The 72,089-nt window shown below is 37.2% G+C and overlaps 2 protein-coding genes across 6 annotated transcripts in view; one reads left to right on the forward strand and one right to left on the reverse strand.

Moving 5' to 3' along the window:
• Positions 1 to 9,824, forward strand: part of MMRN2 (multimerin 2) — a 21,950-nt gene extending 12,126 nt beyond the window's left edge. Inside the window, exons 2-7 of the mRNA XM_074154744.1 lie at positions 1 to 113; positions 1,351 to 1,457; positions 2,831 to 2,899; positions 4,177 to 4,350; positions 5,470 to 7,362; positions 8,347 to 9,824. The exon at positions 1 to 113 is cut by the window's left edge and continues 10 nt beyond it. Coding sequence (XP_074010845.1) covers positions 1 to 113; positions 1,351 to 1,457; positions 2,831 to 2,899; positions 4,177 to 4,350; positions 5,470 to 7,362; positions 8,347 to 8,735 — 2,745 coding nt within the window. The 3' untranslated portion in view covers positions 8,736 to 9,824. The remainder of the gene's footprint in view (positions 114 to 1,350; positions 1,458 to 2,830; positions 2,900 to 4,176; positions 4,351 to 5,469; positions 7,363 to 8,346) is intronic.
• A 3,691-nt stretch (positions 9,825 to 13,515) lies between these two features.
• On the reverse strand, positions 13,516 to 39,081 carry BMPR1A (bone morphogenetic protein receptor type 1A). 5 transcript variants are annotated; one of them, XM_074154289.1, is made up of 11 exons: positions 38,874 to 39,081; positions 28,599 to 28,761; positions 26,610 to 26,712; positions 25,019 to 25,118; positions 23,803 to 23,902; positions 22,782 to 22,926; positions 21,877 to 22,069; positions 21,193 to 21,490; positions 20,408 to 20,583; positions 19,520 to 19,650; positions 13,516 to 18,458 (listed from the first exon to the last, which is right to left on the reverse strand). In XM_074154289.1, the coding sequence occupies exons 1-11, from the start codon at positions 38,938 to 38,940 to the stop codon at positions 18,333 to 18,335; spliced, it is 1,602 nt and encodes a 533-aa protein (XP_074010390.1). In that variant the 5' UTR covers positions 38,941 to 39,081; the 3' UTR covers positions 13,516 to 18,332. The 5 variants fall into 5 exon arrangements, with proteins under 5 accessions (XP_074010390.1, XP_074010392.1, XP_074010393.1 ...); XM_074154291.1 differs by lacking the exon at positions 38,874 to 39,081 and adding an exon at positions 24,148 to 24,153 and having other exon boundaries at positions 18,333 to 18,458; positions 28,599 to 28,753; XM_074154292.1 differs by lacking the exon at positions 38,874 to 39,081 and having other exon boundaries at positions 18,333 to 18,458; positions 21,877 to 22,063; positions 25,025 to 25,118; positions 28,599 to 28,756.
• Positions 39,082 to 72,089: the final 33,008 nt, after the last annotated feature.

The following is a 72,089-nucleotide window of genomic DNA, read 5'->3' on the forward strand; positions in this document are numbered from 1 at the left end:
TCCTTCCTGCAGTCCCGACTGGTAACATACATAGAAGCGTGCATGAAGGAGAAGTACATTGTCAATTCCCAACAGCCCTGTCTAAATGGAGCACCAGACTGCCAGAAGATCATGTAAGTATCCTAAATAAAACCACTGAAGAAAACAGAATTTTCTCTTTAGTACCAAAATTATATTTTCAAAAGTATTTAATGATTTTAAAAAGAATTAAAGCATCTACTGAGTTTAATACCAATGTGAGGTACGTAAATCAAACCCTACTTAAGGTGATCAGGCATTTAAGTAACCCGAGAGAACAACTGCCTTTCCAAACCATCAAGTACAGGACTGCAAGGTGATTGTTTTTTCAAATTTTCCTATGTTTATTCAGAAAAAAAACCTCAGAGACCATACCTTTTCCATGATTTTCAGGTCATAATACACATGCATAACTTAGAAAAATCTCTGCCTGTGGCCATCAGCGAGACCATTTACATGGCAGGAGTCACAGATGTGCAATTACCCAAGTGCTTACTCTGCTTTCTGAAGGACTGGCTGCCCAAAGAGCACTGGTGAAATCCAATAGTGTGCCTTAAGGTATCAGGACTGATAGATTTTTAAAGTTGGGAGACACTGAATCACAGCACACCTTTGAAGTGAAATTAATATTTAATACTCACATGTTTTCACACGTATGTAGTTACTTGACTGCAAAAATGCTTTTATCTGTTAATACTATTAATTTCTCTTTCTCCGAACAACAGAAAGTTTCATGAGTATTTCTAGTGGAGTTTTTACCAAATTTGTATCTTCCTTGGTACCAGTGACATTTTGGAATATTTGTTTAAAAATAAAACTTTCTCTACAACTCATCAGAATATTACAGAAGTTCAAGCTCAGTCCAAACTTGATTGCAAAGGACTCTATTACAATAAATATTACAGTTGCGTTTCTGATAGTTACAGAAATTTCCCACCTGTGACATTTCTCAGACTTGTGTCAGATCAGTGCCAGCATGTTTGGAGAAAATCTCTCCCGAAGAACAATAAAGCATGAGGCAGACCACTGGAGCCCTGCTCACTGAATAGCAGCTACATTTTGTCTGCATGTAAGAATTTTCACACACCTCCTGTTGCAGACAATAGTCCTGAAAGACAATTTTACATAGGGGGAAAAAAAAATTGCTGTGGACTGCTTAATTGTTTTACTAAGCAGCAGCGATACAGTTTATGACAAATTTCTTAACTGTGTTCTGCATTAGTCATCTAGGACATGCTTGGCACCAGACTGCTGCTAGAGTCAGTGAACTCACCCCGAGTGACACCAGCTGATGATAATTTGCAATCTAACATCCAGACCATTACTCCCCAGGTACAGGACAGCTCTGAAGCCAGTCTATCAAGTGAAACAGAAGGTTTTGAAGTCTTTGCAGTGGAAATGCTGCCCTGGATTTCTTGGCAAGGACTGTGAACAGCATGGTAAGGAAAGCTAAGGAACAAGTGTGAGAATTAATGACTAAATGCCAGTCATGGCAGCAAGAAATAAGTTCACCTATTTATTTTTCCTTTTTTTTTGAGAATCAATGCCTTATTTTCTTTGGTCTGCTATGCCCCAAATCACTGGTACCTTGAAACAAGGAGTAGTTGTAATTAGCTGCAATTAGTAGCTAATAGCATTAGCTACTTATTCTTCTGTTAGTAGCATCTTTGTAATCTTTACACACGGAGAAAGGTATTCATTTGACGGTGTGTGTGTGTGTGACTGCCATCTGATGTACAAGTCCAACTAGGAATGACTAATTCCAGGTAGAAAGCAGTGACATCAGAAAGCAATGCCCCTACGATCGGTTTACAGGATGAAGCCATCTGGCCAAGTTCAAACACAGCAGGCAGCGTTCACTCTCCAGCCTGCATCGCTGCTGCCTCCCTGCTTACCCCAGCCACACAAATACTGGCTCCTGAGCGGGGAGCAGACCTACCACACAAGAACAGCCCAGGCTGATACTTCCATGGAAGCTCTAGCAATAGCCTTTAAATATAATAAAGTACTATAACTCTTTGCGCTGCTGAATAACGATGCATGCAGCTGGTAAGTAAAAGAGAAGGGAGACTGTGGTTTAAAAACTAGAGCGCTTCACAGCGTTGGCAGGATTTAGCAAATAATAGTCCAAAAGCAGAAAAAGAATTTATATGGATAAAAGGTAATTCCCTCTAGAAATTAAGGCAACCATTACAAAAAAGGCAAATATCTGTGTGAAAATTTTCACACAGTCTATGTCTAACTTGCCTACAGACTCCACAGATAAAATAGGAGTGCCTCTTTTTATCTCTGTAGGTTTAGCTTCACAGATAAGCTTTTATTCATAGACTTATCTCTAGGTCATGCTCCAGCCTGACCTTCATTTATAATATTGAAAAGATATTACCAAATACAGTGCTTCTAGTTTAGTCTCTCCTTCGTTACACTCATTGACCAAAACCAGCTGCTCCATCCTTATCTCCTCATTTGTACAGCATCACTCACTGTAGTTGGTGCCATCAGAAAGTTCAGGTAACTGTGGAACAAGGAAGAGGAATTTGCAACACACTCATTTCTTTGGAGCAATAACTCAGCACGAGTTAGAAAACCCACCCCTACTGCATACCATTTACGGAACGTTGTATGCTACCGCAGTACCATAAGCAAAGTAAATTCTCTGGACAAGAGGTTCTTTCCCTAAGAAACCTGCAATGCAGAAGCCTGTCTCCACATCAGTCACACTACATGTGAAACTGCCCTGTGGTGCCTCGCTAAACTGCAGTAGTTTCTGCATCTAAAACATTTTCACAGATGTATTGCATCTCAATTGCAGATCCCAGTTTTATTCTGGTGCCAGGAAATCAAACGGAAGAACGGGAAGAAGAGGAGTTCTCAAACCACAGTACGTGCTTTAAGTCATTTTATTTGCCATTCTTCTACCTCTGTTACAGATTAGAAAAAAAAAAGATGCATTTTTAGCTACAATTTCAACAAGATAAGCTACAGACAATACCTCTAGTGAAACCATTATTTGGGAAAGCTTTTATGCAACTACATTTATTGGCATAAATCAGGGCTTTTGGTGTAACACTACATGAAAGCTCTAGAAAAAAGCATCCAAAAAAGTTTCAAAAGTTGTAAGCTGGCTGGCCATCAGCAATACCTAGGGAGAATGCCAGCTGGTACAGAGCGCTAAACCTTTCAATGGCATGGAAGTTTAACCCCCTCCTCTAAGTGGATTCACAAGAAGGCACACCATGCTCAGAAGACTTACCAGAAAAACAATCTATTCAAAATGCTATTTTAGAGCAGATACCCTGTAGCTTTGAGATTATTATTGATATGAGGTACTGTAAATTCATATCTCAGGCACTCTATCCTACCAACCCAAGCATCCACGAAAGACCTTTCCTTATCCTCTGGAGAAATGGTGTGGCTTGTGGTGCTATTAAGTATCTTCTAGCAATTGGCTTTAAGGTAGTATCGCAGCCCTGAAAGAGAGTCTTCTTTACATCATGCTCTCAGCACTAAATGAACAAGTAGTTGCTTTACAGGACTTAAGTTTATAAAACATTAGATTGAAATGTCAAAGGTAACCCTGGAGGGTAAGAGACCCCCAGGATGGCAGAATTGGGATATATCAGTTTCTGCAACTCTCAGTGTACACTTTGAAATATATAGCTGAAATTAGCAGGTATTTATTTAGAATAACATCAACTAAAGGGCCGCTCAGCCAGAGTCAGCTATGACACTTATACGCTATGCTTCTGATTCTTTAGTGAAACATCTCAATTGCTCTTTCCTCCTCTCCTTTTATTCCGGGTTGTTAAACCTTGCTATCCTTTCAGTCAATTGGCTTGTAAGATATTATTCCAGAACATTTTTATGGCGTGGGAGATTTTAAATGAAAAGCATTTTACTTCCATCATGGTCCATGTGGAACGTGGCTGCAATTCTTCTGTTAATATTTAAATATAGTAGGTTTTCATCGCTGCTGAAAAATCATCTTTGCAAAGACACTGTGACTTTAGGTGCTATAAATCAATAAACCTCCTATATGTCAGTGCAAAAGTTTCAGAGCAAAAAGTACACGGGTGTTCTCAGAAGTCTTGTAGGAATACCTGTCACCTGGTAGCTGCCCTCCGTTGCATGACTTTGTTTTTTTAATCTTGTGATTAGTGTCAACATCTGTGGATTCAAGAGAAATGTTGGAAGTCATTCAAAATCATGAGGCTTTACTGGATGATCTTCAAAGTGATATTCATCAAGCAGTCAGCAACTTAGGTGACTTACAGAGAATATTTGAAAACAACGGTACAAGCATGGTGTTAGAAGTGAACCAGAGCAATTCAGGTGAGAGGTCTGACGCAGAATTATCAGCCTGCCAATAGGCCCTGTAAAACCAAGCAGATCAGAAAGAAAAACTGAAAACAACAATACCCTGATATTCCTTGGTCTGCTGGTTGTTTCTAAAGAGAGCAAAAATGGATGAAATTCCAATACAACTGAATGAACAAAAGTCAAGAGTAACTTGAAATGGGAAATGAGATGAAAGGTAGATTCCTGGACTTTTTGTCTGGTAGATTCCAGACTTTTCTGGAATTTCAGAATATGTCTTAGCAACAGAATAAAGAAGTTGCTTATACTTAGAATTTGTTAGCTTACTATTCTGCTTCTATGGCTTCTTCTTTTCTATGGTGATGCGGAGTTTAGGGTTGGTTTTTGTTCTTTTTTCATACTCATACTATACACTCTGATGTGTGGAATATCAGACCGGTATATGTAAGAAAAGTAACATTCAACCCTTCTCTGGAATGTTATTCCTGCCATATATAGGAGTGGGGAAAAAAAAGAGCTACTGAATTTGAACTACTAATGTGAGCCATTGGCTTGCAGAAACATTTTCTAATGATACAAACTATTGTCCTCAGTGAACTTCCAGGCACTCAAGTTTGAACATTAAAGTTCGAAATGACATATAATTCACAGCTGGTACAGATACTTCAAGTTATTTACTCCTAGCTTGGAATATTCAGCTGTTAAGATGCTGTACAACTTTGTGAAGTAGAAGGTGCATTGTAGAGAGCATCAGAAAAAGAACAACATTATGAGACAGCCAACTAAGTAAGAGCCCACCAGATAAGAACTGTCGTGAAAATGGGCCGTTACAGCCACTTATAAAACCACTCGTCCGGGCGTTTAAAAACGCAGTATTATTATGAATTAAATAGTGCAGTCAATACATGAGTTATTGTTTGCAGACTCAGAGACACAATGTGCTTCACAGTAACCTTGATTTAAAATTAGGCTACTTTTGCAATTGTCAAAATTCATCATGTGGTCAGATTTTGGGTAATAAGATGGCATTACTATAGAAAAATACACAGTTGAGTTACCCTGGCCAGATTAAGATGTGTTCCAAAAGCAGAATTAAAATTTAATTGAATTAATTTTTTAAAACTGTGTTAACAGATCTACAGGAAAGGCTTCTGCAGCAAGTTTTGTTTCCCCATGTGGAGAATTTTCTAAGGAAACATTTTAACCCAATGTGGGCAAGCTTCAACAGAAGCTTACAGAACCTCTCAAACGTGGTAAGAAATTTGTCCCATGACGTGGAAGCCAACAAGAAAAGCATAGAAAGATTCCAAGAGAGCACTGTGCCCAAGAAGGAATTCCAGGAACTGGGAACTAAGTTTGAATCAAAAGTCCAAGAAAACGTAGTGAAAGTTGATCAGGTGAAAAGAGATATAGAGAAACAATTGCAACTGCAGCAGGCTAATATTCATTATAATCTCACCACGATCAAGGCAGATACTGACACAAAGCTCAAGAAGTTTCATAAGATACAGCAGTCCCATTTCTTGGCTTTCAACAACAGCATAGCAAACATGAAACAAGAGCAAAACAATCTTGAAAATAAATTTGAGACTTTGAAAAAAAATTTAACAGAACTCTCCTCACATCATGGTCCTAAAGATGAAAATACCCAGTTAAACATCAGACAAATAAATGACATTCTAGCAGGACATGCAAAGCAGCTTAAAGAACTTTACATGGAGTCAGATGTGGCCTTCCAGAATATTGCAGTTTTAGAGAGGTGGTTTAAGGAGTTAAAAAAAAATATCTCAAAGAACAGGCCAGAAGATCTTACAATAACTTTAATGGAGAAATCACTTATTATGGAAGAAAACAAAGCAGCAATGGAAAGGCAGATATCAGAGCTCAACTATACTCTCTCAAATCTTCGTGAAAACTATTCAGATCTGTTGAGGTACATGGAGGAATGTAATTGCCAGAGAATATCTTCTGACACTGATGTAATGGAGGAAGATTTAAAGAATATCACTTATTCCCTTGAAGGCACCCAATCAAACTTAAAGGACACGAAGCACTTAGAGTCAGTTTTCAGAGATCTCTTGAAGAATGAAATTGAAGAGCTATCTTCAGCTTTTCCATCTATCTATCAGTCCCTTAATCTCCGTCAAGAAGAAAACAGACAGCTTCAGTCACAAGTCATGGCTTTTTCAGAAGACATAGACTTCTTGAAGAAGAAAGATGAAGAAATTCATCGACACATCAAGTATCTCAACAGTTCTTTTGGCTCTCTTTTGGAAGATGCCATGCGCCATGAAGGGGCACTTGAGGCTTTACTGGGAGAAGAACTTATGGAAATCTTGTTTGAAGAAGATCCTAGTATTCTAATATCATCAGTATTTCAGCTTCAAGAATCTCTCAGACATCTCTCGGATAAACTCCAAGAACAAAATGTGACTTTAGAATCTCTTATGAAGAGATTTCATCTCTTGGAGAGAGGTCAACTGAATAATCATGATGCTCGTACATCTCCTAAGCATCCCAAAGAAGAAACGCAGACATCCTCTACTCTAGATGAAGTTAGCAGTCAACGCAGCATCATAGAACATATGGAACCTAACTACGAGGCTGCCAAAGATGACTCCTTGGATAGCTCAGCTTATAGTGATATCATGACTCTGAAGAATGATATCAAGCACCTGAGCCTGGCAATCAAGAGACATGAATCCAGCTGCAATCATACAATAGCAAATGGAATTGAGCCACTCAACATTTCTGTGGGAATTCTCTCAGAAGATTTAGCAACCATCAAGCGGAAGCTGGAGGAACATCTGCTGATTTTTAAAAAGCTATTTGGAAGCAATGAAGAATTAGTTGCCTCAAATATAAGTCTGGATGTTACAAAGATTCAGTCAATGCTGACCAGAACAGGGAGAAGACAACAGAAAGGTCAAGATAAGCAAAGAGACAAGAAAAAGCCTGAGAAGCACAGAGAAAATATGCAAATGACAAGTGGAAGAAATACAGTGCAGACAGAACTTCTGGAAAAAGGTGAGTTCGTTCTTTCACTTGCTCATGTGCAGGTTTAGCTTCTTTCTGGGCCCTGCTGTAAGTTCCACACACAGACCATACTAGTTCTGAGACCTGTCAGTATCTCGTGGGAGAAATTCTGACATTATTTACATCCTCCCCTTCCACCAAAATAAGCAGTTTGAGTGAGAACCAAGTTAATACACTGCTGCGCTTTGCTTGAGGCCAATAAAATTACACTCGTTCTAGCTACTGGGAAATTTGCCTTGAATTAATTCAACTTTAGATATTTAGAACACAAATTTTGTTTGTAGATGCTCATGTTACTTTTGAAGCTAATAGGGAGTGCTAGGCTTCCTGGTCTTGCTTCTCTTTCCTCTGTTATTTGAGTCTGGAAGGAGTGTACTCAAAGCAGCAAATCCGTCCTAACGTGGACAGATACATTAAATGAACTGCTATAATTTGCACTAGTGGAACAGGGAGGACTGACCAGACATCACACTCCAACAGCCAAGCTTCAGAAATAAGTTTTCAGCTTATGCCTCACTGTGGCTGCCGGTTCCCTTTCCCCGTAAACACGTGGCCATAAGCACCTTGGAATTACAACCACCACAGCTTTAGCACTGGCTTTTATGATTGCAGCCCTTGTTATGGACATAGAACATAGAGCAAAATCAGCCCCTTTAGGCATCTGTGCTGCGAGGCTGTAGTTAAGACTGAATAAGCAGAGACTGTATTTTGAACTAACTTATTTTTAGGACAGAAAAAAAAAGCATTTTTTGGTTAGTTTTTTTTCCTGGGTGGCCTCTGCCTTGTACAGTAGTTCAGATATTTCCAGGGAACCACTTGATCTAATCCCAGGCACACACCCATTTCAAGCATTTAGCACTACAACAGAGCATGCAGAAATCAGACCTGATAGGACTTCACCCTATCTCCCACCCTGATGATCCTGGGGAGTGAAGAGTGCTCACTGCTAAAATCCTGTTCCTCTTTCTTTTTCAGACTCATTGGTGGCATTCCATGTAGGATTCTCAGAAAGAATGGATAAAGAAAAAACTCTGAGGTTTAACGAAACGTACCTCAATTATGGAAATGGCTATTTCCCTGAACACGGCTACTTTAAAGCACCGCATAAAGGTGTCTACCTGTTTGTCATTTCTGTGGAGTTTAGTTCAGGACCAGCACTAGGACAACTCTCCTTTAGCCGTGGGTACAAAAGAACTCTCTCAAGTAGTCAGAGGAAAACACCAAATGGAAACACCATGACTACTTTTGCTATGGCAGAAATGGAGAAGGGGGAGAAAGTATACTTTGAATTGCTGCAGGGCTCTGTAGTGAAACGGAGTCCACCTGGAACAACAATGGGTGGATTCCTAATATTTAAAACTTGAATAGTGACATTTTGTTTTATTGATATCTTTCCATAGATGCAATGGATCAATTCAGTATTGCTTCATCTGTGATGTATTCAATCCTACTGCATGTGTTTAAACATAGCACTACCCTAGATTTGTTTTCATGCTTCTTTTCTGGAAGTGTTTGGCTTTTGATTAGTTGCTTATGAGCAGCAATGGGATTTTCTTTCAAGTGATAAACTAATGGTTTGGAGTCCAAAGGTATCAGCACACGCATTCTCAAATCCTTCCACTGTGAGAATCATACCTCATTAGAAAAAATGTTTTGTGGGACTTTCTTTACTTACAGCACAAATAATTTCTCCTTTCCCCTGGCAAAAGAGTATTCTCCCATGGCAAAGACCCCACCACCAGCAAGGAAAAGATTTTAGGAAGTACTGTATATATCAACTCTTACTTTTTGTAAATAGTAGCTTAAAACCAAGAAACCAGGACAATTTTACCTTTTGTTTCTCTGTGGACGACAGGCAGTCACAGACTGTCTTGGAAACTTCTGCAACTCGCTCCAATTCAATGTTTTGGTCTGTGCACAACATGAACACTAGAAGAGATCGATCAAACCCAGCAAGATGCACCCTACCGTAGTATTTGTAAGCAGGGATCTTAGAAATGGCCTGCTCTTTTAGGTTCTGGACCTGTGTTGTATTTCAACTATACTGCAAAAATTTCATAATAATGTAACATTGTTAAGATGAATTACACCTATATTTAGACATTAGGAGAATGTCAACAATATTCAAAAATCATTGGTGAAAATCCAGTTTATTTCTAAAGATAATCCTGACGAATACTGTGAATTCAGCCCAGAGTTCAGCATTTAGTAAACAGTTTAGACCCAAGCAAGCCAGCAAATAAAACTAACAGCAAAAAGACAAGCTCATTGGTCTGTTGTCATTGTTGAATATATCATAAATTTATAATTAGAGTAAACCAAAGAGTAGAATTTCTGAACTGTAGACTTTTTTTTTTTTTAATTTCCAAAATCTCTGTATGACTGTGTCTGGTCACTTCCTAAACCTTTCTTCTGTCAAATAAAATATCCAAACGGCTTTTATTTTAAAGTTCAATTATTGTGGTATTTTTCCTTTTCTATCCTAATGCCTTACAAAACAACATTAAAACTATTAAATTTGCCAAAATGAAACGCATTTAGAAATTCCCAATATTTTTGATGAAAGAGGTAAATTCTTATTATGTATTTTATGCCCTTTTAAGATAGTGTTTTCTAACAGAAGTCTATTCTGTTAAGAGGTTTTCTCCCAACCTACTTGTATTCTAAGCAGCACTAAACTAGAAAATTATTAAAACATACATTGGTACCAATACACACTGCACTTCAGACAGCATTTTGACAAGCAGACATGTACCTTTTGAAAAAAAATACTACAAAGCAGTTTCAGCTGCTGACTTGCTGAGATTCTTATTCTCCAATGACTATAAATGACCTCCCATCTCCTCCTAGCCAATGCTGATTTTCACGTGAGATTAATGGACCAAGTCTTCCCATTTATCTAGCAGGGAGCCACATCTTGCACTGCTCTGCGGCAGGCAGTGCAAAGTGCCCACAAGCTCAGTGTCATCTTCTGTCCCACAGATTGCTCAAATATTTGAGGACGAGAAGAAAAATTTGAAGGGGTGAAATGTCAAAAAGGAAGAAAAGCAATAAATTGTAAGATTGGGTTCTTCAGTACAAAGCTACTATGCTGGGGTGACCCAGATGTTTTTACCAGTGGTCCTCCAGTTATGGGCTTTTGTGGTCGCAGTGTCCTGCAGGGCCAAGTCAAGCATGCTGCCCAGGTCAGGGTAGCTCTAGGAGCACTCCATCTTCAGCAGACACCAATTCTGCAGCTACCAGCTAAATACCACCATTAAATACAGACAGGGGAGATATATATATATGTTTAAAAACACTTTGCTTGTTTTTAAAAGTTTAACAAAAGGCTTCAACAGCTACTTGAAAAAGGACATGGTAGGTAGCATATAGGATTAGCAGTTCATCCAGACAGGATTTTTAAAGGTTTGGCATCCTTGTTCTTACCAGAGTTTACTTTTGTTGAAGAATAAGCCAGGCAAGTTCAGAGATCATCCACTCCAGAGTGAACACACCATTAATACAAAGATGCTTTCATATTTGTATTCTTCAACTATGTGCTTAAGTTAGCCACCTGCATATACAAAGAAGACATACTTGACTGGAACACTTTCATTTTTAGACTATGAAGCAAAAAGTTAACAAAAGATAATAGGTTAAAATATTCTATTGGCTGCATAAGCCAGGAAGCCTGACTTGCTTTTCAAGCGACACGAGAAAAGATGATTAAGCTGCTTGGTTGTGGTGTGGTTTTTTCAGATGAATACATAAGCTTTTTAACAAACTTCCATCTAAACCACCTCTCAAATACAAGCAAACTATTTGACTACTGGTACAAATTTCTTTACCCACCCCCCCTCCAAACCTGTTTTGTAGTTTGTGGATTTCTGGGAGCTGCTGTTGTTTATTTTATAAAATTAACACAGCCACATCACCATGACCTGCATTTTTAGGCAACAAAGTAGAGGAAACCATTATAATGAAGAGACAGCAGACTTCAGATTAGGACCTAAAGGAAGGAAAAATTTGCCACAAAAATGGCAAAAGGACAAGGATGATTAATTGATAATTTAAAAAAATAGCTATTGGTTGGCTCAGTGGATTAAGAATAGGGGATTTTCAAACATGAAAAACAAACTGAAGCTGACCATAAGCATTAGGAAAAGAGAGTTGTCTGCTAGTAGACAAGTTGCTTCAGTTTATCTCATAGCAGACCAACGTGACTAGAATGCCTGGTGGCAGCTTCAGCGAAGCACCAACAGAAACATGTATGATCACTCCAAGATATAGAAATACATATCATCAACCTGAGCTTCACATTTAAAAAAAAGCTTCCAACTTCTCTTCGTACTTCCCCAAAATCCTGCTACTGCCAGAAAACATTACCAATAGCTCACGTCTCTGGACTTCCAGATCAAACCACTAAGCTTTATAAAAGTTAAACAAAGCTGGCTGTACATCTTAATGGCTTTGCCTATCTGTTACTGAAACTTTTACTGCTTTATGAATGTCAGTATCTTATAGTGCTTTACCTTTTAATTAAAGTCTCCTAATGTTTTTTTTCTTTTCCGTTACTACGATGATCTCCTTACTTTACTAAAAATGCAAGTACCCATCATATATCAACAATTTTACTCTCTATAGATCCATCAATGCCTGAATTCTGCAATCAGATTCTTCTGAACCCATTTCAGATAGCCACATCAAGCCAGTCTCTGAAGTCCATGGTGGTCACTCCTTATGAACCAGATTTGTGAGGCTGTCAACCCACAGTAGTGGTCCTCTCATGACTCAGAGTCACAGCTGGTATTGACTTACCACACTAACATCAGCGAGAAAGACCAAAGTGGTATTTTGGGGGGAGGTGAAGATAAAGCTGCATAAGGGATTAATGAAATTAATGGAATTAAATCTGATCCTTTATGAAATTACTGATGCTTCTTCAATTTATTTAAAAGCTTGTGATTCAATTCACCAACTACTCAGTATGCTTTTTGGCTTGCACACAAAATATACGAGGGCTTTTTAGACATGTCACTGGATATGTCTCTTTCAGTTCTTAAAGACTGATACACACTCATCAGTAACACATTTTTATATAGAGGTCAAAAATAATCATACACAAACATTTTGATATTTATCATTAGCAGGCAGTAGAATTTATTTTTGTTTATCAAACCCGCAAGTATTTTCAAAAGGATCTTCATGTCTTTAGGCTATAGCACCATCCTGTGGTCATTTCAAAAAGCAACATTGGGGTGGGCGAAATTAAGTGTTCGACAAAACAAAGACTGGTGCAGAAAGTTTCAGTTACCCACAGTAGTTTCATTACGTCCTCCTGTAATGCTAATATAAAAATCCCACTTTTAAATCTAACCATGATCAATGTAATGAGTAAAGATATTCCACAAACTACACAATAGCCACAACCATAAGAAAAAGCTTACTTAGCCAAGGTACTAATCATAAAGAGATCAAACCTTGTGCAGTATCACTGCCTGGTATTATCTATTGAGGGAAAAAGGGTTTACAACTACATACAGTCTAGTCGTCAACTGTACTTTCCAGAACTCTGATGCAAAATTTAACACTGGACTATACAGAAAAAAAAAGTGTTAAACTATCTTTAAAGCTAAGGTTATTCCTGAACAATGGCAAAAAGAGAGTAGAAATTATCTTACTTCTTCCTGCTTGTAAACTACAAGTGGACTCTAAGGAGAGTAGTAGCCGATACATTTCTGCAATGAGAAAATAACTGCTGAGTTTTTATATAACTGTGTAGTCACAGATGAGATATCCCCTTGATTGGTCTTCATTTGCTTGAATCATAAAAAACAAAGTGAATTTAGCAGGCTACACATAAGCACCTGTATAATTTTGTAACAAAGAGCACATAAGTATATTAGCACAAATCTCTTAATTTGGGTATCACTACACAGAAAGAATGTTGCATACAGAGGCAGCAAATACCAATTACAGAATCCCCCATCCCTTTATTTTTTATCTTTTTACTTTAAGAGCTTAAGGTAAATTTATATGGATAAAACCAACATGTTGCAAACTAGCACATGCTCAAATAAAAGAATTATTCAATTTTGACTTGCTTCTGGCTTTGCTATAAAACAGGGATAAAAATCAGGAGAAAGAAGCATTGGTTTTACTGTTGTGCCCAAATTTAGTCCAAGGAACACAGAGCACCAAATAATTCCGAACACCATTGAACAGTAAAAGCAACAACTTATTCAAAGACTGTGGGGAAAAAAACCCATAAACGAGGTATTAAAAAGTAGGGAATTGTTTAGTTACAGTATTATGATTTCCAAGTCATTACATTTTTAAGGCAAAATCTTATAGTAACAAAACACATAACTAATGTGTACTAAAATAAGGTTATTTACTTAAAAATGATACATTGGACATAATCTGTGTACAGAACAAGCAATTCATGGTAAACTCAATAAGGCACCTTCTAAAGCAGATGCTGTACAAAATACATTAGTGTGTTACATTTTTAAAGGAGTATTCTACACTTCTGGCATATAACACACACAAGAGTGTGACCATTTGTCTTGTTCCACTCTTCTCTCATATTTTATTTACATCTTCCCTAGGTTAACTACAACGTTATTTATTCTTCTTGTATACAATATAGTACATTTCATTTTGGGCACGGCATGTCAGAGCACAAACGTCACACTACATGAGGTGGGCTTCTATAATTGCATTCAAAGGCAAAATATTACAAAGCAACAAGTACATGAGATTTGTTCAAAAATTAGAAGTAATGTGCACTCCACTTCAGCAATACCAACCAAGGCTAATACACCATGGCTCCATAAAGCACTGTATTGTGCAACATTGCCAGCCATTTTTAGACATCACCCCTATTTGGAATAAAGATTGTGGGCACAGGATAAAGACTTTTGAGTTCAGAGGCACTGACAGAAGAATGAGGAAGCGCTAAATCATTCTAACAGCTGATGAGCGTGTAACTTCCCTTTAAAAATATCTGCAGTAGCCAAAGAATGCTTTTTAACTCAGTATCTTTGCTTTCCAAACATTTTAGACTGTTAAAATACAGTCTGTGAACATAGAGTAGATGAAATGTATCGAAACGATTTGTTTTATAAACACATTCAAATGGTCATTTAGATCAAGATCTAAAATTTGATTCTAGACTACTATGGAGGTAACTTAAAATATTGATTTTATATTTTATTCAATACATCAAAATAGACTAATTAAGAAAATAATTGGGAAAAAGTGATGGATATTGGGAAAAATGTCTGTTTCTTGAGTAAAACTCAGGAAAAATTACATATTGAGTAAAACTCTGCATAAACGCAAAATGTAAGCCTACATTTTTCTGTAGGACTATCACATTTCTTATGGAATTTACAAGTTAACCAGGAACACAGACACTTTCCTTTCAGTTGCTGTAACAGTAAGAATTATCTAAGTGACTTAAATTATTTTGCACCTAAAGGAAATCACATGGAACAGGTTAAATAAATTAAAAAAAAATTAAAATCCTCCGTATGTGAGTGTTTAAGAACTTCCAAAGCACAGTCTTGAGACATCCCAAGATATTTTCCATACTTCTGATTTTTACATTTAAAACAAAAAGAATGAAAAACGTGCCAGTTTTGGGCAATAATTTTTTTGGATGACAGGTGTTTAAAATTTTGATCAAAATGAGATCAATCACACTCCAACAGTTTAATACTATTACCCCTCCCTGACCTTAAAGGCTTTTGAACTCTACAGTTTTGCATAAAGCAACAACTTAGCTTTAGAATCTGCACTAAGTATGCTTAATTAAGTAAAAATTAATGGGCTAGCTTTAAGCAAAGATTTTTTTTCCAAATGATTGCTAAAATATCAGTATAGACATACTTAGGCTGCAAAGAGAATGACTTTGCATGGAGTGTAGATATAGGCTCAAGTGCTTTATGCAACCAGGTCCTTTAAGCGATAACATTTATAGAGTATTAGGGAATCAAGGAATGCTAAAGACCTAGCAGCTCCTGTTCAGGACCATGACAACTGCACATGCATGATATGTTTTGGGTATGAATCTAGTAACTGAAGTGCTGGAAAATTAAGGTTTTTTTCCTTTCAAAGATCATCTTAGCAGATGTGAGCCACTGCTGCGGTGTTAAAGTGAATGTGCAAATCAATTCAGGTCTTAAGATGTCTACCAAAGATCACCATCTTATTGTCTTGCAAATGTCTAAACAATGAAAGAGAAATTATGTGAATAATTAAAAACTATTGAAATTCACACTTCCAGCAATGGCTTCCTGAAGACTTGGGAAAAACGAATTTTAAAAAAAAAATAAAAAAAATAATCACAAAACAAGTTTACAGTTAATAATTTTGTGGCAAATTCTAAAAGAAATTGAAAAATATTCTAAATAGGAATGGGTTAATTTAAATAGACCTCCATGCTCTGAAAGTTGACATAAACATTTTTCCTTCTTATTGATAAAAATCCTACAGAAGGAAAAAAAAAAGCGCATAACCCTTACTTTTTTTGGCTCATACCAAATATTTTCCAACTACCTGTGCAAAAATTATGTGCGAGGAAATGAGTAACAATATCAAACATATATTTCTTGGCAATGGACGGAGAAATATTCTTTTAAAAAGCCCTTTTTCAGGAGGATTGTGGCACAAGATTATATCTTTTGCTGTTTTCAAATAAGTTAAAATCATAGCTGACACGCTTATGAAGTTTTCAGCAAGAATACATATTAATACTTAAAGGCATTACTGAACAAAAGTAATGACTTTATTTTTTTAAAAAAATGTCCCTCGAAATAGCTAGTTTTCTATAATACGTAGAACTGTTAAATAAAGTCTGTACATCACAATAGAAAATGAAAATACTGCAATCTTTTGCCTGACCATTTACATTATGTGAACTACAGAATTAGAACAAAAAAATAACATGTTAGAATGTTGTAATTGTTCACAAATCACATTAGTTCTGCATTACATTGTTTTCTATCAGTTGTATTTTCAAGGGAAATTTAAACACATATCAAAACGATCTCCATGTACATATTTTAAGACAACAAAAATCTGGCATAAATCAATCTGAAGTTTTAACATTTTTTCATCAATTTTAATATTATTCCTAACTTTTTTCTTCAAATCTCAACTATGGCATATGTATGTGTGTGTGCATGTATCTAATTGTACACATGTACCTAGGACTAGGTGGGTTTTTTTTTACCAAAGCACAAAACACACCATATAAATAGCTTCCCTTTTTAAAGTGATCTAGAACAAGATTTACAGTACAAAGTTATAGGCACTTAAATTATCAAATAAGTTCAATGGTTCCAATACTGTGTATTCATTCTTCTAATGATTCACGTGTTTGAAACTTCAACTTGAGTTATGATACTATTTTCTAACTTCAAAGCAGAAGTGCCAAAGGAGTTATAAATCAGTAATTCTGCCTTACAGTAACCTCATGGAGGGCTTCTGGTTTTTAACCAACTTGTCTGGATCAGTGAAGAAAAGGAGGGAACTACAGTTTCCTGTGCATGCCAAACAGTTGGCACAATAGGACCAAATTTTGCAATTATGTTGACTGACTCTATCTTCGTGAACGATCCTTTCAATGCCATTCCTCCCAAACTAGAACTTAAAACACCACTGATTTACCTTGTCTCAAATCTTGAATTTTGTAACTGTGCACTAAGCGGCCCACAGACATGGCCTTCTGTATTTACATTAGGGCAACCCAGCTCAAAGTCTTCTGCACATCGTGGATCTTATCTTCAACAGTTCACATATTCAGTTCCCCTGGCCTTGACCTTCACTGTATTCTCTAATCTTCCAAGTGCCTGGCCTGCATCTCCTGCCTTCCCTCTTTTGTGTCCGTAAACTAGACTTGTTCTCAAGCCTTTCAAAACTTATCTTCTGCCTAGTTTTGTCAAATGATGAAAATGCATGCTCCTACAGCTGATTCCCTCCTGTATGGAAAAAAGTTCAGAGCATGACAGACACCTACCAGTGAGTCCTAATAAAGTAGAAAAGCAAAACATATCACCAATGGTCTTTCTGTTGAGATGTTAAGTATTCTACAGCAAAAACAACGGTTGCATGTGGCATTGTGAAGAATACGCCAAATTCCATAATCATCCAATTACTGAGCCAACTAGACTGCAAGTAAGATAACCAAGGCAGTCTATACATCTAAAAAAGATTGTTTCAAGCGCTCTACAGACTCAGGTAGGCATCCCTTTAATATATTAATGGTTCACATTTTTGCAGTTCTCCTTGTGACTAAATCAAGAACAAAAACGAAATTAAAACTGACATTCCAGAAGATAACTTAATGGCAAGGAGTAAACTCTGTAGCAAATCTCTGATTGTGGAGCCACAAAATGCATGGAGCCCTGACCATAAAACTTTGTTCATTTAAATGGTTTCTTATCTATTCCAAATGACAGCAAAATAATCCTGGCACACACATAAAGGCATGAGGAACTGTTAAACTGAGTAGTATCACAGACAGATTCATAACGTACAGGCTGTTTCACAAAATCTTGCATGGATTGACTAGATTTTATCAGGTAGAAGGCAAAAAAAAGCTTATATTCTCCATCTCTGTTGAATCCATATAGCTTGTTAGGCTTTCACAGAAAGCACTGTAATCTGAACATTCAATTCAGTACCCAGAGTTTTACTGGAGACTCACTAAGTATGACTGAAGTCTCAATGCAGCTCAAACAAAACCAAAACGTGTATTTTATCAAGGCTGTCCATATACGTAGCATGTAGTGTACAGATGCTCTCAGTATCACAGTCTATGAAGTACTGAAAGATTTGATTAGCAGCCTGTAGAGGTGTGCTGAGAAAATATACTGAATCTCAGTTATTTCCTCTTTCCATATAGGTCTCACCCATTTTTGAGTGAAAACATCTAGGAGTCCACCTTTGCTCTCCCATGTCCATTTACTATGTCAAATCTTTACATCTTGTGATTCCACCATCTTGGCAAGTGTCTTCTTGATCCTCAAGGCGGTGAGCCGTGAGGCAGGATTATGAGCCCAGCATTCAGACATTAATTTCAATATTGCTCTTAAACACTGTAAAATATGAAACAAAGGAACAGTATTGTAACAATTAACAGACCTGAGAGGTGTATAATTTCGGTTCACTGTCAAGCCCAAGTTATAGAACTCTGAAGTCCAAATGTGCAACTTCTACATTTTCTGCAAAATTGCTAATAGAGAACTATTATAAATAGATCAACTAAACAAAAACCACCACAACAAAAACCCCATCAAAACTACCAAGAACCATGTCCCAAATCATCTTTTTCCTCCCCTTCACTGCCTGGTATTACAGTAGCTGGAACTAATTGAAGCGTTTCTTCAGTTTCACAAAGAAGCATTACCAGAACTTATTACAACTCAAGAACAGCAGTACAAAAACGGTAGCAATAAGCAGAAAAATGTCCACATATATAACAGAAAAACAGTAGAGAACAGAAAATGAAGATGTGACAGAAGTTCTTTCAGTAGTCAAAAATAACATGGAAAAAAATGGTAATTCCTAAAAGAAATCAAGAACTTGGGGAAGAAAGGATATGGCATATCTAGCTTGCTACATGAAATAGTTATGTCTTAGTTACCCTGTTCAAGCTGTGGCCCTTTAAAAACACAAATAATTTTAATATTTTAGTTACATCATAGCTTGCCCTGAAACGTACAGTAAAAAAAGAAAAGAGGAAATCTTTTTGATTTGAAGCAAAGAAATCGCTTCATATTCCACAGAATACCTTAAGCGAAAAACCAATATGCTATATACATTAAGACTAATAAAACCAATTAAGAACTCATTTAAGTTCTAGCTCAAATCAAAACTCTAAAAAAATATTCCACTATCTAAAAAGAAGATCTCAGAGCAGCATTCATACACTTTGATGCTGCTTAAGGGTATATTCCCCTTAGATCACTGAAAAGATAAATTAAAAATACAGTATTTTGAGTTGACTTCAAACATATATTTCTCCTGTTGTTGCTGTGAGGTTTTCAAAATGGCTGAATGTAGTCCCTATTTTACAATGTTTTAGTATTTATTAAATTAAAATACCCTTCCATGTTAATGAACAAACTGAACTAATTTTTCCTTTCAGTATACTCACTTCATCACTATTCCATCTATTCGATACTACTGGGCGTAGGCGTTTGACACACACCACTTCTCTCATGTCCTCATAGGATGGATCGTTTGGCACCATGTCGTAATATGGCAACTGATACTCTTCAACAATACCTGGAAATAATTGTGAAAGATAAGAACCATTAAAAAAAAAAAAAAAAATCTATACATCTCCTCTGAGATTTTCTTAGGCAGGAGCAAAAGTTAACTCAATTTTGTGCCAAGGCAAACCCACCACAGTGTTATACTATGATAAAAATCCAAAAATTTCACTATAACAATCAGGCATTTACCAGAAAAGATCCAATATTATGAATATTAAGTTTAATAGCTACAATAATTCCTTGCAGTCCCTTTGACTTTGGGGGACACTGTCCCAATGTAGAGTTTGACGACTTCTAATCTACCACATGCCACAAAGAAACAGAGGAAAAGCGTAACAAGGAAGAAGGGAACACAAGTAAATATCTATAAGGTCACAAAAGAAGAGTGAAAGAAAAGGAAGGATGAGTTACAAAAATGTGTAAGGAGAAAACTGAATGACACCAGAAAGGCAAGAAAGTATAACAAAAGAATAATATCTTATTGATTACATTTTAAAAGTTTTATTAGTAACAGAGGGTGAAATATAACCCCCTATTTCTCCCAGTCACTCTGCTTTTTGAGCAAGGAAAAAAAGCTCGAGATGCTTACTTGTAACAATCAAAAAGTTCAGTATTTTTCAAGCTGTACTCTTGACAGACTGTTACTACTGCTTTTAAAGAACACAATCCTGTTGATATAGAAGGCTTGTTATATTATTTCCTGGAGAAGTGTTGTTAAAGTGAGACAAGGGCCTAGTAGATTTTATACAGAATATTTAAAAGTTTACCTCCTGTGACGCAGCGCCGAGCCATTTCCCAAATGATCAGCCCAAAACTGTAGATATCAGCCATGATGTACGGTTGAAAATGGTTTTTATTCAGGCTTTCATCTAGGACCTCTGGAGCCATGTAACGTTTTGTTCCCACTCTAGTATTCAAGGGAACATCAACTTCGTTTGTGTCACTATATGAAAATATTAGGAAGTTAGTGAATTGTGGACTACTACAGGACACGGTATGAAATCCTGTATGATGCAACCATTACACTGCAAAGCTCCCCTTAACAAATTAAATTCTTTTCTTTCCCTCCCCATACTACACTTAGGCCTATGCTTTCTTTCAGGCTCTATTATAGCAAAAGACAATTCTCTGGCTCCATTGAACTTAAAAAAAAAGTATTCAATAATACTATTATAGTATTACTTTTTCAATTAAGATTCAACTCCTTTTACACTGTTCAAATTTCCTATGAGATAATTTATAATGAAGCTACATGATAGCAATTATTATGAAAGGCCAGTTTTGAGTAACAAATTAATTAGTCTCTTCTTCCTTTCCTCTACAAAGCTACTTTTATTTTCCACAAGAGTCTTTCATTGTTCTCTTAACAACCTATTTTCATCTTGATGCTTACCAGCATTCAAAGGAAGAACAGCATTTTACTCTCAAAACTGGAAAAAAACCTGAAAGCATGCAACCAAATGACTCTATCTTCCTTTTAAGTTTGACATCTGGCACATTAAAAAAAAAAATAAATAAAAGTTTTCCCATTACAGAGGATTTGTTCATCTACCTGTTAAACTTGACTGCAAGACCCAAGTCAGCAATGCAGCAGGTTCCATTTTTCTTTATCAAGATGTTTTTACTCTTCAGGTCCCTGTGTGCAATAGCAGGCTTGCCTTGTGTCCCATAGATTTCTGTGTGTAGATGGCACAGACCACATGCAGCAGAATACGCCAGTTTAAGGAGAGCCCTGTTGTCTAGCGTAGTGCATTTCAGGAAATCATACAATGATCCATTTTCATGATAATCTGTGATCAAGTAAAGCTGTGTCCAGGAGCCAGTACCTTTAATATCTGCAGCTATGAAACCTATGAGATATAAAAAGAAAGTTACCATTTATTTGTACATATTTTGTTTTATGCAACAGATTTAGTAAGAATTCCTAAAGCTACATTGTCTTGGACTGTATCAAAACATATCTGTTCCCCTTATGAAAACTAATAATGTAAAAGCTCAGATTTCAACTATACATGAGGCTACCATTCCCGTCTTCCAGCAAAAAGATTGCAGACACATTTCCATCCTGGAGCAGCAAGATTCTACCCTTTTAATAAAATTTTATTAGCACGCATTAAGGGATATCCATCTGATTATTCCATAGAAGCCACCACATACCCCTAAAGCCACTAAGAACTCCTCCTCCTTCACCCTCACTCAAGCCCTCCAGTAGCCAAACAATGTACTGCCTCCTTACCAAGGATGTTTTCATGACGCATTAAAACAGTTTGGTAAATCTCTGTTTCTCGGAACCAACTGGCTTCTTCTGTGGTGAAAAACACTTTCACTGCAACTTTTTCACCTCTCCATTTACCCATCCACACTTCACCATATCGCCCTTTTCCGACTTGCCTCACCATCTGAATTTGTTTGGCAATAGTGCGCTGAACCTGGGGAAGGGGGGGAAAAAAAAAAAAAAAAAAAAAAAAAAAGAGGAGAAGGTAGAGGAGGGAAACCCAGCAATTAACCAAAAGCACCTGGACAAGCTGTTTCTTGAACCTGGATTGCTTTGAATTTCGATCTCATTGTAAAATTTGTTCTATATTATTTTCCATTATTCCCATTTCAGACTCATTATTGCTACCTCCAAGGAAGAGCTGTACAACAAACCCCAAAAGATTACATCAGCTCAACTTCTTATTTAATTCAGATGCATTCTCTTGCATTCTATTTATTTCTATTTTATACAGAACTACATTCATCTGTCTCACTGGCTAATTTTAATGCAAGAATTATATAGGATGGTGAATCAAAAATTATGAATGAGCCAATAAAAAGCAAATCTATTTTATTGGACAGTGGACACTAAGAAAAAAATAATCTTTGAGTTTGCTCAATTTGACACCTGTATTATCCATTCATTGCATTTTTAATCTTAGGGTCCATAGGCTCTAATTTTTCTTTAAATTTTGCTGATGCCAACAGATTTCCTAATATATAATCTAATTTTGCACTTCATTTTAGTTATGTGTAAGATGGGCTTTTGTACATATATAGTAAAATAATGAACATATTGTCTGGATAAACTGCTTTGTTCTATGCAATAGGTACATTTGATGGAGAGAAGTTCAGTGAAAAAAAAAAAGTTAGTTTATGATTTACCAACAACGGTAGTCCTGATCCACTCCCAGAACTCTGTGACTGGTCAATAAGGTCTTTTAATGACTCCCCAGCTGGAATAAATGCTTCATCTTGTTCCAGGTCACGATTATAACAGTGCCTCTTTGCCATTGACTTACAGTAATGCCTGCAAAAATAACAGGAGAAGTTAAGATGAACTCCCAAACACTCTTCAAAATATGTCGTAAATTGAGCTAGGCAAAAAACTATTTAAATAAGTTTCTTACTGGACTATTTTTTTCAGAAATGTAACTTACGTGTTTTTTTTTTTAATATTAAGAAGTTGTAATGCATGTAGAGGCATGTCAGCTTATTATGAGTCAGAAGGAAACACAGCATTTTTATACACAGCTCACAGCCAGTGTTACTAGCATAACATCGTTGGGTTTGATTTAAACTAATAAACTGAACCTTGAACCATGGCAGACAAGGCTTGCACATGCACGTTTCTACTGAAACTCCTATAACAACAGATCATCTCTCCAGCATAGGACTGGAGCTGACAGAAGCCGGCATTGTCTCTTAAACTGCACTTGCATGAATTGTCATAGCTCAGCTGTTTTGAAACACAGCAGAAAAAGGAAAAGTTATAAAATGCATCCTTGTCTCTTTAGGTGTGCAAAAGCACTTCACAAAGGTGAATCTCGGAAGTAGACGGAATTTCACTATCAAAAGTGACTGAAGATCCAAAAACATAAAAAGCATTAAGATAATCCTGTTTACTGGATACTGTAGCACAAAGCTGTATGTAGCTTAGAAAACTGTAAACACTTTGTAGCCAGAGAAAAGGATCAAATTCACTTAAAGTCTATGCTGTGAAGATTTCATTTTACCTAGCAATGCAAACTGCTACCCACAGAAATGTGAAATTAAATTACAACAGTTTCAATTCCAATATATTGTCAGAAATACATGTGATTAACGAAGTACATTTACAAAGTAACTGTTCTGTTCACACTCATTTGGGAAATTAAAAACATTGCCAATAAAGTGCTTTCCTTACTTGTAACAAAAGCAGCTAAATAAGATGATCATGACAATTATGCAGACTGCCATAGAAATCAGCACTGCCATCCAACGAATGCTGCCATCAAAAAGCCCATCTATTTAAAAAAAAAAAAAGTTAATTTTCCAAAGTCTATTAATTAAGCATCTATTGAAAACAGTTTATTTAGGCATGACATTTTCATAAACTGTATATATGAATGTGCACAAACTGAAACACAGGAGATTTTGTCTGAACATCAGGAAATACTTCTTTACTGTGAGGGTGATCAAGAAGTCGTACAGGTTGCCCAAGGAGGTCATGGCATATCCCTCCTTGGAGATACTCAAAAGTCATCTGGACATTGTCCTGTGTAACTGACTCTAGGTGGCCCTGCCTGAGCAGGGGGGCTGCACCAGATGATCTCCAGAGGTCCTGTCCAACCCTCCACCAATCTGTGATTCCACAACAGTATGCCTCACAAAATGTCAGAAAGGACCAAGACAGCTGATACCCGTAACATATCAGTTCAAATGAAATCACACAAAATTTATAGTCTTTTAGTATAAAGGCGAGTATTTACATCAGAAAAGCAGGGATAATTTCATTTGGATGACAACCAAAAAGATTTAACTTGAGTTTGGAGTTGTTGGGTTTGGGTTGACTCGTTAGATTGTTCTTAGAAATAGAAATGAAGGATTTACAGCAGTAAGATTCTGAGAAGGTATTAAACCACACTTAATCCAGTTCAACTTGTCCAGCAATGAATGACTAAATGCATGAAAATATAAACTCTTTTCACTGGAAACAACAGAAAGAAGAGAATTAGAGTAGATAACAGCTAACAATGTCAGAAAACTAATATAGATTCATCATGGCAACAGCACTGCAGAGTTAAAGAAAATAAATTTAAAAACAAAAGAGAACAGGCTGTGGAAATAAAACAAAAACAGATCAAAAGTTCACAGATCAAGGCATGAGCAAACTGACTACGAGAATAAAAATACCATGAGTGACTGACGGAGGAAAAGATTAACTTAGAAGTGGCAGAAAAGGAAAACTGGAAATACAGTATGACATGTAGTAGAGAGCTCCATATCAAAATTACTTAGTAAGGAAAAAACAGATTTGTGCAATGCTGCAATTACATTTTCTCCTTATTTTTACCTGTTCATAAGAACAGAATCCACATAGCATTTATTAGTAGCAGCATGAACATCTAGGAGTTGTTTACCTGTACTATCAAGTGGTGGTAATGTTGGTTGTAAATCCTGATTGCAGAAATCAGTCCGACAGCACTCAATTGTTCGTCGCAATTGCGCTTTAGGTGAATCCTGTTGAAGGAGAATTGAATAAACATTCAGATTTCGAAGTGATTAGCTAGGATGGGGACAGGTACTGATACAAAACAGCACAAACAAAAGTTTAAGCTATTTTATTAAAAAAAACAAAACAAAAAACACCCAAAACCAAAGCCAATTCAACCTCACCATTTAACATATGAGACAACTTCACAGTGGCAGAAAAGCATCACCTAATCTCTTAGGTGCATAAATTCTATGTTCACGTTATTTTATTTTTCATGGAACTTTTTAACTTTTGCACAGAAAAAGATGGTTTCTAGTTAAACTGCTATTTCATACATTGCAACATTTTTAAGCTTGGTCAAAAGCGGACAATTTAAGACAAAAAACCCCAATCCCTTTAGAAGTTTTTCTCTTGCACTCATCATAACAGCACTGTTTGCTTCAAAAACATCTTAATTACAGCATATAAAAGATGGAAGGGTATGAAAATTAATCCTAAGGTAAGACACATATAAATACAAGAACAATTTCAGGAGGTCATCATTACACCACAGGTCTGATCTGCAGTAAACCCAAACATTCACAGCTATAACTGAAGTCACCAGTGCTTCCAAAAAGCAGTGCTACTGACAGCTACATTATAGAAAAAACTCAAGTCATAGAGATTTTAAAACTAATTATCCAAACAGTGACAGCATTTTGGAAAGGGGAAAAAAAAAAAGCAGCAACCAAACTGGTGATAACCTCTGAAAGATTTGTTTAATGTAAGCAATGTGACGAAAGAAAAAGCAAAATCCAGTCTCCAAGGCAATATTCATTTGCTCAGCTAGTGCTATATCCCTCTCTTCTAAACAAATCGCTGCTTTATTAACTGTTTTCAGTTCTAAAGTTCTAAAGGCAGCAGTCTACTTAATTATACCTCTATAAATCAAAAGCAAGTTATACTCATGCATTTAACAACACATAACTCTTCTAGAAAGGAAGAAAAGTTTTATGTTGGACAGGAAAACATACACATGGTAAACTGTGTGTACATGCCTATGAAACTTTAAGGAAGCTCTTGTGTAATCTGTGAAGACAACTCCATATGATTATGCTTATCTGCCAAATGAACTGAAGAAAACGGGAAATTCCAAATTAAGACAATGAAGAAATTCTACATTAAAACAAAAACTACGCAGGTCAATTAGACTGACTATAAAGTTGTCTCTTCAACTGAGGAACCAGCTGACAGAAGTAAAAGGTTGATGTCCTCTGCTTATTTTGTCAGTGGCTTTCAGATACTTACAAAGAATTCCAACAAGCTAAGATTCTGTACCAGTCTGCTCAAACACCATTTAGTCACTTTCTGTCACTACTTGCTCATGACTGTTCAGTCCCATTTACCTCAGTGGTAAGTGGCAACATGTAAAATTCTATGATTGCAGTTGTAAACTACAGAGATTTAAACTGCTTATGCAGTTTCCTTACATAATCTCCATGGAGATCTTAATTTGTAATGCTATCTCATGTTTTTACCTTGCACTGGAAGTCTGAACCTTCATACTTCATGCAGCCAGAAGCAAGCGTGGGTTCTCCATGTTCATCTTCCTCAATGATAGCAAAGCAATGCCCATTAGTTCTGGAATAAACATATCAGTTGTGCTTTACCAGCATGTTTGTTGTTTAATATGCAGCATTAGTTGACCACAAACCAACTGAGAATACTAGAACGGCAATATCTAGAGAAATTCTTCTTTAACACAGTATTTACCATACAGTTTGAGAACAAAAAACCCCCATGGTATTTTCAAGCAGAACACTGTAGGGATGTTTTCTCCCGAATAATCTGTCTTGTCCCTCCTTATCCCCCTTCAAGAAAGCTCGTATCCAACTACACACACAGTTGTTCAGAAACAATTGAGTGGGTGGAAGAACCAAGATCTGACTAAAAAAAAGACTACAAGATCTGACTGACTACCATTTTATAGGTTAAAAAAGAAAATTAAAATTCACTTGTGTCTGTTCTTGAAATTGCAATGATAAACTCTCGAAGTCCCAGTATGTGAAAGGTGGCTATTTCAAGGTCAAAAGCTCAGCTACACTTTTCCCACATAAGCTCTCTCAAATATTCAGCCTTTAGGATAAAACAATCAAACAAATCCCCAAAACCCCTTTCTGAAGTCGACAATAACAAATAGATTACATTATTTTTAAAAAATTGCGCTTCAGTTTCCCATTATCTCTTTATATAAATGCTTTGATTTCTGTACTACATAAAATTGCCAACAATATTTGTAAGGAATCCCAAACCAATTCACAATGGTAGGTCTATGTTTTCAATACCTGTAAAATTAAGATTTTATTAAGTAAATCAAAATTTATTCATTCCCTCAACACAGATATTAAGGAAAACAAATCCAGAATTATTTTTGCCAATTATTTTTTTTTAAATGAAGAAATGCATATTTGGAAATCATAATGCCAAAAAATACCCTGCACATGAACACTGCGTGTTATTGCCTCTCTAACACCTTTATTATCAGAATAATGTCTATCCAGCTGTTAGTTCAGAGGGGAAAAAAAATCAGTAAGGCCTATACTGACTGCATACAGTAGAGGGCGATAAAAAGCAAAAAATAAATACCAAAGGACTTGAAAGACAGAACACTGGATCCTAACTGAACATTTTTTAGGTGCAAAACTATGTTTGTAAAATACTACATGTGTTTAAATTTTAAAATATAGTAGTGTTTATTCCACCTCTTTGGGTTCCACAAAAACTTCATCTGCCAAGTGATAGCTTTAGAGAGGCTTAATATTATGTGTTAAAGGGAAGACTCAGTAGCAAATAATATGCTTTCTATTATGTACCTTTGTATTAATTCTTAAGGAAGAAAACAGAAAGGCCTTAAACATGGAACTAGAAATGAAGAGAAAAAAGGAAATCCAAGGATACTTCATCACCTTAAGCAAGCACATAATCAGTCCATGAGTCTGTTATGATTCTTATGCCTAACAAAGTTACAACCACCCTCCTGTCCCGTTATGTTCAGAGGCTTTTCTTTTTTCCCTCCTGCCTTTTCCTCATACTCTACAATTAATGAACATGTAACTAAGAATTCTCAGTGAATGGCTATGTTGGTAACATTACCTTTTGACTACCAGGTGAAGAAATATTAGACTAAGCAAGCAGGTAGTCATATCAGAATGTTTAGATTTAGGTAATTTAATACTCACCCTTTTATAAAATGCTACAGGTTACCTAAAAACTCAGTTCTTCAAAGCAGTTGCTGGGGGCAAAATGACTTGTTGCAAATGGTTCTAAGGAATGGTGAAAGCAGTATTGTTTACATGCAGATGACTGTGGGGTTTAGTGCTCAGCTCTCCACAGAACCAGTGAGTTTCTGATCAGTTATGGTCAAATCGCCTGACAATCTAAATCAGCACTCTAGAGAGACTTTGTTCTCTCACGAGCAAAAAGGAGCCTCTTCAGAGAGCCTCTTCTATCCTGCATGTAATACTTACATGCACGTGTTATTAATAGCATCATCTGGACAATGTCCTGAGCAGTAGCACTTAAGAAAAGGTAAGGTGTCCTCTGGAGCGAGTGTTACTCCATTTGCTTGTTTCTTTTGGTCAGGATTTGTCTTCATTCCTGTGCCATGAAGCATGCTGTCTAGATTTTGACCTGGACATTTAAAATAATAAAAAAAAAAAAGGCATCTCTGATAACTGTTCAAGAGCTTTACAGGCAAAACATTAAAAATAAAATAATTATATTAACAAATAATTGAATTATACAAGACATAAGAACCTCCTCTCCCAAGATTATGGCAGAAATTTGAGTTAATAATTTCATGCGAGAAATACTTAGCTCAAATATTTTCTATCTTAACAGCAGATCTTTCAACCATAAGCAATAAAACCAGAAAAAAGATATTTTCCCTTTCTGAGGCGGGGCAGAAAAGTAGTGATGTAACCAGTAAGAATTTTCTGAAGAAAGGCTTTCTTATTCATGTGTTCAAGAAAACCAAAATGCTGACCGCTTGATAACCACAATAGTATAATTTTATGCATGACTGAACATACTTAATATGCAATTTTCTAATTTTCTGAACTGAAGTAATTTTTTATGGATTCACGGTCTCATAGAAGAGCAGTAATAACTCCAAAATCTCTTGGGTTTTTTGATCTCTGTATGCATTAGTAGTTCAAAACAGAACTAAAGTAAATCTTGTTTGCAAATTAAATTTCAGTAAATGACATGAACATCCACACAAACGAGCTTTCAGAGAATAAAAATAGGGCTAAATTACATTCCAAGTAGCCCTCAATTTCTCAACAGGAGGAGTTGTTGAGCATCATTTGTTCTACTTCATAGTATTAAAGTGCTTTTGTGAATGTAAGCATTCAAGAAGAAAAATTCCATTTGTTTTCTTCTTAGCGAAGGGCATCCAGAAAAAAAATAATTTCGGAACATTATCTGCCTCATTTGGAATATGCTTTATGACCACTATATGAGGTGAGAAAATTTTCATCCATCTCCTCCAGCTTTATCATGTGTAATTTTACCAACAGAAAATATGTCTGTCCATCACCTAACAGTATTCTTGGCCTTAAGTCCTCAAAGTGTGAACCAAATAAAGCTAGAAGAGTTGTGAACAGAGTATCACCTGCACTGACCCAATTTGCAGCAAGTCTGTGGAAGGCTCAGCATGCAAGATAAGAGAGCAGCCAGTCAGAACTGATAGAAGCTTTTACAAATTCAGTTATAATTTAAGAATTGCAGGTACCTCAGTACCTCTCAAAAAGATTTTAGTCACAATAAAAATTTCGATTTCTCTAAGAATAAAAAAATAAATATTTTGACCAGAAAACTCACAGTCCTTCATGTGAAACCCACTGAACACAAGCTGTAATGAGAACATTACTCTCATGTTGTACCTTGCTTGAAAGATGCAAGGTACAAACTTAATTAAGACCCTGTGCAGATACCACCCTCTGTATCACTCCATTGTAACATCCACTGTATATCATTCAGCCACATGTGCAATTAAGTATTTGTGAAATTCGATCTTATCATTCTGAAGAAAAGCGGACTTGCAGATTTCCTTATCCAATTAATACAGCACACCCAGTGCATTGTTCTGAATCAGCCACTTCCCTGAAAGTAAGGACACTGTGCCTTTTTCAGACACAATTAAGAGTATATTCTAAGAAATAAAGCACCATTTACCTAAACCCTCAAATCTCTTAGCCACGCCTTATTTGAAATGTAGTTTTTAAACAGCAGTCCTTCAGTAACACCCGAGTTAAATATTCCCAGTACGTACGCTGTTAACAAGAAGGTCCAGTGCTAGTAACACAGAGTTCACCTGTGCAATAGGTAATTCCAATTTAACCAAAAGCAATTTTGCACAGATGAAATAGCAGCACCTCCCTCTGTCCCCTCTCCCTTTCTACCATTTGCTTCCCAGCAAAAACTGAAAGCTCATTTTAATACTGTGCTACAAATGTTAGACAACATTCTGTATTCACATATAAGAGATCCTTGCCTTCTCAGAGAACAGGTAATTCTACTTAATATTTAAAGGAAAAGCCACTGCATATGTACAAATACTGTCTTTCCTTCTAATATTCTTGAACTACTAAGGTATCTTTCCTAATTAACATTATGAGATACCCTTTATCTTCAGGGACATTCCACATGTTAAAAGTCTGAATACTTTATGATCTACGTCTCAGTCACTCATCCATCTTCCTCGCCTGAAAACTGAACATAGCAGTTTTTCAATTCCTTAGAAGAGAAATCAACGAACGCTTAAAGCATGGCTTCTCCTAGCTCAGAAGAGAAAGAACAAAATTTTTATGCAGGTGTGTGATATTTTAGGCAGTATTATTCTTTGTAAGCTAACAATGATGCATGACTACAGGTATACCAACCTATTATACTAAAACTGAGATGAAATACATTTTTCCTCCTAATTTATTATGATGGATTGTATAACAAGGTTAATGAAGAATACATACCAAATAAAATCCAAAATAGCTAACTGTATTTTCAAAGAACCAGCATCCTTGCCTTTTGTACAGTTTATACAGGCAAAGATTTTTATTCAAAGCAAAAACAGACTACCATTTCATTATCTTTGTCATGTGAAAAAGAACAATTCTCCACGGTCGCCTGTTTTCATCTTACAGGTAATACCTGAATTGCACAAAGAATGGGGAGTGGAAGAAAAAAAAAAAAAACACACTTCCCTCTTGCATTTTTTACTTTCTAAGACCATAAAGAGAACTCTTATTAAACACGAGTTTAATTAAGCATCCAGGGAGGGAAGGAAAAGGAAAATATGGAGACTGTCTGGGATCACTTCAGAAGAAAGTTTTTAATAGCCCCCTGTCTAGATACTATCCCTAAGCGTGTCCCTTGCTCCAATACTACAGTTCATCTTCAGTATTTCAAGAAAGATTAGTGTTTATCTTAAAGATGCTAGGCATGGGGAATGTGAAAATGACCTGGCTTCCATTCACCTGAGATATTAGGAAGGGAGATCAAGATCTGAATGGGGTCACAGGATGTTTCACTGTTGTTTTTCCCAGTTAATAGACACTGGGTAAACGAACAAGAGTGAAGGAAGGATATGCCTAAATGACATGTTACTTCAGGAACCACCTGACCTTCTTGCACCAGTGCTCTCATTATCCCCCAGCCTCAGAGCTCCACCTCTCAAACATTCACACTGTTTTATCTTCCTCCTGGGAGCAGGACAGAGAAAGGGAGGATCACATCCGAGGGATCTTGTGACACTACACGACTTGATGATGTAATTAACAGCTTCTTTTCCGTGACACATGCAGTTATCAGCTCTGCGGCATAGCCAGGAAACACACATCCACAAATCTTACATAACCTTCAAAGGTGTAAATGCTGTGCACTAATACACGCAGCTTCAAAAGAAAAACGTTTGCACCCCGGGATTTCAGGCACAGCAAAGCCCCTTTCGCCAATATTTCCTTCTTCTACCTGTAAACTGCACTGGGCTGGTGAGGCAAAATAATATCCATTAGCAGCAAATAAACTGTCACACACTTGAACAAGTGTTCAAGATCCTGGACCAGTTTCAGCCTGTTTGTCCAGCCTTGAGAAAGACAGTATCATACCTTTACGCATACAAACTGCTCTGTAATATATATTTTACAACATTCACTGAAATATCAAGAGTAATTGTGAGCTGGAATATTCTCCTCTTTCCACGTAACCAGAGAATAAGACGATAAGGAGAAATAAGCTGATGGGACTTCAAGTTCCCAGTTCGCCATTTACTCTGCCCTATCATATTGTCTCATGCATATTACATTAATTTTAAGTTTCTAGAAGTGTGAACAACTGCTACAGATAAGGCGGCATTAAAATGGCTTTCTGTTTAAAATTAAAACTTTTTAAAATAAGAATAACTCCTGCCAATGTATCATATCCAGCCCATGATTGAAAATGTAAATTATTCAAAGAACTACTTCTTCCAATCATAGAAAATAAGTCAGACTATAAAATGTATTTTAAAGAAGAACAGTACATGAAAAATCCCACTGTTACAAAAGTAAGTCTACTTAAAAGCATGGCTTCGAAAAACAGTATTAATATGGATAATCTTTAAAAGGTATTGTGCGTGACAGTGAAGTGCTATTAACCACTAAAAACTGAGCCAATTTGGTTGCAACTCAATGCCAGGATACATATGCAATTTCATTAAGCCTTCTGACCTAAGAAAAGATTTGTACAACCCATAAAAAACCAGCTCTATTAAGAAATGCAAAGACAGAGAGCAGTAAGTGAAAGAAGACAAATAAAAAAAGTCAAATTATGCCTATAGTTTCTTACTTGACTGTATCTCCTCTACCCCCACAAATAAAGTTGCAATGCTGGAACCAGTAGCCTATAGCATTCAAGTTGTTCAATAGCTTTTTGAATTCATGATGGTATAATTAATATAGATGTTCCACATAAAAACATTTTTATTCCTGAGTAAATTATCCTTATAAGGGATTTATCCTAGGAGAACTACAGTACCCTCAGCATTTCTTTGTAGCTATTCTGATCCAAGCCTGTAAAACCCAATAAATCCAATATTTTAATAAAAAGAATCTTTGTCAGAAGACCATCTTCATCTGCCTTCCTGCTGATGCTAAAGCTGTTTGCTGGGGCCAGCTGACACCCAGGGCTTGCCCACACTGGGCTCTTTTCATAAAAGATGAAAGCTGTACCAAAGATCTTTATGTTAGATAGGCCACCCTTATGAACAAGATATACCTTGAAATTTTTATGTCATAGTTTTAAAGTACTTTTTCTTGATTGAGGATGCAGATACTGCAAAATCATCCACTCCCAACGAGCACATTTCACCTTTCTGCCTATCACAAGCTTTCATAATGATTTAACATGTAACTCCTAAGTGAATTAAACAGCTTATACAGCTTGAGTAAAATATTGTTACTTTTTCTTAAAACACAAAACAAGTTTAAAGAAGTCAGAAAAAAACAGTTTTATGATTGCAAAGAAAACATCTTAAATCCTTCTATGAGCTCTGTGTCTGACATTTTAACCATAAACTCTCCCCATAGTGCATTTTTATATATCAAACCTGTGATCTCTGAAGACTGGGCATGTTAGAGGTAGCTCCATCTAGCAGAACTGGTTCCTAAAAATCACAGCCTGTTCCCAGACTACGTGTTTAAAATCTCTCTCTACCACCCTCCAGCTCTACCAGGAGCTATACCAGTGCTCAACACAGACAGTCAGTCCCTGCTCCCCTACCTTCCCAACCAGCCTCTGCTCCCGCTTCCCTTCCCCTAAAAAGTCACTTGTGCAGAAGACTGCTCTCTTCGTATGTATTCAATGCAAAAGTCAGAGACAAGAAAATCTGGAGTGTATTTTACTTTAAAAAGTACACTGCATTCTAATTTAAATTAAATGGACTTTTAAGGAATATAGTTACTTAAAACTAGATTTGAAATTATAATAAAGAAATACATATCCTTTTAATAATCCATTGAAATAATCAAACAAATATTTAACGATAAATGTTTGCTGCCAATGTTTTAAAGACATCTAAAGACAGATGCAGCCACTGGGGAAACCACTGGTAAACAGAATTACGCTGTCCTCAAAGCAATAGATCAGCTTCTTACAACTCTAGGTTCCTTCTGCAGATTTTATAATGTTTTCTTTATTTCAGATTCATTTATATGTTTAGATTCAGTAACTATTTCAACCTGAAATTCAGAAGCGCATAAATGTTAAAAAGAAGTAATATCAAATCTTTGAATAAAAGCAAGTATGAATGACAGTGAAATCAAATCTCAACAGATTTTCGTCAGTTCACTAACAGATAATGCCAACATTAATAAGTCTGTTTTAATATTGAATATTAACACTAATTATTTTAAAATTTAACTTTTAATAAACCTTTCTTCATACATATTGAATACTACTAATACATTTCTAGTCAACTAATTTACAAGGATTAAAATACTGGTCTTCTGCAGTGTCTCTGAAGAACACATAAAGGTGTGATGAACCACATATCTAACGCTGCATCACATGGTAAACTGACAGTAATGAAATGCAAAATTTAGGAGAACTTATTGAAGTATACATTAAGTTCTTTAACTATACCATTACATATATTGTTTAGTTATGCTCATCGATGCACTATAAGAACAAAGGAAAAACTCTGCTCAGAAGTATAACTGGTTATCTGAACTAAAAACCTGCACTAGTGGGAAGACAAAAGCATATTTAGCATAGTCCTCAGCTGCAACTGAAGCTGATAAACTCTTGCCTTAGAAGAGCAAAAGTAGGTGGATGAAGATGCAGAGGAAGTCACCAGTCTAAAGATATTGCAAAGACCTTCCATACCCAAAAAGGAAATACAAAAATGTTTTTCTTGAAAAGGTTACTATCAAATCTAGCCATCTGCTACCCAGGTTTATTTTCAGTCTTTCTCAACATAAGTGACAAAGTTCCACAAGCTACAAAGAAGATACAATCCAAAGGGTAACCACTGTGTCTCCCTGCTCTGTAGTAGCAACCTGAGAGAAAAAAGCTGTTCACCAATAATTTCATGGAATGACCTGTGTTTTCTGCTGTTCTTGTAAGAATATTTTCACATTAATCAACACATGCAGCCACTTGCTTGTTATAGTTATCTATTAAGGAATCTAGTGCGTATATATACATGCGCATATATAGACACACTTGCTATTATCATTCTCTCAGGTCTTGGTAAGCCCTGAGATTCCTACCCTTTTGAAGAAGCCTCCAAATCAAGTGAGGGAACAAACCATTAAGCTTGGTGCCAGTCACTGCAAGCACACATGCTGGGTGCTTCTACTTTCCCTGCTTTTCCATCCTTTTTCTGGAAATCACATAAACTCTCCTCCTCACATGTCTTCTCAACTTCTATTGGTTCCTTTATGATGCATTTTTGTAACATTCTACATGTATTTTCCTTGCTGAAACTATTCTTTTCACTTTCAATTTCTACTTTTTAGACTTTTCACTTTGGATTTCCTCTTTCCTATAAAAATTTCAAATAATTGACGGCTATCAGCTTCATTCTTTCCTCTTCCCCCCCAAACACAACTCCTCTGTAAATCTAGGGACAAGCAGAGAGACTTGACTGTTTTTCTACACACCATCTCTAAAAACAAAGCATATTTCATATGTCTGAAGACAAGCCCTTAGGCAACTTGCATCAAAGAACCAACAACATTTCAGAAAGCTCAACTTTCCCATGGCTTTCAGAACTCAGTATTGATTTGAAAGTCAGCAGCAGTCCTAAAACAAGGCAATTTCTTCTTTAGAAGCTGAAAAAAAATTTTACATGGTCTTTAAACCTTATTTAGCTATGTTATTTATTAGAAGGTATTTATTGAAGCATTACTAATAAATGTGATCACAGCAGAAGCTAATGTAATTTAAATTTTAGTCACTATGAAACCTGTATACTTGTATTATTATTTCTATCTGTATCTAGAGAAAAAAAAAAAAATTGTTCCTTCAGTTGCTATCACCTTTGAGTTAAAATGCTGAATATTGACTGATGCAAAGGGGTAACCATGATTGCAGTAAAAAGAACAAAGCATATAATTCACAACCTCTTCAAGGGAAGAACCTTATATGTTCTGCAAGAGGCAGCAAACTAGTAGAACAAGCTCCACTGCAAATTGCTGTGTCTGAAGTATTTTAGAGCATAAGAGACCTCTAGAAGTCACCTGATATGACCACCTGGTCAAAGCAGGACCAGCTTCTAAGTTAGACCAGGTTGCTCGAAGTCACTCTGGTCAAGTTTTGACTCTCTCTAATGGATATTGCACAACCAGCAGCCTGTTCTAATGCTGAACTACATTCACAGTGAAAATTTCTTTCCTAATTTCTCACCAGAATTTCCTTTATTGTGATATGTGCCTGTTACCAATGTAATCACCTTAGAGCTACTTGTAAATATTTGTAAATCTGTATATAAACTTCAATTATAGTCAAACTAGGCTATTTCTGTCTAAATAGATTGAGCTAGTTCTTGCCAGTTAAAAGTTTTATGTCCACAAGAGGGAGAGGGGCTGGTCTTGAGAATTTTCCTCTCCCAACTTAACTAACATAACAAAGATGGAAGAATCCTGGATTTAGGTTCATTTGTTGCTTTCAACCTTGAAATCTTTGCTGCAATGACATAGTTTCAAACCAAGACCTTTGCTCTCTCCCACTCCTGAAATACGTGTGTGAATACCTATACACATACATAAAGTGAAATCAGCCAAACATCAGCGCTTAAAGCACACACCTAGAAGTTAGGAGACACTATGCTGAGCCCCTGCAGGCTAAAAAGATGAAAGCGCTCAAGTAACTTGGCAATTATACAGGAACACTTGTCCAGTTTTGGAAGAAAAGTGTTTACAGTTCTGTAGGCTGTACTCAATGACACAGAAGCCACAGAAGCCACAGTTTGCTTGTGGTAGCCTTCTGGACTGAACCCCACAGGGAAGTTGAAAGGAAGAATGGCCGTTTTAAATATCTTTAACCAACTGCAATTCTGCAGAGATCCAGAGAGGGAACTTCTGTTCCATAAAAGCTTAGCTGTGAATGTGTGTGTGGAACGGTACTCGAAAGAGCTTAAGGATGATCCTCCTTGCACTAAGGCACTATTTATTTCATTCAGGTCTTAGTGTAGTTGACAGCTCACCCCTGGTCAATTCCAAATAAATATTTTCAGTGTCATTTACATCTACTGCTTAATCAAGGTCTGGATTATGTTTAAGAGTATAGTCTTGTGCTCTAAGTGCTTCACCCTTCCCAAGTTAGAAGCTGCAGCAATTTCCAAATACGTGTTGGCACTTGGTTACAAGAGGATAAATACAAGCACATGGGAAGAGGCAGAATCAAGCGGCTTAGAAGGGGCAGGTCATTACACATTTGATGCAAGTCTACTCTTAAAATCAGTGTCGAGCTATGTATCAATCATACTCCCAATAAGGGACAGCTCTGTAAAATCCTTTAATCTAGTATTGCAGATACGCACCAGAAACAGAACTGTAATTTGGATACTTACCAGGCTTCCTTCTCTCCCCATTTTAATGGCTTCCTTGAATTATTATTCTTGAAAGTAAATAGCTCAAAGAATATCTTAAAACAAAACCAACTCTAGCAGTACTTGATATAAATATTAAAAGAATAAAAAACCTTTTATATTCAAGTATTAAAATGACAGTACCAAATTAGTCTTGTCTATTTCCCTCAAAACAGATGGAAAGCTCTGGGTAGTCAAAAATGTGAGAGGTGCACAGATGGGAGAACAAGGAATCTCAGAGACCAACCACGGATGTACACCTTGATGGACATGCAGAGCGCTACTGTCCACATCCCAAACATGAGAATGCAATACCACTAACAGCTCAGATACCATTCTGCTGTGCTGACACTTCTCTGAACTACAAGCAATTGCAGAACCAGATCTCCCAGGGGGAGGTGCTAATAAGGAGTAGGGAAATAATAATAAAATGGATTTTCCCACAGAGTAGTTACAACCTTTACACTTAAGCTTCAATTTCTGATAGCGCTTGGATAGTCACATCAGTCAGCTCCCAATACTTTTCTTTTGAATTCAACCCAATTTGACAGATGAGTTAAAGTCCTAATGATAATTGGATTTCCAGAAGATTTTGGTAACTGGTGGCTGGAAAGACTATTAACAGAAGCATAAACAACTATCTTCACTAACTGGAAGCCAGGCTACTGTGAACATCACACAGCCTCATCTCGGCCCATTGAGTAGGCATAACAAGTTTATAGTTTATTTAGATCAGTTATGCCATATTATCTCTTGGCTGCTGGGAGCATCAGAAGGCATGGGGAACTGCATACTGCAATTTCTTCAGTGGGTCAAGTTTAAAGGGATCAAAGACACACACAGATAGGAAACTGAAATTCAGAAAGTCAAACCTTCAATTCCGCTGCTCGTAGAACTTGCTCGAGAAAACTATGCTTTTCTGGTATTATCTCTATTTAAGCATTTGATAAAATAGACCTAATCTATAATCTATACTACAACAACACACGACCCCTGTTAATATCCTTCTTTTTAGGGAAGTATCTATATGGCATGTCAGGCAGATAAGCTAGCTGCCTGTAAAAGAACAGAAAAAAAAAAAAAAAAAAAACCACAAAAACATACCCCAACCACTGGAATACACGTCTCTGTTACAGATAAAAATATAAACTTATTTCAACTAGCACATATTTACCTTGAACATGGAGAATGATAAGCAGGTAGGCTCCAAGGAATCGCTCATAAACTCTCAGTCGAGTCATTGTTCACTTTTAATCCTTCCTGTGCAAGGCAACTGGCCCTTCTGCTTGACAAATGTTAAACTTAGTCTGTGTGGTGAAGCCTAATACAAGATTTGGTGCTTGATTGCAAAGATGATTTTGCAACTTTTCCAACTTCCTTTCCTGAAAGATAGAGCAAAAAGTGTTAAGAAACTCATTGCATTTCTGAAGTAAGAAAAAAATCCCTCAAGATTTCTCATCACACTGATCACAAACATGCAGCTGCAAAAAATAATTAAAAATGCATATGTTTATAAAGATTAACAACAATGGAAATTAGTATCCATATTTACTATCCAACTGAATAACAGGGTTCTTCTGAAATATACATTTTTTGGTAACAACCCATGGGAATGTTTTTATATTCCTATCAAATATAGGATTCCTATCATATCAGATATGGTAATTCACTAGTCACAGCCATGTATTTTAGACTCACATACAGCTACCATAGGTAATAAACAACTTATCAACACATAAACATAAATCTGTTTGAAAACTATTTTCTTTACAGAACTTAAAATACTTTTTTCCTTAAAAATGAAACTCAGTGGTAACTTCCCATAATACTGCAGGGAAAAAAGCAACACCATGTTGAGCCACCAGTTGAAAAATGCTTGCAGAGAACCTTTACTGCAATAAAACTCCAGCCTCTCTGCTGGATGAAAGCTAAATTTGTATTGAAATAGTTAGTTTAGTTACCTAATTTACTTACAGTGCTACTTTTGTCTTACAGAATAGTACTACGTCTTTATATTAAAAAAAAAAAAAAAGCGCAATCTCATTTAAAATTTGAATGAAGAAATTAACCACTTAGCATCAACTATATTCCAGTCCTCCTTCCTGTAGACTACCGCATTATACAGTGTTTTCTGGAGAAAAGAAAGTTAGCTCAGTTCACAACACCAATGAACATTTATTATTAATCTCTGTTAACTCCAAAATCCCGATATCCTTCTGGATTTCCAATTTTTGTGCAAATTAGTCCCTCCTGAAAAATTATGCTACCATATGCACACGTCATTTGCTCCAAAAATAAAACATAATCCTACTCATCCAGTGGATGAACACGTAGCTAAGACAGCCAAACTGAATAAGAAGTTACTTTTCCAGACGGCAGTAGCTGTGGTCACGTTCTGCTTAACGAACTTTCTACAGCGATTCACAAGGGAAGCGTAATTGGGCCTCAAAGGACTAAAAAGCAGCTCGAACACCTAAATGGTTAATCGCAACAAAAGCGACGTTGCACAAAGAGGAACAGAGGAGTGATTTTGCCTTTCCTCGGCCTCTTGTTTCGGTGGGCTTGACCCCCCTGACCCCTGTCAGCCCGGCGCTGCTCATGAATGCCAAAACTGGCGTTCGCTCAGGGACGGGCTGCAATTACTGTTGGTGGCCGCTTCCACCATCAATAACTCAATCTGTCCGTCGGTGAGACCCAAGAACTTTTCATTTTAATTAGTGCTTCGGAGGCATTTAACATGGAGGCAAATTAGCGGCCGAGCCGGGAGGTGTCCGTCACTTCCAATTTCGGCGGGGCCGGGGCAGGCCGCCCCCGACCCCTGGCCTACTTTTCACACGTCTCTGACTTCTCCCTAATGAAGCCACAAAGCGGTTCCGCGCCAGGGGAGGCCGGGGGGCGAGCTGTCGGCCGGGCCGCGCTCCCCCAGCGCCGCAGCCGCCAGCGCTGCCAGCCTGTGGCGGCAGGGACAGGCAACCAGGCGCTTCCACCATGTCCTCACACTCCGGCCAGGCTGGGGTAACGGCAGTACCGCAACAAAAATACCCGCTCTCTTCGGGGCTTCCCAAGGCCCAATTCCAACAGCTGACAGGGAACCTCCTTCTGGCTATAAAAACAGCACAGGTCTGTAAGCAGTACTGCTTTATTCCCTGTTTCAACTGCAATTTGAACTTCAATCCTCAATAAAACACGTGGAAGACGAAAACTGCCAACAGCTTGCATGTAGTAAAACAATGAAGGCTTTATTTACAGTATTATTTTTGCAATCCATCAAGGAAAAAACCCCACTAGTAGTCTGTTTAAAGTATATTTTAAAATAATTTCTGTCTATCTTCTCCATGCAACTTTCAGTAAGGATTACATAGTCTTACTCTTCCACATTTCAAGAACAGGAGTGTTTTAAATGTTTTCAGGAAATAGGTGATCTCACTCCCCAGTTCAGTAAGGTGAAAGAATACACTGGCACAGGAACTTAACATGCAACACGTATTTACCACTGAACTACATAGTACGTCATCAAAAAAATAAAGAAGAAATGGGGGGAAAAAAAGAGAACATTTTAATCACCATAAAATTGGAAGTAGGTTGCATTATTGTTCAGTGAGACAATCCGTGATAGTTTTCAAAAACATTGTCCAAGCCTGTTCAAGAATATAACACACTCTGCTTAGAAACAGTATTTTGTACCTGAATCTTCCTTCATTAAAATCTCACTTTTCACAGATATGTATTAAAATGTAAATATGTATAAAAACTTACACAAAAACCTGTGATAAAATGACACTGAGAGCAAGTTCTGTTATAATTCCCCATTTTACATTTTCATTTGAGAATGCTTATCAGTATTCAAAAGAATACCTCAAAAATTGGAAGGAAAACCCAGGCAGGGCTGCAATTCCCTTCTCCTTCCCCTGAAATGCACATAGGATGGCTTGAGTTTTCTTTCTGTTGCTGCTATTGTCATTGTAAAGTTTGCCCTTAGCCAAACTCAAGTAATTAGTTCTCTGACAGCCTATATTGCTCTTTCGCAGAAATAGAAACTGAAAACATTTTGTTCTTAAAATCAGCTGGCACTCCAATATAGCTATGTAGTTTAACAGCTTAAAAAAGAAGTTTTAAAAAACCAGACTAGTTGTTCTAGAGCTTCTAACAAATGCCACACCCCAAAGTGATACAGTTATGAGTATCTTTCACTAAAAACAAAACAAACCACAGCAACAAAACCCACAAAATTTGACAAAACTGAAGAGGCCACAGTGACACCTTTTCTGAGCTGCTTCTGGATTCCCATTAGAGAGGAAGACTGGTAGCCCCGCTAAGGCACACTATCTAAAGTGAGCGACAGCTGGAATTTCTCCAAAACCTGCCTGATATTAACAGTATAGAATGACACAACTAAATGACTACTTCAAATGTGTTAAAGCACCAATTAGCACCTGGAATGCTACTCTGCCAGACTGATGCTGAAGAAATTCAAACCCATAAGGCAATCAGTCGATTTCAAAGCCCTCAATCTCCTTTTTTTTTTTTCTTCCCCTATTGTAGCCATGAAGAAGCCTTCAACTATAATCTGTTAAGAAGTAATTTATTCATCAATTGTAACACCCAATTTGTCTACAGGGTAATTTATTATCTTTCCTAAAAATAGTTTATTGAAGAAAATGCCTTTGTTATTAAAACTGGGGTGGGGGTGGGGTGTTCTGAACTGGAACTCAGCTATGAATTCATGGCAATATTACAGCAGTCAAGCCCCAAACTCTGTATGAATCCAAATATATGAAGCTGAAGTATGCAAGATTTGTCATATGGTCCAAAACGATTCTGAAAGCAGGGAGTTAAGTAGTAACTGTTCTTTAGATGTGGCTCTGTAATATTTTTAACAGCATGATCCCCAAACCAAATGAGCTGCACTGTCCCAAATTTCAATAAAGAATGATAGCGCTGAACGTAACCACAAAGAGAGTATTGTAAAAGGGGAACACATGAAAAAAGAAATGTCAATCTCAGACTTCATAAGAATTAGAACATTAAATCAATTTCAACAGACAAGATGTTTCAAAACATTTGCAACAGTACATACAATACCAAATAAAGGTATTTGCCAAAGCAAAACTGAAAAATATTAAATGTCTTTCCTCTGTGTAATGGGGTCAAGAAGTGACTCAGGTAACTGTATGCATATTATTACCTCAATCACATGTACAGTTCTGCACCCAACTTCGAGGTGGAACAGAATGCCAGAGATTAATTGGACTGTCAATCTCAGCCAGTATGTAACAACAACTTTCTATTAGAGCTTAAAAAACCCTGATACGGTGCCACAAAGAAATGAAAATAATTATTTGGATGAAGAAATAAGGGGTTGTAAAGAACAGTGAAGAATTCACTACAGGACAGATGACAAGTAGTTTCATGAACAGAGATTACTAGTGTAGCTCAAATGATATTCAAGGATCTTGATTTTTGAATCCGCTTGATTCAAGAACACTTACCCTTTTCATTAATGAACTAAGCACAAAAAGCAAAACTTTGATGAACCTTGCTGACAAACATGAATTGTCAATTCCGCTGAGTGTCATTTCTATGCAGGAAGATTCAGACCACATGAAGACCTGAAGTAACAGGAATGGAATGAAATACAAGAGCATGAAATTGGTAAAGTTATGCATATTGCGAAGTCTGAAGAATTTCTGCATCATGTGGACTAGGAGTTGACACATAGGAGATAGCTACCTCCAAGGACTCAAGTACACTAACAGATTACAGAACATCGGACACATCCATGGGGTGTTGCTGGGAGAAAGAGACAAAAACAGCTTTAGGATTTCCTAGGGAAATTACCCAGCGGAGACGGTAAAACATGAACAGCACGGAAGACAGTAGAATTGATAAATTCAACATATGCCTAGAAGGACTGATAATACTATCTGGAGAACAGGAAGCCCTATGAATGGAGACAAAAATTAAAGAATAAGATTAATACAGTGAAAGCTGGCAGGGAAATGACTACTCTTTGAAAACGTAACATGGGAATAAACACAAGGAAAGACAGCTATTCAAGCTGAAGAAAATTACTGGTTCAACAACTAGGTATGGATTGGCCATTAAAATTTATTTAGATCAGAAATTAGAAGACAATTCATAACTACTGGTTAGAAGGTTCTAGGGCAGATTTTCAAACTAAATACAGTCCAAAAACTTTATTAGTCTTTAGTTTACAGTGGCCACCATCTCATGTAGCTCCAGGTGACAGGATGGGAACAGACTCTGATCCAGGAGAGCCCTTACATCTCCATTTTGCTATTCATTATACAAAAAGAGCTATAGTTAACTTCAGCTTATTCAAATGCAAATAGTTTAAATAAAAGTTTCAGATTCTGTACTGTGTAATTCTGTCAAATACTTGTACAAGACTATATCATTTTTTAAAGGTGTCTCTAATACTTTATTGCAAGGCATGCCTACACGACTTGTAGAAAAGTGTCATACTGAAACAGCTGAACTAGCTATGCTTATGCACTGTCAAGTAAGTTAAAAACGCCGGTAAATCCACCCTCAAAATCTATGAAGAAATCACAGAGTTGATGGAGAAGACTGCTGGCTATTGCAAGCTAGCTGGCTGCATGGCCATCAACAAGAACTACTTCAAATACGGCCTTACTTGCTTAGGCACTAATCTGTGCAAGCTCACAAAAACAATTCCACTAAACTGCGCATTGTACTAGAATTATTTAAAACTATTAGTGACTGCATAAATTTAAAAGGCAGAAGATTGTGTAAATTATTTCAATGTTCTTTCTCCCTCTACAAACTGCTACAAAATCTGAAATGTTAAACGAAGCACACTTGTGTGTGTGTATTACACACTTCTCAAAAGACTAAAATGAAAAAATATGAGTTCCGTTTGTAAGACATTTAAACCACATACTTATAATGCACATACTGCAACCGTGAGTTCGTTCATTCAGAAAACAAGAGCCCCTAACAACTGCTTTCTGCAGCGAGCAAGTTCACAGTCTTAGAAAAGGACATCTTGTTTTTGAACAGCTGGAAGAAAACTCACCAAAATCCACCTCAGATACTCTAACAGAAAAAAAGGACGACTTCACACCGCTTGCAAATATCAATGTGTGTACCTTATGGCAGAACTTAAAGGCCAAACTAAATTATGATAGATCTGTCCGTTTCATAAACAAAGTTGTTAACCATGAAGAAATTAAAGCCTAGCTGCTTTTTACCATGCCCAGCACAATTAGGTAATTGGGGACGCCACTCATTGGACTCCTGAATGCCCATCTTACTGTTACTCTGGAATTCCAATTAACTAACTGCTAAAAAGTTTCTGCCATTAAATTAACAGTAATGAAATTCAGTAAAATTGTTTTCCCAGTGCCATCAGGTATTCGGACATATCCTAGTGTGTTACAAACATGACACATTCTCATATTTGAGTACATTCAAATAAGATTTCGCTACACAATTTTTATTCATCTTGACCCATTTCCCCTCTTTCAACTCCATCACTTCAGTGATTAGCTGGGTGAGGGCTTCTGCCCTTAAGACAACTGGAAAACGGACACCCGTGCTCCTTCTACTATAAATGACATCAACTTCTGCTATTCTACCCAGAAGCTATCATTCTTAAATGTGTTTATTATCTATTTATCATTTCTGCTAGTTCCTTACTGTCATACCAGTCAATGTGAATGAGGAGAAAAGTCTCCACATGTAATACATTCCATCTCTAAATCTAACAAATCCAAACTGAGAATGTAACTTAAACCTTTTAAATTTTGGTCACCAAAAAAAATTAAAGAATGCCTTTTGTTCAGTAAACATAAGCAGCGAGAGAGTCATTAAAATTTTTACAAATTTCACACATCGCTATTGAAAATATTATGGTCATACTATACCGCCTACAAGACCTATCACATATTTTGACTCTGGATTATGATTTTATACAAACAATATACCTAGGCTGAGGAAGGGAAAAAGCTGGGCCTCAATCCTGAATATATACTTGCTCGCTTTTTAAAGAGTGAACAGTGGACCTTAAAATCAGGGCCAGTGCCTTCAAAAGTACAAATGCTTTCATAGGAAAGGTTTCTGAAGTGCAACATCCCTTTCAGCACTATGAAGAAGACTAATGAATGTTTTCACAACCTTACAGTAATTTTTTCATAATTTAAGGACAATTGTTCATTAATCTATGTCAAAAAAAATCCCCAGACCAAAAAACCGACAGGGTAAGATTTTATTATACTTAGATGCCATGATCTTTGCTTGTTTCTTTTACAACTATAACCCTTGCCTAATCTAGAAAAAGAAATTCCCAACTACTTCTTCTCTCCAAAGCGAAGGTGATTATGCAAATTCTGGGACTCACGAAGAGTCCTCCAGAAACTGAGTTTCTGTTTGGTAGTTAACAGAGCATGTATTTCATTTCACGGTGCCCAAGTAAAACAGCCTGATCATTTTTTGGATACTGAATTTAATCAGTAACAAAGCATGCTATACAAACCCATGCTTTTCCCCCCGATGTCACTGACATCGCTTTCTCCTCCAAGAGAAGGAGCAAGCAGGAAACCAAAAGCGCCCGGACAAACACCGGCCTGCAGCTCCAGCTTCCAGCACGCTTTCCCATCCCAGCATTTTGCCCACATGAGGGTAGCGTAAGCTCATTGCTGAGTAGGGGCACGTTGCTAAAAATCTACATCTCTCCCGCACAACGCTGTTTAGAAAAAGCGGTTACTATTTAAAAAACACATCACTTGAATTTCAATTTTGGTACAAAGAAGGAAATAGCAGCAACAAAACCGAAGCGATTCAATAGGGTTTTGGAGGGGAGTGTTGGGTTGGGTTTTTTAACATGAAAGATAGACTGCAACTACTTCTCTCTCCTCTTCGTCTCTCTTCCACCCTTAATTCTTGTTTTCTAGGTAGTAAGAGTTTTCCAAGCCTTCTGGCGAGGTGCCAGCTCCATAAAGCAAGCCGGAGTGGAGCTCTCCCCTCTGCTCGGGCCCCTCCCTGAGCAGCCCTAGGCGCCCTGCCTGACATGCTTTTCAAGGCGTGCTAGACTGCAGAGCAGACTTTCTGGCTCCACTTCCATTGTTTGCACGGCTGCTTTGCTCCTTATCCAGAGCGCGGATTAGCATAAGAATACTGTCTTCCCCCTCTGCAAGCCAGCTCCCCTCTAGAAGACCTCTACCCCTTAAGAATAAACAGAGGGTTCGGTTTCTTTTTCTCAGATTTTCTCCTTAAAGCCTCTTTTCCTATTCAAGACTTGTAAAAACCAATAAAACAAATAAAATGCTAAATAAGCAAGCCTGACAAGGCTCAGAAATACCCGATTGCATAGATTAGTAATTACCAAGGTCAAAAGAGTCAATTTGATAATGCTCTTCATGGAGCCCTCATCCTCACACTCACATTGTGGGTATGATTTTAGTTATTAAAGGATACACTTTTCAAACAGAGCAGAGAATAAATAACTTCTAGGAAAGAGTAGCAGAAAGACGACCTTAAACCTCTCCCCTCTTTTTTTTTTTTTTTTTTTTTTTTTTTTTAATTTACTCCTGGGAAGACGCAATTTCAAATTGCTGAGAACAGACAGAAAGCATTCCTTATCAACACAACCCTCAGCCAAAAATACAGACAACCCCCCTCCAAATTCCTAGTAGCGATGCCTTAAACACAGGAATCGCTGCTGCCTACTTATACAACTGCAAACCCTTTCCTCTGGTGTCTTACCAAGACACTACGGCGTCCCTTATAAAGCAAGTGACATGCAATCTAGCATTAAAAAAGGCCAACAGAAGAGTATTTCACAAGAAGCAAACTGTTTGCCCTCAAAACACTTAAAACTGTCAACATGGGCATTTTTTTTCTGCCACCCGTAAAATAACTGCTGTCCAAATTTATACATTGTTTTGTGAACAAGATAAAAAAGCACTTGCAAATGTTACTTCATAAGCAAGCCACATAATTTTTAAATCATCAAATTCAGCACTCCGCATTGCAACGGGCAAGAGCACAGCTTTCTTTAACAGTATTTGCTCTATACATACAAACAGCAGAGACAAGACTGGCAAGTTCAACATCATCAAGATTTGCTAATACAAAAAGCTGCTTGGCAAGGTAAGCCTTAATCCTTGTTTTCCTCACCTGCTTGTCATGCCCATAGGAGCACCGTATTCTGCTGATAGAAGAAACTCTCTGGCTAGCTGTTCTCACAAATCAAATCACTGTCAATAACACAGATATTCTCAAAGGAGCAGTCTCTATCAGTCTTCCAAAGAGGCCTTTTAATAGTTGGATAGGCCAAAAAAATGAAGTAATAGACGCCGCTCCTTTACACTCCTCTAAAACACGGATGTGGCAGGGGGAAGTTACTCTTTAAAGTAATATTTGTTCTTAATACAGAAACAAAGTTTTAGATATGTACTTTGCAAATCACATTTAACTATTAAGTTTGTTCTTCATGTTATTTATATTGCCCTTCTAACTTTAAATTGTTGAAATGCGCCCTTTCAACCTCTCTTACAATTCTTTTGAATTATATGAGTAGTCAGCTAACAGCTCTTCTGTCCTCTGTGAGCCTCGACACTCACCCTAGAAACTCACATTGGGATATTTTTACGAGGTTACAAGCTCCAGACACAAAACACGAGGAGGTTACCACCTCCACAGCAAGGGCAAGAGAAGTGAGCAAGTATTGTCGGTGGCAAGTCTAGCATAGCCTAAACCAGAATCAATGGCAGTTTAAATTAATATGCCGGGCTCTGAACAGCTGTGGCTGATGAGCTGCCACTTGCTTGATACTGCCACAGAGGCACTGACCTCCAGCAAAAGAGCAAGGTGGACAGCTGGGGGTAGTAACCTCACAAGCCATCTCACTAGGAACTCCCAGAGCTTGCAAGGAGAACCCTGATACATAGAAGTAGGTTAACAAAGCTTCAATAGGCCCAAGCAGAAAAGAAAAAAAAAAAAAAAAAAACCCCACAAAAGGAAAAAAGAACAACCCCCCAAATCCTTCTGAGAGCAAATACCTTGTAATTACAACATTCATTATCTTCCATAGAACCTGCAAAGTATTCAGTTATCCGCTTGTAGCATAGAGCAATAAATGCTTCTGTATAAAGCATGACAGGCTCACACACAGTGTTATTTTGCAAATACTGGAGATAGTAAATTAGATGGCTTTATCAAGAAAGTGCTTCCACAGTACAAATAATCTAAAATGAATTCTACGCTGTATTCAGTTTCTACTTTCATCTGCAATACTTAATTTTTAATTGTTAAGTATGTAAGAAAGTATTACTGCTCTGGGAAAAATTTCCAGGACTCTGGATGTATGTGCCTGACCCTATCTTACCATGTTAGTGTTCTGCAGGTTTTGCTGAGATGAAAATTAATTTTGGTTTGCATTAAAATGTAACTCCAAATGCATTGTAGATCCGCTTGGTTAAATAACTACAGAAACAACATGGCATGCACGTGCACACAAACTACTCCTCCCAAGTTTAAACAATGTACTTTCATCAAATATAGCTTCAAAGACATTTCTAAATCCAAACACCATAATCCTTCAATAAGTAGACAAAGACAGAGTTCAAAGGTAATGTTTATACTTCAACAGTTATAGTCCCCTATTTTCCTGCACTGAAGTGCTAAAGCAATGCTGGTAATTTTTTTTCACACAAAATTAAAAAACAAACATACACACAAGCAGCACAACTGGAAAGCTCTACGAGATTATAATATTTAAAGTTTTGTAGTTTTGTTAGTAGTATCTCTCCCATTAGTATTCAAACAATTACACAACTTTTCTTAGTGCAAAAAGGTTATTTTAAATACGCTAAGAAAAAACTTTTTCAACTACTGTTGCACAGTAGAGCTAAGAGCAGCAAAACATCAACATGTAAGGTAGCAGTTTGTTTTCGTTTTAGATTAAAGGAAACTTTACATTCAGCTAATAAAATCCTTATTTTTTTTCTTTTCAAAAATCTTGCTTTTCTCTCCATACTGTAAGAAACCAACTGGACTAAAACCTAAGGAAACTAAGAAGGTACAAAGATTATACTGTATATTCTTCCATCTATCAATTTCAGTTGCTTTCCTACTTCTTCTCTTTGACCCTAGTGTTATGTGACCCAAACTGCCCACACTTGGCACTACAGGAATGATTTGGACACAATTTTTTTTTTGTATTGCAAGTATTTCCCCCGTTCCCCCATCATCCTTAAACTTGAAGGTATCTCCTCCTCTGTCTCAACAGTTCCTTAAGCTAAAAAATCTTAAAAGTAAATCCATCTGCCTCCCAAGTCACCTCTTCATTAACTTTGGCAATTCAATTATTCCCCAAGTCATTCAAGATCACATTGTTATAACCATCTCATTCTGCCTTTTCTTACATTACTTCTGTCAAGTTCCTGCATCGAAGTCATTTATTCCTTCCACATCTTCACTATGAAAACCTTCTTTCTTTAATGATTCTTTAGACTACAGTAATCACCTTGAATAGGACAGAATTAAGGCTGATTCAAATTAAATCTATGAAGGAAAAATTGAGGGTTACAGGAAAACCACACACTCCATAACAGGAAGATGTTTTTGTTGCAAGCTGAAGAGAACAGAATAAAGAATTATTTTTGGCAGAAAGGGGACAAAAAAGTTATCATTATTGAACCTTCTCTATCAAATGCCGTACAGTATCTTGTAATGACCAATCCTCTATCACTTCCTGAGTATTTTTTCCATTCTCTTTTTTTGAGATTTTTAACACATATGAGTTAAGAACTGTACTGACAGAAAACCACTAGATGAAATACTGTAGTCTAAATACAGTTCAACTAAAGAGGCAGATCAGCCCATCACTCCTGTGCCCTGACTTTAAGAGCAGTCAGGAGGAAGTGTTTAGGGCAAGAGTATAAAACCCAGAGAACGATTAGGATATTCTTTGTCCAGATATCCCACTACAATCATTTCCTCTGCTGCAAAATTTATTCATATCACCAATACCCACAGAGGGACCTACTCACCATGAATGTACCCATCTACCCCCTTTAAATCCATTTTAAATCTTAGTCTCTACAATAGCTTGCAATAACTGAGTATCACGGTGTAGATCTGCCCTATGTTAAAAAAACCCAAACAAACCTGCATAGACCTGGAAACCAATCCACGAACACTGCCTGTGCTTTCGAAAACTTCCATGATAAGCTATCAGTTGCCTGTCACAAGGTACATTAACATGCTTTATCCAAATTCCGGTTTTACAAGAAAACTGTAAAACTTCTTTCATAATCCTTGGAAGCACTTTGCTACTCACATCCCCCAGGACAGCATGAAACAGACAACAAGGTATTTTTGTTTATCTACCTGAAGCACAGCTTTGATATTCTGGCATGGAGAAGTAGTACAGTGGATTATACAGAATATACTTCTCCCAGATCACAAATCTATAAATGCATTACATGCTCAGTTATAACTGCTCCCCTTTAGTAAAAGCAGCTTAAATCTTAAATTTTAGCATTTATATGTAAGTATGCATGATTATTTTAAAAAATACTTTTATTTTCAATTGTGAATTTTTTCCTCTTCCTTCAGTTACAACATGAGTTATATAATTAGCTTTTTCCTTTTGGGGGGCGAAATGGTCAAAGTAAGTATCTGCCACTGAGACAAATGTTTTAGTTTTCTGAGGAATTCATTTCAGCTTATCAATTTACCAACTGTAAAACCCTCAGATGCACTAACACATTTAAAATTAACATTTACAAGACCAAGGAATTACAAGACTTACTTGCTTTCAAGTACACAGTACATTTCATACTGGGTTTTGAATTCCTATTAAACACAATCGACAAACAACAGCAAGAGTAGCCACTCTCACTGGTGCAAAACTTCCAAAAGATCTTTTCAGATGCTTTTTAAATTTTCCTTCCTAATCACAGGAATGGTGACACTATGCCTTCTTTTCATGAGACTGTATGTCCACATAAGGATTCAGCTTGTTAATTCAAAGATTGGGGATATCACCAAACAACAAATTTACTGAGGCAAAAACTTAGTAATTACAAGTGTACATTTGCAAATTCTATGATAATTTAAAAGTGCACAGAACTTCAAGACACCTGTATAAACATCCCTCTCCTCATACACTACCATCTCAAAGACTTCAGGGAGTCTCCTCTGTACAGGCAGACCCTTAATCACTTTCATTGCATTGAAAGCCTAGGACCAAACTGTTTCTGTAGGAAAATTTCATATGCTTTACCCATCAATTGAAACAAATAATTGTATTTGAAAAAATGGAAACTTGAAGGAACATGTTTGAATGAGAAAAGGCATTTTAGATCTTGGGAGAAGAACAAAATGCGTTTGAAGCATGGTCAAGTGTAGCCATTTGGGGCTCCTCTGCACATCTTCAGTGTAGAAATTCTCCTAATAGACAGGACTGCGGACCCCTCTAGCATTACTCTAGCAGATTTCTAATCTTCTGTCACTAACTATGATCAACTGCAAACGTTTAAAACCTGACTGCAAGGTGACCTGTCTATATCAAAATACGGAGTAATCACTGCACAGAAACTTCCTCATTGCTGTAAGCAAGCCACACCTTCCAGGAAATTCACTCTTAAAATCAGGAACATGAGACTGCTGTTTTCTTCAAAAGTTTGTATACAACACACACCAATGCAGGCATATGCATAATTTTTTTCCCATGCAACTTATGCATTTGATCATCCACATGATTATTCTTTTTTCATACATATTAAACGCTATTCCAGACAAGTTTTCACTGAGAGGCAAGAACTCAGAGGACTATGTAAACCAAGTACTTAGTCCTAAATAAACCATGTTTCTGATTTATACATTCACAGAGTTGCAGAAGATAGAGGCATCCATTTCCTTACCTTTATGCATGTACTGAGAACGGATGGGTAACAGGTTCTAGCAGGTCTCTGTTTACTAAGACAACAGTCTCTCACAGCTTTCCAGATACAGGTATGCCATCGTGTTTCTAGAAGTTCACAGTAATTTCTACTTCTCAATTTCTTATATATTGTAATGTTTTAATATTTTACAACTGTCTGCCTTACTACTTTAACTAAATAAATAACTGTCTCCTGTGGCAAATCATTCCATTGTGAAGCCAGAATATTGTTTTACTGTTCTCTTACTAATTTTCTAAGCAACTTCTACTTCTTTCTAACTGTAAGCAGCAAACTTGCTAGCAGCCTAAGACTTCAAACCGTGCATACACTTTAAGATTTGTGCACTTGCACATCATAGCTGAACCAGTGTTTTACATCTGTTCTTCCCTAAAGCACACCATCCTAATATTCGGATTACGTTACTAGAACTAACTACAGGCATTACCACATCACGTCTGTTGATGACAAAGCACATGGAAAAAAAAATACTGCTTTATTAAAAAAAAAAAAAAAATTAACCTGTACCATCAAGAAGTTATCTTCCATTCTATGGTATTAACAGATTTCCCTATTTTCCAAAAATGGCAAAATATTTACATTAACTGGCATACGACTAAGCAATTAATGAATATTTACTTCCCAATTATTCAGATTATTTTTCACCATAGATATTTTAACAAAGAAAAGTTTCAGAACATAGTATTTAAGTTTTAAAAGATTCAAATTATTACTCAAGATCCTGAAATTCCTGTACGGTGTTGTAAATGCGAAACATATATTTTATGGACACGATAAAAGTATGCCTTCTTTACTTTGACTTGGCTATGATACAGATTTTTTTTAAAATGATGTTACATATCTGGATTAGAAATAAGAAAACTAGCAAGTTTTTCTCACACTGTTTTTTATAAAGATTAAGGATATTGTACAAGGACTCTTATCTAAATCCATCTTAGATTTTGGTAAATTAACAAGTAGCTTTTAATTATTTTAAAATCCATTTTAACTGGACACGTAGATTTATTTCCATGCAATTCTGTATCAACTACAACAGTTCAGACACATTTCACCTAACATTTCATGAATCTTATCATAACCTTGCAGCCTCTGGAGAAGGATTCTTAACTTTTAAACCTAGGTCAGAAGAACCTACTCCATAACTGACTTTTTAGGACTGCTTCAAAATAGTACCATCAGAAGGAAACGTTTATCTGCTTGGTTTTGCCTCAAGAAAGAAGGAAAAAGAAAAGCAATTGTTGAAAACAAAAATAATCCCTGTATTAATATTTAGTAGATAACCACATTTTACCCTTCTTAAGCTAAACATTAAGTCAACAAATAAGCAAAAAAGAAAATCTGGTATGTTTCTAATTACATATCCATGTTACAATAATCTAATTGTAAAATACATTCTTATCAATACAGACATCTTCAGACAGTACTGTAAATGCATTCCCTGTATGCTTTTCTCACTTTCAGTCCTGGAATTAGTTATCTATCCTACCCCACCTTCAGATATGGAAATAAGATATAAAATTTAGCTTCCTCTTACTACATAGGAACTTGTCTGGGGTTTTTTGAGATCTGTTACCCACTATACTTTCAACAGGAGCTCCTGAGCCAAACACAGCCAACAAAAACTGTAAAATGAAGGAACGCTTGCCCAGCATAACTCGACCTTCCTGAACCTGACAGTCTTGGCCTAGCAATAGGCTTTTGTTTTACACTGAGACTGAGATGGTCACACTACCGGAACCAACTGGGCTACGCCATGCCAAATGGAATAAGGAAAGCACTATTAGGAGGATCCTGGACAAAGGCCCAGCAAAACGTGTGACAGCACACCACAGAACAGAGCAGCTCTGGAGTGGAATCACTGGCACTTCCTGTTTTGATCAACTGATTCAGAAGACGACACGGACTTCTGGTTACTCCACTCCTGGAAAACGCTTTGAGCACGCTGACCTGCATTTCCCATTTGTGGTTTGAGCCTTAAGTGGCTCAGCCTGTTTGTTATGGAATTAAATCCTAGCAAACAGTTTGCCACCAAGGAAATTCAGTGGCAGCTAACCCAGCCTTACAGAATAATTGCTTCCTAGCTGAATGGAGCAGATCTTAGGCAGTCTTGATGGTTAATAAGAAAACCATTGCAGGAACACCATCTCATCACTGGCAGATTTCGTTCTGAAACACTTGGCATGTGTTCCTAGCTACTGAACGAACAAGCTCCATCACATGACAAAAGATGGTTCTACTACAACAGCTGTGGGAGGAGACAGAAAGATGACAACTCTACAGACACTAGTAGCTGAAAAATAGGAAGTTATTGATAAACTGTCAACTAAAGTTATTGGTTCAATAGCTGTACATTACAGGTCTTTAATCACAGTCATCCAAGTCCAGCTTTCAATACCCCGAAGAAAACAAAGTAATCTTTCAACCAAAATCTTTATATTAAATAAAGACAGTACATGATATAGGAGACCAGTTGGAGAAGGTAATTAAGCATATATAGCCATACTGATTAGGTGTAATATACTAAGCTTCGTTTCTCCAGTTACATCACAACTAGAAATGCTAAAGACTTACACAAATTCACAGTTGCAATTAAAAGACAGGCATTTAGCCTACTAAGTAAGATATAATAAAATTTTATGCTGTCTCAAAATCTAGAGTAGAACTAGCAAAAGTACAATGAAGGGCCGCATTATGGAGAGATTCTACATCAGAGAGAGTAAAATAAACCATCATGAGAATTGTCAGAGAGATGTATGATACTCTTCATTGAGCCTAACATGGAGGAGATAACCAGAGAGATTTAATCAAAATTTCTCTCTGTACACCCACTAGGAACTAACAAATACGTTATCAGGCAGTACTTTTAGATTCAAACAAAATGCACATTTGAAACTAAAGCACTCAATTTCACATGGTTTTGTGGGTATGAAACATCATAACTGGGCTTAAAACATACACGTGAAAGCAGGTCAGGTTATGAAATACAATACCACTGATCTCTCTCTCAGAAGTACATAAAATGTCTGATCAACACATGGGACGATGTAATCTGCCCACATCTGGTATTTACGGGTTTTTTCCCTCTTTTGGCCTCGTTGGTAATCTTATTTTTTGTCTTTTGTCTTTGTCACCTTGCTATTGAAATTAAAGTGTAAAGTTATGAAAACAGGATGTAGAACATACACAAGAACAGAAATGATTAGCAAAAGGGCTTGTTTTTATTTGGTTCTGATAAGCTCCCTTCTTCTTGTTGACTTACAAGCCCATAAAACTTAGTAACAGAACAAGCTATGTCAAGATAGGGAAATTTTGTAGTGGAGTGGTGTTGCCATTTTATTTTTTGCCAGCTATTTACATACAGGGAAAGCATAAAAGACCTCCCTCCCCCAACTGTTACTAATACTATTACTATTTTAAAAGACAGTTCACAAGAAGGGAAAAAGGTAACTTATAAAGGTGGTCTGGGAGTGGTGGTGGGCTTGTTTTGTTCTTCCCTTTTTAAAATAATATTGCATTGAGAGTTTTCAACCCGACTGCATATCCTTATGCCCTGCCACTTGTCACTGGAAAGCTTTTGTCCAGCCCTTTTTTCTTTTCCTCTGTGTAACAGAGGGGCATCCACCCATTTTTCAGCTCACTTCAATTCAGGATAGCATCTAAAAAGACACTTTAAGAGGGAAATGCGGATGGTATCTCGAAGACATACTAATTAGCATTTACTGGTACTCTTTATTCAGAGAGCTCATCTATACATGGCATGTCCAAGCATTACCTTTCCCTCAAATCTCTTATATGAAAGGAGTGAGATTTTTCATTAATAAAGTTTACAACACTACTTCTCTGCATCAGCTCTAAATGCTTTGGGAGTGGGATCATTGAGAACAGAGGGCAGAGTGATCAAAGAACTGTTTATGATGACCCATTCTCTACCCTCTACCACTCTCTAATTCTATGAAGCCCTGAGATTTACCCAAACACTGATTATCCTTTCAGTTTAGCACATTGATTGGTCTTCTAAATGGCTGATGAGGTTCTAGTGTCCATGGCAGACCATCTAGGTTACTGAAGCTATTTAATGCTAAAAATAGCTCTTAAAGTACACAGTCTTCTATTAGTATGCACATGTTCACAAACACTTAATCTGCATCTTGAAATTTGCTTGTGATTACAGGGCTGAGAATAGAAACTGTTCATTCTAATAGACAAAAGAGCAACCTTTCAAGACAATGCCTCATCTGCAAAGTCCTCTATTGATAAACAATTTGAGAACTGTTGTTTCATCTGTGTCTCTCATTTGACACTTTTCAGGGAGAAAAAGGGAGGAAATTATTTCTTGGTTTTGTGTCAGTGCAAAGTCCATAATTTTCAGCACTGACTTCAAGTCCCTTACTTTTGAGTAGTACACAAGTATGTTAAATCTATGCTAGCTGTTGCTGTGTTTGCAAGACACGTACTACAACTGGCCTTTGAATTATCTAGCGTCCTTTTAGGAATATGTGATTGCATGAGAAGAAAGAGTACTTGCCTGTCTTCTTGTCTTACCGGCATAAAATAACCTGAGTAAAATAGGAAGGTGAAAGAAGCTAACATACATCATCAAGACATCATCAGGACAGGCATTCAGCATGCAGACCAGATTCTGATCTTCCTCACCTGAAGTGCTATAGATTGACCACAAATTTTGCACTTGCCAACACGAATGCCATCTTTATAGCTTTGTGAATTTGCTTATGGTGTGCAGAAGGCTTTTGAGCAGGAAGTCAGCTAAAGATAAAATGTGTTAGCTGAATTCAATGCTGACCTTTCCCTAGGAGCTGTTTCTCTAAAATTTGACCTCTAAAGAGGATACGTGCTTCACTCTGTCAGTCAAATGTATGAATGTCAAATGTATGTATATCAAATATATGTTAAGATTCCTTGTGTAAGTGAATTCCTTTCTGTAAGTGAAAGAGGCACAGTCCTGTAATAAAGTTTCGCTTTTCTTGAATAGGTGTTTAACACCTGCTTGTAACAGTTGCCCAAATCTGCAAAATAACATAATGAGATGCAAACTTCCTTTGAGAACAAACGGATGATGACTGGTGAAACCTGCTAGTGTAAGTCTTTGAAGCTGTCCCACCTGTTACAGAGACCCCACTTCTATCAAATGGGAAATAAGTGAGAAGGGCCAACAGCATCACAGCTTAAAAACCACTGTATGTGGGTATTGCCTCAGCTCCAATTAAGCAAAACTGGAACAGTGAGAAGCTAGATATAGGAGGGCCAGTGATCACTATCTATTTTTTAAACAGATTTAATGTTGCAGAAGAGAATTCTGAAATCTGTCAGAAATCTGACATTTCAGGATTATTCTACTTAGCCTCCTAGTTACATAAAGGAAAAAAAGCTTCAGACACCAGAAAGCAGCAAACTATGATTATGAGTGATGGGGGTGTTTCGTTCAATCACAGGAATGCCTTTAAGATACAAAAGGGGTGGAATTTAGTATGAAAAAAAAAACAAACCAGAACATTTTATTAAGAGCAGTAATAATAAAAACACCAGTGTAATAACATTTTGTACCAATCAAACACTGTGCCAGAAGACAAGATGCCCAACAGGCATGCCACTTAGTTGTGTTACCAGTCCTTTATTTCAACTAAAGCATTAGTAATAACCATGACTAGACAGATTGTACCAAATAAAATTTGTCTGATATGGTAACTTTTTTCTAATGTATCTTTCTGCAACAGATGTCTGTGTAGTTGATGCTGTTAACGTCTTTTTTTCATAACTGAAACATGGACAGAAAGCAGATCAAACAGCTGTTTCAGTATGGTATTAAAGACTGTCACTAGCATAAAAATGAAGGCTCAGAAATTTTTATAAGAAAGATATGGTAGCTACATATTGTATACATTTTATTCCTGAAATACTTAAAATAAAATTTTGCATGCATTAACCTTACCTCAGAATTAAGAAACTGAATGAAACTGTATTGTACTTCAAGCTTCCTCCAGACTGTTTTCATCTGTACTTCCACTTCATTAGTTCAAAGGTGGTATTATGGAAATGCATATTTCTATTAATCTGTAAAACAGGAAGAGAATTTGACTTAAGAGATATCCGAAGAAATTGTATTGACAGTTTATAGTACATAATGTGAACTGCACATTGCAGATCCTGGTATGTAGAATTATGGAAGCCATCTGCTCCTAGCTACAAAAACTTCTTAGACTCCTGCATTTGTAATAATTGCACAGTTGCAGTATATTTTTAAAATAGTGACATGAAAAAGCCTTTAAAATTCATTTTATTCATATTATATCATTAAATCATTCACTCGTGCTTAAAAAAAAAAGTAAGAAAAAAGGGACTTCTATCCTTTAGTTCAAATACAGGTTTGCCTTAGATGAACAATGATGTCAGGGAGGAAGGGTGTTAAAAACCTCTGTAGATAGTCTTCCTATGAAGATGCCTTTCTGATCTCTCCCAATAAATCTTGGATTCACCTGGTCTATACCAGCGAGAGTTGCAAACCTCCAGATACCAAGTTTTGCCCATTTTTTGTTCATTTTTTAAAAACAGTTAGCAGACTAGAGGAAGGACACATTGTTGGTGACATCAGTGGGAAAAACAAACAAACAATGCATAAAATCTTTATAAACACCAGAGACTCTGTAGGACTGCAGCTTCACAACAAAAATCCACTGCTTTCACCCCATTAGTTCCAGTACACAAGGAACTGCAATATACTGAGAAATAATCAATAGGTTTATTGTAGCTGCACACAGGCATGATTACTCCTGGGAAGAAAAAGCAAGCCAAGAATTTGGGAAAAAAGTATTGGCAACAGGGCGAGTTTGATTTTTTTGTTTGTGTTTTTGAACTGGCACACATCCAAGTGTTAGAGGAAAACATGGCACAGGCTCCTACCCGGCACTCCAACAATTGTGAGCAAGCCTGACTTGTGTCAAGTCCTGAAGTTTTCAAATGCACTGCGCATAACTAAGTTGGGCTGATCAGCTTTATTATTTAGATTCCATCTTGAGCGTATGCCACCTATTGTCAGCTCTTCCCATTTTATCAGTCACAATTTTTTAATGTTTTCATCACCTGAAGCTGTCAAAAAGATCATACAAGAATTTTATCATTTAGAAGTCCCAGTTTTATGACTGCAAACATAACCTTGAAAGTGACACAAAGGCTTAAACACAGGTAATCCAGTTATACTGTTAAAAAACATACCACAGATCTTATAGTGTAGAGATGTAATGACTTATTTTTGAATGCCAAGGCCAACAGTACTGGGAACAGGGATGCGCAAACCATGTGTGTACATGATTTCCAGCTGAGGAAGAGTTTCAGCATCCACTTTCCTTCTCTTTTCCTTTCTAAGCACCATAAAGACCTCTACCATTACAAAAAGGTCAGAACACTTCTGTCTCCATGTCCATTTATAAGCACTGTTCCTCACACACTGAGGTTTAATAGTCTTGGTAATAAATAATAAATTTGTGTAAAATGGTAACCCGAAACCATCCTGAATATCAGATAGCCCCAGTTCTTGAAGACAACTGTCTCCACTGAGCAGACGGGCTGACACTTAACTGTTATTTCTTCCATGGTAAAACTGAAAAAAACATTCTTGCCATGCAGAAGTGTTTGTGGAAATTGTTTTCTTTGTGGTTTTTGATTTGTTTTGTTTTTTTAAAGTAAAGAATCTGTAAAATATATCCATCTCTATATATATAACCAAGGAACTTTGGTTCATCTTCTGTTGGACTCCAAAAGAAACAGCTATAAACAGAAAAAAGTTGGTGTGCTTTCTGTTTTTACACCACCTCCAACGCCCCTGTATCTAGTATCTGATTTATACAAAGGCCACTTTGTATTATTTAAAGAGGCCACTTTACAAGGGTAAAGACATTTCAGAACACCAGTCTTGTTTTTAAAATTACATCCTCACGGTATTTTTTCCAAACTCTCAAATTGATTAAATTCTTAGTAACTGTTAATTTCTGTAAGCATTCATTGCATTTCCTGATCTGACTCCCATGTATTAGATATCCAAGCTGTCTTACCAAACAAAATTATTTTAGTGAACTTCCTATCTGCATGACTTTAGGTATGTATACATTAGCATTTTAATTCAAATCAGGCCTGTGCTTTTGAAATCCATCTCCCAAACAACTTTTACATTGCAAAGCAGTCTTCAAGTACATGAACCAGGTGTGCATTGTACACACTCCAACCACTAGCAGAAATCCAGCCACAGAATCAGATGAGGATCAGCTTGAAATAAAACCCTCACAACCTCTATAGCGTGGATGCCAGGTTCTCAGCACCTGACAGATCTGATCCTATTACACCACATTGCTTGGTAATGTGGACACAAGCCTCTTTTATGACTTACCAAATTTTTGTGTCAGTTCCAAATTAAAAAGGGGAACTACAAAACTGCTGTCAGAGATGGGACTGACGTTAATGATAATTATTAATTTATGCAAGTGACCTCACTATGTTACTATTTCTCCCATTTCTTCATCAGCATGAGATGCTACTTAAGAACATACTTAATTTTATAAAAATCAATTGACTTAAATATTTATTTTATACGGTTATTCAAAATGCTTAATTATTAATGGATTGGTTTTTCAAAATGTTTAGTGCCATTCTTGATGGCATCTTCCAGATAAGTGCTATCAAGAACAAAATAAAACTATGAATAAATTATTTGCCCAACTCCACCTCCACTGTATTAGAACTTGGTCTACTACAGTGACTACAAGACTCACAAACAAATTCAAAAGTACAGAGCCTCACAGTGCTTGTCACTAGTTACACATTAAACCCAGATTTATCTGGGAATTTTTCTAAGTTTGAGGATTAAATTCGGGATCTTCATATACTACTAACTCAGAAATATCAGCAGCCAATCTGGGAAAAGAAAAATCTGAATTACAAGAATACACTAATTACCTATCTAACCCAGAGAACTGTAAATTTCTTGCCATTAGCAGATCCTAGGGAACAGTCAGAATATATAAAATGAGGTAATTTAAGCCTCATTCTGTGTGTGTGTGTGTGTGTGTGTGTGTGTCTGTGTGTGTGTGTCTGTGTGTGTGTCTGTGTCAAAGAAGGGTTACCCTGCTAGCACAGGGCAGCAACCAACAGCCATGAGCAGGACAGACTGACGGGAAGGACTCGCAGTGGCAGAGCTCAAGTCAGACTGACTCACCTTGAGGAAGAAACCGTACTCAGGCTGTGGATTCCTTTTTCTCATCTTCCCACTTATCCCTAGATCCTGCTTACCTTCTCACAGCAGCTCTTGTTCCTCCAGCTCCCAGGGCCACATCCAACTCATTCCCCCACCTGTCTCTTCTTTTGATGGTAAAATCTTCCCTGGCACTTGACTCTCCCTGCACACTGTTGCTCCAATTAATTCCCCCTTTATCCCAACTGCCTCACCAGTTTTCAGCTGAATTATTTTATTTGTCTTAAATTATATCTTCCTCCTCAAAAGACCTTGCTACTTGTTACAGTTGGGGAAATATGCCAAAATTTGGTAACTGCCCTTTATTTGGGGGATGGGGTGGGTCGGATATGTAACTCATTCCTTCAGTTATTAGAAATTCCTTCAGAATTAAAAATTTCACAGCAGAATAAGACACCAGCAGTAGATGAAGGGCATTCCTGATGTGGCTATACACATCCAGTACCCTGACAAACATATAGCTGAATAAGCACTGCAGCTTTTAGCCCAGGAACGGACAGGAAAGGTTGGCACATGGGAAACCTGCAATTGCAGGAAGACAGGATGCTCAGAAGGGCTTTACCCTTTATGAAAATTGACTTACCACAGTTTTTAGAAACAGAAGGGTGCAAATGGTAAATCTTTGTGCTATTAGACATCTAACTCAGGTGTGCATCTTAAATCCAAAATTATATGTATTTATGGAACAAATTTGGAAAGTAACTTTAATTAAAGTAACATAACAGTTAAAGTAATTCAATTGCAATTAAGTACACAATCATAGAACAACTCATTGGTACAGACTATGGGTTAAATACTTCATTCATTCCAGCTTCCAGTTACTTATTTCCTGCTTTTTTACTTCCTCCAGCCACCAGCGCTTCACTTCTGCAAGGTTAACTGTTCAGCTAATCATACCTTTACCCCAATTTATGAAACAGAACTTGTTTTAAAGCTCCTGTAAATTCAGATCATGTCACAGACAGGGGGCTAGGGTGATAACAGACAAACAGTTAAATCAGAAAAAAAGAAGGGGCAATAACCTTCAGCATCTGATTTGGGGTGGGAGCAAAGGAGAGAAGGAGAAAAGCAGGTTGTGCTAGCAATGTGTCTATTTGTAGTGTCAGAGAGTTCACGGCTGATGGCTCTGTTAACCAGAGATGGGAGAGGCTTCAGAAGCAGAATTATTCATTTTTGGGCAAGCAAGCTACAGTCCTAAACAAAAGACTTTTTGTTAGCAATCTATGCACACAAAAAATATACTGCAGGCCCGGATGGCAGCCTAGAAGATGCTTTGGTTAACAGCCTCGTGACTGCCTGTCCTGGTTTAGCCAGCGTTGCTGAAAGCTAGAAAGAGTTTGAAAAATAGTGAGTATATAGCTTTTAGAAATCTACTAAAGCTGTGAAATTTGAGTGGAATTTTAAAGGGAAAGCAGCCATACCGAATTTCCAAATCCTACTTCAAAGTTCATGTCCAAGGATATGAATTTCTTAAGGAAAATCTTTTCAACAAATTTACATGTGAGAAAACCCCTGCAGCGTGCTGGAAAGAGCAAATATCATACTGCCTGTAGCATATTCCAGGCTTGCTAGTTTTGTCTGTGGAACAGTGAAGGGATATGAGCAAGAACATCTCATTGCACAAATGACCCTTCCAAATTCAATGGGACCATTACATGAAATAAAATTAACTGGCTCAGGAGGCAAACGCTTTCCAGCATCTGACCACCAACTTTTCCAGGTAGCAAGATGGGAAAATAAGAGCCTGAAATATGGTTCAAGCTCATTTATCCAGTCCTTGAGGTAAGCTAGTGCAAAATTGTTCAAAATCACTTAAGTAAAAATATACCTACATGAAAGCTAATTTAAAAAAATCAATTTTATGACTGCATTCCCTTGAGTTTTAATAGACAATCACCAGTTATTCTTGCAAGGTATTAAAAATGCAAGGAATAATACAATATTCCAGCACTTCATGTCACACTGTTCTTCACATCTGTATTAAAGTGTTTTGGCCTTTCTATGTATCTGGTCAAGACTCTAAAATTACTTCAGGATACTACCGATCCTTCCAACCCTTTCAGGTTGTTCTTGGAAAGTCTTACTATCAATTACTGCATGGGATCCTTTACAGCAGAAAAAAATTGTAATCATTTTTGTGGGGAGGTTGACAGAACTTCAGAAATACTACCTTGGAATAGTTTGGTGAAAACAAGGTATCACACATAAATAATACAGAAAAACATCAACTAGTCAATTTAAGTATTAAACAAACCTGGCTGGTTGTTTCTGCAGGCAGGTAGAATAACGAGTGGTGCTGCCACTAATTGAAAACCTCTTGACTGACCTTTCATTTACAGTCTGACAGAAAATATAGGACAAATCTGTAATTTTTTTTTTAAAAACCAACTGCTTTTCTTTAAGTCACATCTCCTCCTCTCTAGAAAAATTTTCTTCTCCATCAGAGGCAGGCAACTTTCTTCTTACTGAGACAGAATTTTTGTTTATTTCATGAAGGTTATTGGTCAGAAGTTAAGTCAATGGACTAGGCCTAGCACATTGACAGAACAGAGACAGCTGCTACTTCCAGTTCCTTAAAGAACTTTTCTACTCAGGAGGTATCAAAGGACTCTTCACATGTCACATCATTCGGTTCCTTTACATAGGAGAGAATCTGCACCCTAGAACAACCTGAGCTTTTTCTTCTGAGGCCTTATAACCATGCAAGCTCACCCAGAGAGAAGGCACTCTGAACAGGTAATATCTGAAGGACCAACACACTGCTTCACAGCTTGGTACGCGTTTCTGTTTTCATCATCTGAGTTTCCTGCCAAGATTAAGACAAAGTGTTCTACACGATCAATCTCCTGCAAATCATTGCCCCAAGGTACATCTAGAAGTATTAGAACACAAATAAATTCCTGAGCAAGGTGAGACTGTGCAGTACCAGACAGATAAACAGGATGCATTTTCCAGAATGACATGAATCTGCATAAATCACAATACACCATACTCCCCAGAGCATCTACTGACACAAGGAATTCATTACTGGGGCCATAAGAATCCAGACATAAACCTCCTTAGTCCCATTATGAAAGTCTGCCCCAGCTTTTACTTTGTCCTGGCAGATGTAATTCCCTATAGTAGAAAGGGTTTAAGCCTCCTGATTTCTTAAAGGGTATCTTGAATATTTTATTTTGGTGTACCTAGCTACATCATCTGGAGTCATCTGAAGGACTTCATAGCCTGCTATGCTCTGAAGAGCAGGCTCTGTGCCCCCAGTGAAGCTGCAGTATTCCTCTCAGTCATCTTAAATGTTCTTCGTTCAAGGAGCCAGTAGAAGCTGAAAAAAATCATCTGACTGTCCATACTTTGGGGTTGAAAGGAATCTGACAACAACTCACTATTAAAACAAAGGCGGTTATATAGTAGGCCACCCTCAAAGGCAATCCCATCAGCCTGCAGCACTGGTGACGCATCAAAGCCAGTCAGTTCATTCAGTGTGGAGAGGTCAAGTCAGAATCTGCCTTGCCAAGCTTTGTCAAAAACAACTGGGCTAAAGCCTTTGCCGTGCAACTCCTCCTTTCATCATATCCCACAGCTCTCCAAGTATCCAAAACAGTTCTCTAACAAGTACTTTCGCTTTTCAGGAGAGATCTAAAACTTAACTGTTTTAACTCAACTGTTTTACCTCAACTTTGGAAGTAACCAGCTCAAAGCTCTTTCATCTACAATTTGAACTTCCTCTCAGGATACTGGAGACAGACTGGCCCCATGATTAACAGTCATCTACTACATTTGACATCCCTGAAAACATAGGGCTAATTGTGATACCATGGATTTCACAAGCCTTCCCAAATTCCAAATATTTATCAAAAAATACGTAGGCTCCACACTGTTTAGTCATCAGGCAAATTTCATCGTCAACTTTCCCAGCCTGCTTCAGACCCTTACTGGGTCCTAATGGCCACCTGGCTAATAGGTTGCCTTGCGCAGATGGAAGCAAGAACAAAATTTGATCAGTTGGCACGCAGAGCCAGAGGCATGCATTCTTATCATAATACTGGTCCTGGGAATGCTGCCCAGACTTCAATTTCTCTCTGACAAAAGAGCCAATGAAATCTAGCTTCTGCCTGTGCCGCAGGACATATTAGACCACATTTTGATAGGTGATCCTCTTCTCCCTCCCCCTAAGATTCCTGCAAAAGGTCAAGTATTTCTTCAATTTGTCTTTTTACAGAGTAATTCAAACAGTGAGAAACATTTTCAGGAACGCTTTGATTGGAAAAAAAAAAAAAGTTCTGCTACAACTTTAAAATCCCATGATTTTGGGTACTATCAAAATACTATAGAACAAACAAGATTCCAAAACTGCACTGATGTTCTATCACATTGACTTGTACCTCTGCATGTGTGTGTAGGATTAATGTTCCGTTTCTTTCATTTTTAAATTGAACCATAGTGTGGTGGGTTGACCCTGACTGACACCAGGTGCCCACAAAAGCCCCTCAATCACTCCCGTCCTCACCTAGACAGGGGAGAAAAAAAGTAACGAGAGGCTCATGAGTTGAGGTAAGGGCAGGGAGAGATCATTCACCAATGACTGTCACAGGCAAAACAGACTCAACTTGGGGAAACTAGTTTAAATTTATTACCAATCCAATCAGAGGACAATAATGAGAAATAAAAACTAAGTCTTAAAACACTTTCCCCCCACCCCTCCTTTCTCCCTGGGCTCAACTTCACTCCCAATTTCTCTACCTCCTCCCTCTGCAGCAGTGCAGAGAGATGGGGAATGGGAGGTTGTGGTCAGTTCACCCCATGTTGTCTTTGCAGCTCCTTCCTCCTCAGGAGGAGGACTCCTCACACTCTTCCCTTGCCCCAGAATGGGCTCCTTTCTTTATGGGGCCACAGATGTGACCAGGAGCCTGCTCCAGAGTGGGCTTCTGACGGGGTCACAGCCTCCTTCGGGCATCCACCTGCTCCAGCCTGGGGTCCTCCACAGGCTGCAGGTGGATATCTGCTCTACCATTAACCTCCATGGGCTGCAGGGAGACAGCCTGCCTCACCATGGTCTTCACCACAGGCTGCAGGGGAATCTGCTCTGGTGCCTGGAGCACCTCCTTCTTCACTGACCTTAGTATTCCGCAGCGTTGTTGCTCTCTCCTATTCTCACTTCTCTCTACCACTGCAACTGCTGTTGTGCAGCAGCTTTTTCCCCATCTTAAGTATGTTACCACCACGGCACTACCACTATCACTGATGGGCTCAGCCTTGGCCGGCGGTAGGTCTGTCTTGGAGTCAGCATTGGCTCTGTCAGACACAGGGGAAGCTTCTAGCAGCTTCTCACAGAAGCCACTGTTGTAGTCCCCCCACTATCAAAACTTTGCCATGCAAACCCAATACACATAGCCACACAGAATCATATTAAACACGGCTTGTGGGGTTGGTAACTTCTGATAAGGAACACAGGTGACAGGAACACATAGTTGGGAATGAGAAAACCTTTCCAAGGAGATCAGTGCCTTCAGCAAACTACTCAGTCAGAACCATCAACTCAACAGCTCTGAACACATGGAAGTCTGACAGCATGCATAAGGAAATCAAGAGACACCTCAGACACCGCCTTCCTCTCCACATGGTTGAAGGCCTTCACCATGAGTAGACTTACTAGGTACATAAGTTTTTCTGCAGAAAATGATGTGGACTAACATTCAAGAACGTAAAATAACACTCCTGGGGGAACATGTGCTGGAGCTCAAAAAATTACTTTTTAATTCAGATGTGAGAATACAAACATATCTAGACATTTTTGGCAGTTTAAACAGACTTTTAGTACTAAGAGTCCTTATAATTAACGTTCTTCTAAAAGTCATAAAAACACTTCTTTATTAGCTCAAAAGTGTTCCTCCCGAAAAGCAAAATAAACACCTACGTGTATGTCATAACTCTGTCTTTCACAACAGAATACTCAAAGTATGAATGGTTCCCCTATTGGATCTGACACACAGAAAACAATCGAAGGTCAATCATCATGCATGTTAGTTGTCAGCAATGAGAAATATTTTAAAAGAATATGAAAAACTTAAGGTCCAGAAGTTAGTAGCTGGCATAGAGACAGAGTTGGACTTTTTTTTTTTTCCCCCCTGAGCTATAAAAATGCACATATTATATTAAATAGATGAATTTAGATGAATTCATCTATTAAATAGAAGAATGCACATATTCTATTAAGTGTACTGAAAACAAAGTCGTATTGGCATTAAAGGCACAAAAGCACAGAACTCTTGCCTCACTCAAAATCTGTTTAAGTTCTGCTAAAACATATAAACATTAAAATCTGCATTTGTTTCCACCATTATAAAGTAAAATGAAAGAACTGGTCAACTATCATTAAATATTAAAATTGGCAGTGACTAGAATTAGCAATGAAAGTACATTTAGATGAAATTCATAGTGTGCATCATATCAAGAACATAGAGAAAAGCGTTCATATTTATACACCAAACCCTAAATTTAGGCTCCTATTGATGTAACTCCTAGTGATAAAAAACCACAATTCATACTTTGTTTTCTATAACTGATCAGTCATACTTTAACCAACACTTGAATTTTATTCAAATGTATTGCAAAGTGTTTTCCTTCAGACTAGTTATGACTTATCAATACTGCTTTGGGAAAAACTGACTACAATAAGGATGCTCAAATAAGAAGCAGATGGGGTGGCTTAGAATGCTGCAGAAGATCTGTGCATCCTTTGGAGATTCCAGCTGTTGACAATCATCTATAAAAGGATATATAAATATATAAAGCTTAGTTCCCAGTAGGCCCATCCATATTCCCCAAAATACAACCTCATTTCTGTGAAATAGTGATAGGCCATTTGGAGAATAACCAAACGCCCAAAAAAAGTCTTTAGAGATGACAACCAAGCACAGGAGCCTTTTGCAGACAACAGCTTTTAAAGATAAAAGACATTACATCCAGTCTCCAGCTCTCTAAACAAAAAGAAAGCATATAAAGTATTTCAAATTATTCTAGACAACTTCAGAACTCATTTGGTCCAAGCGTAGTATCTAAAATTTAACTATTTCCATGGTATATACTTTAGACCCTTTTTGATAAAATTTCATAAAAATCATGATCTGATATTTTTCTAATGCAGAATGTTCCACGTGGTTATCTAAAGGGATGTTCCGGCTTTCCGCAATTAACTGATGTTACAGAAATAACTAAGCCTTTGGCAGAGAAGATACAGAACTAGAAGTTTTAGCATTTTTTTGTAATTCAATGGTACAAGAAAACTCTTCTATATATAAGAAAAGGTGAAAGAGTACTTTATAATCTAGAAACCTATATGAAATTACCTTGGTAGCGTTTGATTGTATCTGATCTCAAACAGACTGAACTTTCCTTCATCTGTTTAAAAGAGGGTAGTAGTCTTCCTCATACAGTAAGACTGATTTCTTTATTCAGACAACTATTAGTCCTATGGCCAGAAAACACAAGTTGTCTTTTTTTACAAGAGAGTTTGCATATTAAAAAAAAAAAAAAGGCAAGTCAAAAGAAAGCTATAATCATGGAATCAGAAGTCTTTTATTAGAAAGTTTGCACTAGGGACTTATCCCCGAGTACTCTGTCTCTGAAATTTCTTCAGAAATTGTTATTTCAGAAAAAATTAATTAGGGGTATTATAAGAAAAATCCCAAGTAATAAAACAAACTGGATACTGCTAAAGTATCCTTTTACTCATTAGAATCTTAGAAGATATGACCATAAAAAGAATTTCCATCCTTACCACGTGCATGATGATACAAAACTTGATTTGCAAGTCTAAACTCAGGCCACAACAGCTCCAGCTGAGGTGAATGGATAAGGCAATGGATAAGGCAACGCTGCATCACATAGAAAGTAATACATGTGGGCAATTCAGCATAGAGACTAAGTTGCTCAAAAATCCTCAGCCATTTCGGCTATTAAGTCTAACGATTATACATTCAGAATGCTAGAATATTATACTGCCTGCAGTTCTTTGGCCACTAAATCAGGGAGCCTTTCAACTTGACCCAAGATTTCTAATGACAGATTTGTGAAAAAGGTACTCCACACAGAATAGGCCCGAAGCCCGCAGACAAAGACAGGGCAAGAAAACTCAACACCAAGGTCTTGGACAGGCTGTATAGTTACCTAAATATCTAATCTGGCCTCTCGCATTTCCTACCAATTTATATATTCAGAAGGACTACTGGTGCCTTGCCTTTTTTTCCTTTTCTTTTTTTTTTTTTTTGTTTTTTTTTTTTTTTTTTTTTGTTTAAAAACCCACGATGAAAAAAAATTGTGGTAAATACTGGTGACAGGTCACTTAGAGAGAATACAGATCTCTTCTGGTTAACTGCCTGGGAACAGCTTCATTTTATACAGCAAAACCACCTTCTATGAACAAAATACTGTAAAAGATGGGATGTATCCTGAAAAAAAGGACTTTAAAAAAGAATGGCTAAATTAAATCCATAGCTTCTTCGGCCAGGGAGAGGTTTTTGTCAACAAAGCTATACAGGCACCAGAGGTGCGGCTATCACCCAAGCTAAAAAGCACCCATCTGCTTAAGCCTGCTGAGAACTCCGACACACATGGTATTCTGCACATAACTTTAACCACTGTGACAATGCTGATGTATGGTAACAAACTTAACTGAGAGACGCTTTCCTTCAGACACATTTTAATATACTAATATAGAAATTAAAGCATCATCCTGCAAGTTGTGCATGAACAAGGTGTTCCAAGACAGACCTGATGAGTACAAGTGATTGTTCTCTGCTGCACTTGCTGAAGATATGCCACTTTACAGGGATGAGCACAAGGCTCATGGAAGAAGGGGCCAAAGGGAGAAAACAGGCATAAATTGTTTTTTAGCCGATTAAGCACACTTAGGGTGGGAGAAGGCTCCTGAAATATGACCACATTTTAATGCATGCTTTATAACAAAATACACCCCAAATTAGAAGTTATTTTATTCTTGGGAGGTAGAGAAAGTAGGTTAGACTTCACTGGCTGCGTTCCAGAGTGGCATAAAGAATAATACAAAAGCTTTTCCACCAACATTGAGACCATCAGGGATATATGTACATTTGTGATAGTTACATTGTTCAAGAACACTTTTGAAAATTTCAGGTTTATTTAAGCTCTGGAAAGCTTGCCATGCTGCAAGAAACTTAAGATACTTGACATTGTTGCTTTAGTGTGACTTCTAACAAAAAAAGGAAAAAAAACCCAACAAACCAAACCCTCTGACACTAGCAGCTTTTTCTACTTAGTAAAGGCACAAGAGCCAGCAGCTGACATTTGAATCTCATCTAAATTCAAACAGGAAATACACTTTAAAGAGTTATCAAGTATAGACTGATTCACCCGTGACTGCAGTGGTTTCTCCATTGCAAGTAAACTGCTAAAGGCATACTGGACATATTACAGTTATATGCATTTATGGCAGATGGGGGCAGGAATTTGTGGGATTCCTTTTGCCCTGAAGTCCATGAATAGAGAACAATCTCAAGTAAAGTTCCTCAAACTTGAAAACAACACACATAGCTCTGCTCAGAGTAACCAAGCAGAACATGTACAGGACCACTTTGAACTTAGTGGAGGCAAAGTTCCATTGCACGGAGCATGGACCATCACAGAAAGATCTTACATCTTTCCATGACTATCATCACTTGTTGCTAATTAATAATATTTAAACTTTAAAAAGAACAACACTTTGAAAAAAGATGGAAGTAGAGCTATTTCATATGTATACGTTATTACCCCATGTAATGTGGATCTTTTTACAAAAAGCTAAAATTAAAGTGTACCTGTAAAATTTATTAATTACCCTAAGTAATTGCTGCTCCATTATTATTTTCTGGGATATTCAGAGAAAGGAAAACAGAGCACCTTTGCTCTGTTCCCTTAAGTTAGGTATTTTATTTCCTACCCAAATAAGTGAATAAAATTCTTATTTTGACCAAGAAAAAATGCAAAAAGGAGTTCAAATATAGAGGTAACCTCTGTCTCTCTCTACACTGAGAATCATCTGGATTCTATTAAACTGTCAAGCAAGTACCAAGGTTAATAGAAAGAGAAATAGAAGAACCAGCAAAATGTTTAAGATTGGGAGCTTCTTTATAGGCTACAGTAAAGCTCTGTATGAATCTCTGCTGAT

This window comes from Numenius arquata, chromosome 10 (genome assembly GCF_964106895.1).
Source record: "Numenius arquata chromosome 10, bNumArq3.hap1.1, whole genome shotgun sequence".
Lineage (NCBI taxonomy): Eukaryota > Metazoa > Chordata > Aves > Charadriiformes > Scolopacidae > Numenius > Numenius arquata.

Excerpts from the sequence above, each read along its gene's own strand:
- BMPR1A (XM_074154289.1), bottom strand. The coding sequence starts at position 38,940 with ATGACTCGACTGAGAGTTTATGAGCGATTCCTTGGAGCCTACCTGCTT. Across the intron at positions 28,762-38,873 it reads TATCATTCTCCATGTTCAAG|GTCAAAATCTAGACAGCATG; the intron begins GTAAATATGTGC and ends TTAAATGTCCAG. Across the intron at positions 26,713-28,598 it reads GCTATTAATAACACGTGCAT|AACTAATGGGCATTGCTTTG; the intron begins GTAAGTATTACA and ends TGTTTATTCCAG.